Below are 64508 nucleotides of genomic sequence, written 5' to 3' on the forward strand. Positions count from 1 at the left end.
TGACCAGTCTTGGTCCACATGTTTGTCAACCATCTTGTTTGTTTTCCACTCCCTGCTTCATCTCACCCTTGACTTCTAAGGTCATAGGTCTTCTAAGAGTTATTCTTCCTTTAACATTTACAGTTGTTAGTCTACTTTCTGGCTTAAATAATTGTTGAAATTTTTCAACCACTGTATTCCCTCTGTCCTTCTCTTTCCTTTTCTTTATGGGTATTTACCATTTTTACTCCTTTTCTTAAGAGTAGTATTTCAGAAGGAATTGGAGATAAATGTGGTTAAGCTGCCTTATTTTAACAAAAGTCCTAGACTCAACTCTGTTTCTTTGAATGACAAGTTTAGCAACAGTGGGTAGAAGTTTAAGAATGTGACTGACGTGAACTTCATGTCAGGATTTTTTTTTTTTAATATTCATAGCTCTCTTAAGACTGAAAATAGGTTCTTTTGAGAAATGAGTTTTCTGTCCGTCTAATATTTAAGTAGACTTAGGAGAGCAGCTGACACAGGGATGTCGCTATAATGATTACAATACTTTGTTATGATTGGATCAAATGATTTAAGATTCTAAAGAGTAACAAGGTGGCTTGATGTAATGTATTTTAAACTTTCTTAGCTTTGAATTAACTTGCTTGGATCCTATTCACTAACCAAAAAATCTAGCACATGGTGTTCATGTTCTGTTCTGTTGGTATCTCTTCCATCTTGTGTAAGGTTCAGATCATTTGGATTTTATTTTGTGTTGAATTTGAGACATGATAGATATTCTAAAATGTGATGGATTTCTCAATAAATCAAATGGAACAAACATTTAATTGTCTTTGTAAGCCAGCAGTTTTTGGTTCTGCATGGTAATGTGTTGGGAGGGATGCCTGTGAGGTCACATTTGAGAGAAGCTGGGTTAAAGTTTTCTTTCCTGTAGATGCTGTTTGTGGTGGCCCAGGTAACAATCAGTGCAGAAGAGAATTAACTTTGCTTTTTCTCTCTTAGTTGCAGGAAGAGGCCGAGGCCGAGGAAGAGGAAGAGGACGTGGTCGGGGTAGAGGAAGAGGGGGTCCTAGGCGATAATGTCTCTCAAGATTACTATTTCAAAGTGATACATAATTGGGGATATTTTTTGTACAGGTTTTGTTTGTTTATGTCAGTTTTTAATAAACATAAATGTAGGACAGAGTTGTCTGTTGACTGTCAAATTAAATTTTAATAGTTCATTTGTATTCATGATATTTACGTAGTAAGAGCTAAGAATTACTACTAGGCAAATCCAGAATAATTTCATTCTTAGATAAGGCTTTTAATGTTTGAACTAAAATTTTTTTTATGAATGTATGTAGAATATATACCTATTTACTTCACATGCACTGAATATGCGTTTCGTTGCTTTACTTTGATTGCATTATGTGGAACCTACCTATGAGTGAAATAAGTTCTTTTTGGTACTTCAGAAACTAATGTCCTATGGGTTGGTGTCTAAAATTGATTCCCCTTCCCTGAGTTTTACTTTATGGAGACTTGGGTATTTAGTAAAAGCTGATAGTCTTCTTCCAATTCAGGAGTCTTAGACTTTGTTCTCATTAATGGATTTTTTTTTTCAAAGGTTCTCAATAGAACATAATTTTACATTCTCTTGTGTTGAAACTGCAGATAACAGTCACTAGATTATCTTTTGTGAGCTTTGTCAAAACCTGTTAATGTGAAATGTACCTGTCAGTGGCTCTTTTATCAAGTACTTCTACAAGAAGTCCTTTAAGAACAAAAAGAAAAAGACCTTCTTTGGTAGCAAAATTGGATTCTTTCCCAGTTGTTAGTAAGGATTTTTAAAAAATTATTGGAATTGGTTAAGCTTAGAGAAAAATACCTCTCACTATATGCAGTTCCTTGCAGAGCTTACACCATTTATTTTGATGCTAAGGAAAAAACCTGAGAATTGGGGGGAACTAAATAAATCTGTATTTACATTTAATTATGTACATAGGGTTTTTTGTTTTTTAAATATGAAGGTAATTTTCTGCAAAGATTATCTTAAAAAGTTTAGGCTCCAGTAAATGGTTACATAAATTTAGAGATAGCAAGTGCATTTGTGTGTGCTGTGTCTCAATCTTTTCCATCCTCAGATCAATGATGCCACAGGTTGGAGAGCAGACTTTTAAGGCAGACAGAACAGATTTTGCACATGTGAATAACCATGAGTTGACTTCTGCCCTCATGGAGCTTACAGGCTAAAAGGGAAGCACAGTTAAATGTGAATAGGTTATTGCAAATTGTGAATGCTCTAGTGATAAAGAGCTCTTCATGCTATCTTGTCTGCTTTAAAAACAGTTTGTATTGGCAGTTCATTTTGATTTGAAGTCAAATGCCTAAGTAACATAAAAGATTTTTAACTTTTATTGTGAAAATTTTAACATCCAGATGTTTTCAGTCTGATGAGTCTAAAAACACATTTTAAAGAGACTAAGCACAGTCAGTACTAAATTGTGTTTATTCCTGGGGTGCCTGTGTGGCTCAGTCAGTTAAGCATCTAAATCTTAATTTTGGTTCAGGTCATGATTTCAGGGCTGTGAGATGAAGCCCCATGTTGGGCTCTGTGCTGGCGTGGAGTCTGCTTAATATTCTCTCTCTCAGGGCACCTGGGTGGCTCAGATGGTTAAGTGTCTGCCTTTGGCTCAGGTCATGATCTCTGGGTCCTGAGATCTAGCCCTATATCGGGCTCCTGGCTCGAGTCTCTTCTCCTTCGGCTTCTCCCCACTGTTCACACTCTATCACTCACTCTCAAATGAATAAATAAAATCTTAAAAAAAAAAAATTCTCCCTCTTCTGTCCCTCACTCTTCCCCGACGCATGCACTTGCATGCATGCTTTCTTTCTCGGGGGGAGAAATGTGTTTATTCTAGAGGTCATTATTTCATTTTTATAGGAAAAGAAAGCTGTTTGAACTGATTGCCATCATTAACTATAAGGGAAGCACTGCAGTGTGAATAGAATACAGACCAAGCCGTGATGTGCTTCCCTGTCTTCTTCCCCCCAAAAGTATATAGGAACTTAATGTTACTGCATTTTGCACATACATGATAAACTTTCAAAGCTTAAAATTTTATATGTGAAATTTAATTTTCTTGATGAAATGTGAGTTTAGGTAGAAAACCAAAAGGGAAATAATAGAAAATGACATTTCATAGTTTGTTTTAATCTGTTGGAATTATGTTGGGTTATGCAAGATGGTTTAGTATTTTGAAATGTATTAATACAAGCAGCAGTCAAACAAAATTAACATGATCCGCTATAACAGATGTCAGAATACTTAGTTTTAACATACAGCATTTGTTCCTGAAAACCTAAACCAAAAGATACGTCCTTAACATGATGAAGAAACTATCTTAAATGAATAGGAGACATTTCAATTAAAACAACAGAAAAGAACGTCTAATATTGGTCTTCATTATTTAATGTGAAAATTCTCATGAACCCACGAATAAGGTACACTTTTGTAAAGGAAGATATCTTTTGGACTATTTACTATTTTCTGTGTAAGAACATGGAACTGTTTCATTTTTTCTGAAGTTTTTCAGTAAAGGTTTAAAGTTTTGCTTACGTATTTCTTATATTTTGGATAAAGTTAGTATATAATAATGACTAATTTTACAAAAATAACACCAAGGTCTCTAGATGTCAAGTGGAGTTGATTCTTATCACAGTAGTTCTGTTGTATAAAGTCCCCGAGAACCCTGTATTTGTGAATACTGGACCATTGCTCCTAGGGAAAATAAAGGGTTAGGTTTCTCTGGGCCTGTGGTTAGAACATTTTCATCAATGGATCAATACATAACCTTGTTTTATGTGTGTATTTAGACACTAATTAATATACATATTTTTTACATTGGATTCACAACCAACAGCACTATAACTTCTGTCTGAGCAAAACTTAACACATTTCCTGCAAAAGGCACATCACATTCTTCTCCCCCCCTCCCCCCCCCCCGTAAGCTCTATACCCAGTGTGGGGCTTGAACTCAGACCCTGAGATCTAGAGTTGCAAGCTCTACCAACCAAGCCAGCCAGGTGCCCTACATCACAGCCTTTTTGTGCTTAGGAATACAAGACAGCACTATACTTAGAGGCCATTTTATTTTATTTTATTTTTTTTAAGATTTTATTTATTTATTTGTCAGAGAGAGAGTACACACAAGCAGGCAGAGAGGCAGGCAGAGGCAGGGAGAGAAGCAGGCTCCCCGCTGAGCAAGGAGCCCGATGTGGGACTCGATCCTAGGACCCTGGGATCATGACCTGAGCTGAAGGCAGCGGCTCAACCAACTGAGCCACCCAGGCGTCCCTTAGAGGCCATTTTAAACAACAAAAGCACAAAATACAAAAAACTGGGACTAGACCATGAAAAGGATGTTTTGTTTACAGTAAGAATTGAAACAAGGCAGAGTGTTGCTTTGGTCAAAGGCACCTGGGAATATGAGTGTATAAGGTGACAATGTTTTGCTGCTCTATGCATGTTCATGCATGACTACGAAAGGACTATAAGTATTAGTTTTGGACTTAGAAGTAAATTTTAGCAAGTAAGTGACTTCCCAAATACAGAATCCATGAATAATGGGGATTGGCCATATTTAACATTCTGTTGAGATTAAATACCAAAGTATTTAATGTATTATTGAAGTATATTTTAATATTTCTGATCTTGAAGTGCTTTTTAAATGGTGTAGGTTTGGTATCAAATCAAGTTTCTTTGTTGGTGTGTAGAATAACAAGTGCATCTGTACTTTGGTGGTGTAGTCACTGAACTACAGAAATTACAGTGTGATTTGTAAGACTTAAGTAGAACTCATGAGTTACTACAACCACTTTGTCTTTCAAGATTTTCCATGTTTTCTAGAAATTTTTCTATTTAAATACTTGTGGAACAGTGGCAAAAATCAGTTCTGGCTTTTTAAAAAAATTCCTGAATCTCAAAACCAAGACTGGTACCACATATCAGGGTGGGGAAACCAGTATAAAGATGTGAATTCCCCTAGTTAATAAGTTTAATGCAATTATCCTGGTGATTTTTTTTAAGATTTTATTTTTAAGTAATCTCTATACCCAATGTAGGGTTTAAACTCACAACCCTGAGATCAAGAGTTACATGCTCTACTGACTGAGCCAGCCAGATTGACCCTGTTGTTAATTTTTTTTTTTTTTTTCTTAGCACACATGTACAAGTAGGGGGAGGAACAGACAGAGAGAGACTCTTAAGCAGGCTCCACACCCAGTGCAGAGCCTATTGGGGGCCTTGGACCCCACAACCTTGAGATCACCACTGGAACTGAAATTAAAAGTTGGACACTTAAACCAACTGACTGAGCCACCCAGGTGCCCCCCTGCTGAATTTTTATTTTTATTTATTTATTTAGCCTTTTTAAAAAGTTTTTATTTATTTGACAAAGAGAGAGCGAGAGAGAGAGAACACAAACGGGGAGTGGAAGAGGGAGAAGCAGTCTTTCCATTGAGCAGGGAGCCTGATGCAGCGCTCAATCTTAGGACCTGGGATCATGACCTGAGCTGAAGGCAGACACTTCACTGAGCCACCCAGGCACCCAGTGAATTTTTAAATAATTTCTCTGTTGATAGTTTGTTAAATGCTAATTCTGTACCAGGTTTTTCTGATTATTTTGTAGATGTAATGCAATTGCCACAAAGGGATTTTTTTAAGTGGACAGCACTACTCTTGTCATTTGCCAAATACTGGAGTGCTAAGCCCTTTACATGTTATTTCTTTTAACCCTCAGAACTGTGTGTAGCAGATAGTGTTTGCTGTTTTCAGAAGGTTAAGTCCCGCAGTTTGTAAGTGCAAATTTTAAAGTCCCATGGTTTTTAAGCAGCTGGAAGTTAGATGTAAGTCTGTCCAAGAACCCTTTGTTCCTGCCTGGTATATTGATTCTGATGTTCATTCTGAAGAAAAGGGGCACCTGGGTGTCTCAGCTGGTAAGTATCTGACTTCAGCTCAGGTCATGATCCCAGGATCCTGGGATTGAGCCCGGCATCAGGCTCCCTGCTCCGTGGGAAGCCTGCTTCTCTCTCTCCCATTCCCCTTGCTTGTGTTCCCTCTTTCACTGTCTCTCTCTCTGTGTCAAATAAATAAAATCTTTTAAAAAGGGAGGGGGGGAGAAAAAGGATTATGATTAATTTTTTAAAAAATGAAGAATGAGGAGGCCATAGGAGATACATCACTTTTTTTTTTTTTTAAGATTTTATTTATTTGACAGAGATCACAAGTAGCCAGAGAGGCATGCAGAGAGAGAGGAGGAAGCAGGCTCCCTGCTGAGCAGAGAGCCCGATGTGGGGCTTGATCCCAGGACCCTGGGATCATGACCCGAGCCCAAGGCAGAGGCTTTAACCCACTGAGCCACCCAGGTGCCCCAGATACATCACTTTTCTAGGGAAAAGAAAAGAGTGGGAGAACTTAGCCTTATGAGATACCAAACATTGTAAAATATTAAATAAGAGGAAGTTATCTTGATACTTAGGCAATTTTAGTCACATTTCACTTTGATCAAGTAATTTTGTAATATAGTGCTCATTGCTAGGAAAGTAGTCTGTGGAGTAGGCTAATGGGAAGGAAAGTGAAAACTTCTAAGTAGTTTGTCAAGCTATCTCAAAAGCCTTAGAAAGACTTTTTTCTGACTTTGATCCAGGATTCCATTTGAGAGTCCGAAGGAAAAAACGTTGACAGATATTTAGTCATAAAGATTTTCATCATGTTCATTTCTTAATTGAAAAGGAAGCCCTGTATGTCCATAACTAGAGGAATGGTTAAGTAAGTTACTTGAAGAATAGACCAAGAGTTACCAAACTTTATCTGTAAAAGGCCAGATAGTAAATATTTTTAGGCCTTGAGGGCCATATGGTCTATCTCAACTATACAACTCTGCTCAAGGCAGCTATATGCTATAGGTAAATGAATGGGCCGAGGGCTGGATTTGGCTTGCTGGCCATAGTTTGCCAACCACTGAAGTACACTATAATGCCATCGTGAAAGTGCTTCTGCAATCCACTGACTGGGAAAAGATACTTGTAAAGCACATGACCAATAAAGAGATTAAGATCTATAAAATATTCCCTTAAATTAGTAAGGAAGACAGTCCAATAGAAAAGTAACTTTAAAAATATAGCCAGTTCACGGGGCGCCTGGGTGACTCAGTGGGTTAAGCCTCTGCCTTTGGCTCAGATCATGATCCCAGGATCCTGGGATCGAGCCCTGCATAGGACTCTCTGCTCCGTGGGGAGCCTGCTTTCTTCTCTCTCTGCCTGCCTCTCTGCCTACTTGTGATCTCTGTCTGTCAAATAAATAAAATCTTAAAAAAAAAAAAATCCAATTCACATAAGAGGAAAGTCCAATAAAATGTGGGAAAAGATGCCTAATATCTCTAGAAATCAGGGAATGCAAAATTCTAAAATTTGCTGCCCATTTACCCATGGGGATATATTGAAGAAATGTGGTAGTGTTCTTTGTAATAGTAAATTGCTAACTAAATGTCCAATAGGAACAGTTGTTAAATTGCTATCTAGTAAGATACATCAATGAGAATGAGCTAGAGCTGCTTGTATCACCATGGATGAGTTGCATGGTATTAAGCAAATAATTCAAGTAGCAAAATACATACAGCTTGATGTCGCTATATAAACAAGAGGCATATAAACCTTTAAGGATGTTGACAAGTGGTTAAGTTTTAGAAATGTAAAAACAAAAGGAAGGGAGTGTGGTAGAAGGGGACACATGAGTTTTACCTGGGTAATGCTCAGGGTTCTTGTTTTTTATTTTGTTTGTTTGGTAATGCTCTGTTTCTTAAGCTGGGTGATGGGTGTTCTTAGGTTGAACCATTTGAAATTGCTGATACTTAGTTGTCTTGACCTATAAAAACATCACTTTCACATGGTTCAGCTTACTATTTCTGTTCATTTTTAAAAATTTATTTATTTATTTGAGAAAGAGTGGGGGCAGAGACAGAGAAGCAGATTTCCCCATGGAGCAAGGAGCCCAATGTGGGGCTCAATCCCGGGACCCTGGGATCTAGACCTGAGCTGAAGGCAGATAATTAACCGACTAAGCCACCCAGGTGCCCCTATTTCTATGCATTTTTATAAGGAAATATGATTTTCAAAGCTGTACTTGAAAAAAGGCTAAAGGAAAACAAGTATTAATATAAGTACTATCGCTTTGGCTACATTATCTCTGAAAATGACACGTGAGTGTAGGCACAAAAGGGATTTGTCATATGTGTTTGGCTAGCAAAACTTAAAGCTTGCTAGGAAAGGTTCAGAGACTCACACCCTGTGGGCCTGTGGTGTGCTGGTAAATGTTAAACAATTTGTAGCATTTGCTGATTCCTCTACCATGGCAATTTCAAACTACTAACATGCTGTCAACTAGTTCATAACATTTCTGAAATTTTGACATTCGGCTCTTTCACACTAGTATTGCACACCTGACCATCTCCCCGCCTCCCCCAGAAGAAAAGCTCTTTCCTCTCTTCCAGCTTGAAGATTAACATCCCCTTGTTCATATCTGGTTCAATGAAGTTGGCCTCTTGGTGTGGTCCTGACAGGATGAAGCTGCAGAATTGGAGGTAGGTTTGGTGTGGTTAGTTCATACAGGGCCGGGGAGCTCGAGGGGTGGGTATGGAAACAAGTAAAACGCTCTGCTCTGAAGTGTTCAAGGGGTCTTCATGTGTAGGCTTTCTGGCCGGCTCTCATTTCCTCACTTCCTGGACCAAATTCCTCAAGATCATTTGTTCAGAGGCAACCTTTGCTCTCATCCTCTTAATGCCTCTACCTGCCAAGTTTTACCCACTCTGCTACCCCTGGCTGCCTGCTTACAACAGAGAAGCAAAAGCCGGTACCTTTCACTTCAGTTAAGTTGAAGTGTACCAAGGTCCATACTGACTTGTCTCTTAAAATACAGAATGACAGCAAAATTTTTGCATTATTTGGAAGTTGTGTTTGAATAGGATTATTTTATGTCCAATGTTAGGAGGCATATTCCTGAGGGATGTGGGGAAATGCCATTTGAGAATTGGCCCTGGGGATCCATGGATGCATGACAGTAAATACCCATAGAATGTGGACCTCTAAGTAGTACTTCTTTCTGGGGTAACTTGTTGCAATTGATAACTAAATTAGTTGACTTGCTATAGAGAATTACATTTGTGCCAGTGGTGGAAAATACTTTGTAGTTCAAGTTAATACACTTAAGGAGCTGATTCTGAGTAATTTTACTATAATTTTTTCCTTTAGATTTTAAGCCTTATTTTTTCTGAAATTTCATTTTTAATTATTTGAATATGCCTGAATTTTTACTGACATTTGGGTTTTCTTTTCATAAACAGCTTTATTGAGATGTAATTCACATATAATACAATTTACCCATTTAAAGCTTGCGATTTGGTGGCATTCAGTCTATTTACAGGATTGTGCATCCATCACATTTCATTACTGCCCAAAACAAATTCCATCACTTTAGCTATCAACCTCCAATCTCCCCTTATCTGCCTCTAACCCTTGGCAACCACCAATCTACTTTTTGTCTGTCTAAATTTGCCTATCCTGGGCAGTTTGTATAAATGGAAACAATATGTGGTCCTTTAGGACTGACTTCTTTGACTTAGCATTATGTTTTCAAAGTTCATCCAAGTTGTAGCATGTTAGTACTTCATTTATTTTTTTTCCCACCCCAGTACTTCATTTACTGCTGAATAACATCCCATGGTATGACTATGCCACATTCTCTTTATTCATCAGTTGACAGACATTTTGGTTATTTCTGTTTGGGGCTATTGTGAGTAATACTGCTATGAACATTCATGTACAAGTTTCTGTGGGCAGGTTTTCAACTTTCTTGTGTATACACCTAGAAATGGAACTCTTGGATCATATGGTAACTATGTTTAACATTCTGAGAAACTGCTAGACTGTTTTCCAAAGTGGCTGTAACCTTTGACATTCCCATCAACAATGTATAAAATGTATAAAGGTTCCGATTTCTGGGGCACCTGGGTGGCTCAGTCAGTTGGGTGTCTGCCTTCAGCTCAGGTCATGATCCCAGAGTCCTGGGATCGAGTCCCACATCCGGCTCCCTGCTCCATGGGGAGCCTGCTTCTCCCTCTCTCTCTGCCTGCTGCTCTGCCTGCTTGTAGTCTCTCTCTCTCCGTCAAATAAATAAAATCTTAAAAAAAAAAAAAAGTTCCGATTTCAACAGCATCACCAACACTTAATTATTATCTTTGGATAATATTTTTATCTTGTATTGCTGTAACAACAGGTTTCATATTGTGCCAAATTAAAGAGACTAAACCATGTACCTGACAGCTTTGAATGACAATTTTTCTCTCCAAGGACAGTGCTACATTTTTAAAGATTTTATTTATTTATTTGACAGACAGAGATCACAAGTAGGCAGAGAGGCAGGCAGAGAGATAGGAGGAAGCACGCTCCCCGCTGAGCAGAGAGCCCGATGTGGGGCTCGATCCCAGGACCCTGAGATCATGACCTGAGCCGAAGGCAGAGGCTTTAACCCACTGAGCCACCCAGGCACCCCCAGTGCTACATTTTTAAAACATGACAATCATATTAAAATCACTGTAAGACAGCATTTCCCACCTGCATAAAATAAGGCTCAGGAAAATTAAACATCAATAAGCTTTTTACCTACATCTACCCTAGGTATAATCTAGTAAGGAACAACCATACTAGGTAGGCCTGTCCCTGGAAGAGCACGTGAGAAGACATCCAATAACTTGACTGAAATAGGATTTCAACAAGCTATATGCTTTAAAAACACAACTTCCTTATCAGCTCTTATTCCAAATCACTGCCATAATCTCCTAATAATTGTCTACTGGCTGTTTACTATACACACTGGCTCTTCATAGTGACAGAGCTGGCCATTTGAGGGAGAGAGCTGTCCCTGAGCCTTCTACTCTGGAGAACCTCTCGGGTTAATTTGATTCATTTGAAAAAAATGAGCCTTTCTCTCCACAATAAGGAAACATTTTCATTCTAGAAGCCAAAATAAACTACAGGAAGGCAACTGACAAGGGTTTCCAAGCCTAGAGCTTCAGTTTTCTTTTTGTCTGCATCCATGGACAGTTAATGGTCATTCAGCAGCGACACCCCCCCACCCCCCCACCCCCCACCGTAAGAGCCTTCCAAGTCGGGGAGGAGATTTCACAGTTTCAGTGAAGATATGGGTGTTTCCAATTAAACAAGAGTCACTTCCACATCTGCTTGTCAGACTGATCTACAGCTCTGCATAAGCTGAATCTGGGCTCTACTCTGTGGTTTTAAGATGTGAGCTAGGGCCTGGCATTTGTTTTTATTGGGTATTTCCCCTTAACTGTGCACAATTAAAGCATTTGATAATTGTTTTTGTTTCTTCTTGCTGGAGATAATGTACATCATCTGAGGGATTTTTGGCTAAAATGAATCTTAATGAGCTCATAGATTAAAGGAAACCAACAAGTTTTTTTGTTTTTTTTTTTTTGGAAACCTTATTAAGGTTCTTCAAAGAAACAACCAATAAGAGATACTTACATATAAAAAGACATTTATTATAATGAATTGGCTCACACAGTTATGGAACCTGAGAAGTTCTATGATCAGCCCCCTGTAAGCTGGAGACCTAATAAAGTCAGCGGTGTAGTTAGAATCTGAGTCCAAAGAGCTGAAAACCACTGGTGTGAGCCCAAGTCCAAAGTCTTGAGGACTGGGAGAGCGAAGGCAGAAGACCTGTGTCCAGCCCAGTCAATCAGAAAACAAATTCTAGCTTCCTCTACCTTCTATCAGGCCCGCGATGACTTGGATAATGTCCACCCAGATTGAGCAGAGCAATCTCCTCTACTCAGTTGCTACTCTCATCCAAAAACACCTTCACAGATTCACCCAGAAATAATGTTCAACCAAATATCTAGGCACCCTGTGACCCAGTCAAGTTGACACATAAAATTAACCATCACAGAGATCAATTCTTTACATCTTCTATCTTGATCATCTCCTCTCACTTGCATATCTACCTCTTAACACTTGTCACCTTCACCTCTGATCTAGTTTCTCCCACCCACTAAACTGCAATCTTCCCTTTCAGAGTGTATCTTCTATGTATATTTGCACTTCTGTGTGTAACACTGGCAGTCTCCATGTGTGTAGATGTTTTGCTGGCAACCAACTTAGAAAAAGCAAACATTCTGCTAAAAACATACTGTACTTCAATGAGAAGCATGTTCATTTAGGCCAAGGTCTTTCTGGATCATTTATTTTGGATTTATTGTGGATTATATTTCAGTAAGAAATAATGTGCTTGAGTTTCCTAATTATATTTTTATAATAGGTTCCTAATCTTTACTAAATATTCTCATAAAGTGACAACCCTCAGGGAACATCCATGAAAACTGTAACCTAAAAATTATCTTTCATATTGGGGCAATGTGTCTTTCTCTTTCCACATTCCTGCCTGAGACCATGAAATAGGATAGAGTCCACAGAATGTTGAGGGTCCAAGAGGTTTGGTCATTTTGTGTACCTTACTTTCCAAAGAATCCTGTGTCGTACTGACATTCCCCAGGGGCTTCTGCTAAAAGGCTGGCGTGGAGGTTCTCCACACTGTGTGGCTTTCTGTTTTGTATTTGATCCAAAGATTGGGTAAATGTGCTCTGTGCATTCAGTTATTCCCATAAATCTGTCCTAAAGTGTGCGTTGAGGGAAGAAAGGCATTCCAGTTTATCTTCCAATCCAAACTATGTTCTTTGATCCAGTTCACCACCAATAAAACATATAATCTAACTCTACCTGTTTTAGTCAATTTGACTCAAAACCCAGAGATGGTTAATTGGCACTCTTGAAACCCTAAAACTTTGAATTACAGATATAGATATGGTCCTAATAAATAAATTTGATCACAAATTCCTGATGCATATTTGTGACATACATGCATACATACATCTGTCTATGTGGGTTCCTGCTTTATTTAAAGCTGGATCGAGGTCAGTTATGAGCCAGAACATTGAGAATACAGAACTTTGGAGACATCAGGTTAAGTGGGTTCTGTAGCATACACTGTTAGTTACCCAAGCAATATCCATTCTCTGCTCTTACCAATGGAACCCAATTTTGTTGGAAATAGAAATATGTTTAGCATTAAAAGCTTTATTTACCTGCCCGTCTTGTTCTTGGCCTTCTTACTTGAGTCACAGATGAGAAGACTGGAAATGTAGCAGCTCTCTTTTATCAGTGAGGAAAAGTCCAAGAAACCTAAACCCTGACATTCTTGATGTGCGGAGTCAGTGTCAGCATCTTACAACCAGGAGATCAAGAGGCGTGTTCTGACTGAGCCAGCAAGCTACTCTATTGGGTTCTAAGAAGAAAGATCACTTAACCTCTGTGCTATAATATTATTCCTGCCCACCTTGAAACCTTGGAAAAGTTACATAAACTTTCTGTTTCCTCATCCATCAGATCTGAAAGGTGTGTTGGAAGGATTAAAATAACAAAATATGGGGCTTGGTCTGTTAAGTGTCTGCCTTCAGCTCTAGTTATGATCCCAGGTTCTGGGATCGAGCCCTGCATCAGGCTCCCTTCTCAAGAAGGAGTCTGCCTCTCCTTCTGCTCCACCCTGCTCCTGCTCTCTCTCAAATTAAGAAATAAAATCTTCAGGGTAAAATAACACAAGTAAAGAACTTTGAATACTATTTGGCATAAAGTGAGATGTTGGTAAAAGTTATTATAAATTCCTTTTTATAAATCGACACTCAGAAAGTAAGGATAATAAATATTCATTCTTGAAAAATAAATATTCATCGGAGGAGTCAAGATGGCGGAGAAGTAGCAGGCTGAGACAACATCGGGGAGCAGGAGATCAGCTAGATAGCTTATCAAACCATTGCAAACACCTACAAATCCAATGGGAAATCGAAGAGAAGAGCAACAATTCTAGAAACAGAAAATCGATCACTTTCTGAAAGGTAGGACCTGTGGAGAAGTGAATCCAAAGCCACGGCAAGACAGACCGCGGGGGGAGGGGCCGGCTCCCAGCAAGCGGCGGAGCAATGGAGCACAAAATCGGGACTTTTAAAAGTCTGCTCCATGGAGGGACATCGCTCCAGAGGCTAAACCAGGGGGAAGCCCAGGTGGGGCCAGCATAACCCCAGGTCCCGCGGGGTCACAGAAGGACCGGGGGCGTCTGAGTGCCGCAGAGCTCACAGGTATTAGAGCGGGGAAGCTGGCTACAGCGACAAAGCCGAGGAGTGAGCTCTCAGCCCGGGGTTACCTTGAGCCGGTCGCAAGCTGGGTGGGCTCAGAACACGGCCGGAGGCCACGGAGACGGAAGCGACTGGGCGCTTTTCTCCAAGTGCCAGCAATTGACTGCTTTCCTCCAGGCACGACCGGAGGCCAGGGAGGCAGGGGTGGTTGGGTGCTTTTCTCTGAGGGTGCACTGAGGAGCGGGACCCCAAGCTCTTGGCTCCTCTAGGCCAGAGACTGGGAGGCTGCCATCTTCATTCCCATCCTCCGGAACTCTACGGAAAGCGCTCAGGGAACAAAAGCTCTCGAAAGCAAACCCGAGTGGATTACTTAGCCCGGCCCCTGGCAAGGGTGGTGCAATTCCGCCTGCAGCAAAGACACTTGAGAATCACTACAACAGGCCCCTCCCCCAGAAGATCAACAAGAAAGCCAGCCAAGACCAACTTCATTCACCAAGAACAGCGGAATTCCGCAGGAGGAGAAAGCAAATCTTATCTGGACAAAATGACAAGGAGGAAAAACTCACCACAAAAAAAAGAACAAGAGGCCGTACCGAAGGCTGGAGACCTAATCAATATGGACATTGGTAATATGACAGATCTAGAGTTCAGAATGACGATTCTCAAGGTTCTAGCCGGGCTCAAAGAAGGCATAGAAGATATTAGAGAAACGCTCTCCGGAGAAATAAAAGCCCTTTCTGGAGAAATAAAAGAACTAAAATCTAACCAGGTTGAAATAAAAAAAGCTATTAATGAGGTGCAATCAAAAAAGGAAGCTCTTACTTCCAGGATAAATGAGGCAGAAGAAAGAATTAGTGACATAGAAGACCAAATGACAGAGAATAAAGAAGCTGAGCAAAAGAGAGACAAACAAATACTGGACCACGAGGAGAGAATTCGAGAGATAAGCGACACCATAAGACAACACAACATTAGAATAATTGGGATTCCAGAAGAAGAAGAAAGAGAGAGGGGAGCAGAAGGTATATTAGAGAGAATTATTGGAGAGAATTTCCCTAATATGGCAAAGGGAACAAACATCAAAATCCAGGAGATGCTAAGGACGCCCCTCAAAATCAATAAAAATAGGTCCACACCTTGTCACCTGATAGTAAAATTTACAAGTCTTGGCGACAAAGAGAAAATCCTGAAAGCAGCCCGGGAAAAGAAGTCTGTAACATACAAGGGTAAAAACATTAGATTGGCAGCGGACCTATCTACAGAGACCTGGCAGGCCAGAAAGAACTGGCATGATATATTCAGAGCACTAAACGAGAAAAACATGCAGCCAAGAATACTATATCCGGCTAGGCTATCATTGAAAATAGAAGGAGAGATAAAGAGCTTCCAGGATAAACAAAAGCTGAAAGAATTTGCAAACACCAAACCAGCTCTACAGGAAATATTGAAAGAATTGCTCTAAGCAAAGAGAGACCTTAAAAGTGGTAGATTAGAAAGAAACAGAGACAATATACAGTAACAGTCACCTTACAGGCAATACAATGGCACTAAATTCATATCTCTCAATAGTTACCCTGAATGTTAATGGGCTAAAAGCCCCAATCAAAAGAACAGGGTATCAGAATGGATAAAAAAACAAAATCCATCAATATGCTGCCTACAAGAAACTCATTTTAGACCCGAAGACACCTCCAGATTTAAAGTGAGGGGGTGGAAAACAATGTACCATGCTAATGGACATCAGAAGAAAGCTGGGGTGGCAATCCTTATATCAGATCAATTAGATTTTAAGCCAAAGACTATAATAAGAGATGAGGAAGGACACTATATCATACTCAAAGGGTCTGTCCAACAAGAAGACCTAACAATCTTAAATATCTATGCCCCTAACATGGGAGCAGCCAACTATATAAACCAATTAATAACAAAATCAAAGAAATACATCGACAGTCATACAATAATAGCAGGGAACTTTAACACTCCCCTCACTGAAATGCACAGATCATCTAAGCAAAAGATCAACAAGGAAATAAAGGCCTTAAATGACACACTGGACCAGATGGACATCACAGATATATTCAGAACATTCCATCCCAAAGCAACAGAATATACATTATTCTCTAGTGCACATGGAACATTCTCCAGAATAGACCACATCCTGGGTCATAAATCAGGTCTCAACTGGTATCAAAAGATTGGGATCATTCCCTGCATATTTACTGACCACAATGCTCTGAAGCTAGAACTCAATCACAAGAGGAAATTTGGAAAGAACGCAAATACATGGAGACTAAACAGCATCCTTCTAAAAAATGAATGGGTCAACCAGGAAATTAAAGAAGAATTGAAAAAATTCATGGAAACAAATGATAATGAAAACACAACGGTTCAAAATCTGTGGGACACAACAAGGGCAGTCCTGAGAGGAAAATATATAGCGGTACAAGCCTTTCTCAAGAAACAAAAAAGGTTTCAAATATACAACCTAACCCTACACCTAAAGGAGCTGAAGAAAGAACAACAAAGAAAGCCTAAACCCAGCAGGAGAAGAGAAATCATAAAGATCAGAGCAGAAATCAATGAAACAGAAACTAAAAAAACAATAGAACAAATCAACGAAACTAGGAGCTGGTTCTTTGAAAGAATTAATAAGATTGACAAACCCCTGGCCAGACTTATCAAAAAGAAAAGAGAAAGGATGCAAATAAATAAAATCATGAATGAAAGAGGAGAGATCACAACCAACACCAAAGAAATACAAACAATTATAAGAACATACTATGAGCAACTCTACGCCAACAAATTCGACAATCTGGAAGAAATGGATACATTTCTAGAGACATATAAACTACCACAACTGAACCAGGAAGAAATAGAAAACCTGAACAGACCCATAACCAGTAAGGAGATTGAAACAGTCATCAAAAATCTCCAGACAAACAAAAGTCCAGGACCAGACGGCTTCCCAGGGGAATTCTACCAAACATTTAAAGAAGAATTAATTCCTATTCTCCTGAAACTGTTCCAAAAAATAGAAATGGAAGGAAAACTTCCAAACTCATTTTATGAGACCAGCATCACCTTGATCCCAAAACCAGACAAGGATCCCATCAAAAAAGAGAATTACAGACCAATATCCTTGATGAACACAGATGCAAATATTCTCACCAAAATACTGGCCAATAGGATCCAACAGTACATTAAAAGGATTATTCACCACGACCAAGTGGGATTTATTCCAGGGCTGCAAGTTTGGTTCAACATCTGCAAATCCATCAATGTGATACAATACATTAATAAAAGAAAGAATAAGAACCATATGATACTCTCAATAGATGCTGAAAAAGCATTTGACAAAGTGCAGCATCCCTTCCTGATTAAAACTCTTCAAAGTGTAGGGAAAGAGGGGACATACCTCAATATTATCAAAGCCATGTATGAAAAACCCACTGCAAATATCATTCTCAATGGAGAAAAACTGAAAGCTTTTCCGCTAGGGTCAGGAACACGGCAAGGATGTCCGTTATCACCACTGCTGTTCAACATAGTACTAGAAGTCCTAGCCTCAGCAATCAGACAACAAAAAGAAATTACAAGCATCCAAATCGGCAAAGAAGAAGTCAAACTATCACTCTTTGCAGATGATATGATACTATATGTGGAAACCCAAAAGGCTCCACTCCAAAACTGCTAGAACTTGTACAGGAATTCAGTAAAGTGTCAGGATATAAAGTCAATGCACAGAAATCAGTTGCATTTCTTTACACTAACAACAAGACAGAAGAAAGAGAAATTGAGGAGTCAGTCCCATTTACAATCGCACCCAAAACCATAAGATACCTAGGAATAAATCTAACCAAAGAGGCAAAGAATCTATACTCAGAAAACTATAAAGTACTCATGAAAGAAATTGAGGAAGACACAAAGAAATGGAAAAATGTTCCATGCTCATGGATTGGAAGAACAAATATTGTGAAAATGTCTATTCTACCTAAAGCAATCTACGCATTTAATGCAATCCCTATCAAAATCCCATTCATTTTTTTCAAAGAAATAGAACAAATAATCCTAAAATTTATATGGAACCAGAAAAGACCTCGAATAGCCAAAGGAATATTGAAAAAGAAAGCCAAAGTCAGTGGCATCACAATTCCAGACTTCAAGCTCTATTATAAAGCTGTCATCATCAAGACAGTATGGTACTGGCACAAAAACAGACATATAGATCAATGGAACAGAATAGAGAGCCCAGAAATAGACCCTCAACTCTATGGTCAACTAATCTTCGACAAAGGAGGAAGGAATGTCCAATGGAAAAAAGACAGCCTCTTCAACAAGTGGTGCTGGGAAAATTGGACAGCCACATGCAGAAAAATGAAATTGGACTATTTCCTTACACCACACATGAAAGTAGACTCAAAATGGATGAAGGACCTCAATGTGAGAAAGGAATCCATCAAAATCCTTGAGGAGAACGCAGGCAGCAACCTCGTTGACCTCAACCGCAGCAACTTCTTCCTAGGAACATCGCCAAAGGCAACACAAGCAAGGGCAAAAGTGAACTATTGGGATTTCATCAAGATCAAAAGCTTTTGCACAGCAAAGGAAACAGTCAACAAAACCAAAAGACAACTGACAGAATGGGAGAAGATATTTGCAAACAACATATCAGATAAAGGGCTAGTATCCAAAATCTATAAAGAGCTTAGCAAACTCAACACCCAAAGAACTAATAATCCAATCAAGAAATGGGCAGAGGACATGAACAGACATTTCTGCAAAGAAGACATCCAGATGGCCAACAGACACATGAAAAAGTGCTCCACATCACTCGGCATCAGGAAAATACAAATCAAAACCACAATGAGATACCACCTCACACCAGTCAGAATGGCTAAAATTAACAAGTCAAGAAATGACAGATGCTGGCGAGGATGTGGAGAGAGGGGGAACCCTCCTACACTGCTGGTGGGAATGCAAGCTGGTGCAACCACTCTGGAAAACAGTGTGGAGGTTCCTCAAAAAACTGAAAATAAAGCTACCCTATGACCCAGCGATTGCACTACTGGGTATATATCCTAAAAATACAAACGTGGTGCTCCGAAGGGGCACGTGCATCTGAATGTTTATAGCAACAATGTCCACAATAGCCAAACTATGGAAAGAACCTAGATGTCCATCAACAGATGAACGGATAAAGAAGAGGTGGTATATATACACAATGGAATACTATGCAGCCATCAAAAGAAATGAAATCTTGCCATTTGTGACGATGTGGATGGAACTAGAGGGTATTATGTTTAGCGAAATAAGTCAATCAGAGAAAGACAACTATCATATGATCTCTTTGATATAAGGAAGTGGAGATGCAATGTGGGGGGGTTGGGGGGAGGTACGAAAAGAAAAAATGAAAGAAGATGGGATTGGGAGGGAGACAAACCATAGAAGACTCAATCTAAAAAAACAGACTGAGGGTTGCTGGGGGGAGGGGGGACGGGAGAGGGTGGTGGGGATATGGACATTGGGGAGGGTATGGGCTATGATGAGTGCTGTGAAATGTGTAAACCTGGCGATTCACAGACCTGTACCCCTGGGGATAAAAATACATTATATGTTTATTAAAATTAATTAATTAAAAAAAAGAAAAATGAATATTCATTTTTGGAGTATTAATACCTCAATCACAGTAATAATAACCGATAATATCTTACATTTTTAAAAGCACTTTGCTGGCTAATAAATAATTTTGTGTACTTGATATAATTTGATGTTCATAATCTTCAGTGGTAGCATGGTATATTGTGCCCATTTTTAGATGACTAAAGTAAACATCAGAGAGGTTAAATATCCTTCTGTAGGTTTCACAGCTCATAAGTAAAAAGGACAAATATCCCATCTGATTTCCAATTCCAAATTTAGGAATTTTTTTTAACACTATCATGCTGTTAGGAGAAAAACAATATGCTATTCTAATAGATTGATTCCAGTAATTAACTGATAGATCCTTTTTGCTGCATATTTGGCCATGAAGATGGGGAGTTTTTAGGAACTGTGAAATCATATGACCCTCTCCAAAATACCCAGCCTTCCCAACATGATTGGTGAATACTATAGTGGTTCAACCAGCTCTCCCCTTTGAATGAGCAATTTTGAATTCTGAACAGATGCTTCTAACCATTTTTTACTTGGAGTTAATTACAGGTCAGCTACTTTGAACTTTCTGGGGAGAACTTTGGGATGGAGGGAATGTAGTTCCTACATTCCAAATACAATAATTCACTTCCCACTGCTCTCTGCCCCACTCCAAAGAGTCAGGTAAGGTGGAAACATGGGAAATATTTCCAGTTACGGATGTATAAAAGACATAGGTATTGATTTTGTCTATGCCAGATTCTCTTACAAGAACTTGTCTTAATTAGAGTAAAGGAGAAATAGAAATAGGAGTTAAATAGGAGTAGAAAATCTATAGAGCTAAATATGAATAGAAATTATAAATTATTTAACATCAACTTCATAGCGATTCAGCTTTAGATTTGGGGATGGGGAATGATCTCTCTGAAAGCCAGGCTTTCCAACTCCACTTGCCAAATACCTTTTAAGTGGTGCAGAATTGCAAAATACTCTAACATTCCAGTCAAGACCTAATTCCCTTTACTTAGTAATTTGCCTTTGGTTCAGGCAAATCCATGGGCTCCAAATACTCTTCAAGTTGGGCAAAAGATATGATTTACAATGTAATAAACCTAAAAATCATATTAATGAGTTCATGAGTCATTTTGTCTTTTCCTCACTTTCTGGTGATTGGTTTTCTCTAGGAATAGTGTTGATGAAAACCATGATTACAGATAGGCAATGGAACAAGTGAACTATGGGTACATTAAACATACCTATAATATTAACTAATGCCATTTTGTCTTCTTTCTGCTGACATGGCTTGGAATTAGAAGAAGGAGAAGATACACATTAATTTTATTTTTTTTTAAGATTTTATTTATTTATTGGACAGAGAGAGAGTACAAGCAGGGGGAGCAGCAGGGAAAGGGAGAAGCAGTCTCCCACTGAGCAGAGAGCCGGACATGGGGCTCAATCCCAAGAACCTGGGATCACCACCTGAGCCAAAAGCAGACACTTAACCGACTGAGCCACCCAGGCACCTCCACATTAATTTTCAAATGCTGTTTAAATTTTGCCCTGGTTATGTTTTATGACTTGTATCAACCACATCCACCTTTCAATTTAGGTTGCTAATTTTTTCTTGATTTTATTTTTAGTAGTAGAATAAGAGGAAGGACAAATGGGAACTAATGAGAAACCACAACAAATGAATTTCTGCCTCCAGAGAGATTCACTAAATATTGTGCTCAGGGTTCTCCAAAGGTATGCATCCTTCCTGTTTCTCCAAGGAACTAAAATTTCATTTACATTGCCCTCCTTCTTTGTATCAAAGAAGCTGCAGAAATTCACCCAGAGTTCACTGAGACATGAAGCTGAGGTTGAAACATCCCCCCTCCAAAACTCAAGTTGGATGAAAGAATTAACTTATATGAGTTGGAAGAGTACAATCATTATAGAAGGAAAACGATTTAAATGGATTTGTCTTTCATTTGCTTTCTCCCTCTTTTCTGTAACTTAGTTTACAGATTCCTTCTGGAAGCCCGTTGCTTCCATCTGTACTCCTCAGAAAATATTATCTTTCCTTTAAGGTCTCACTTAAGTATTACCTTCTCTGTGAAGCCCCTTTTAATTCTTGCTCCCATCATAATAATATTTTCTCTCTTTTATATTCCCAGAACATTTTGTACATCTGCTATCATATTTATCAAAACCTGCCTTGAGGGGCACCTGGGTGGCTCAGTAGATTGGGCACTGGACTCTTGGTTTCCGCTCAGGTCATGATGTCAGGCTCATGGGATTCAGCCCCTTATGGGGCTCCATGCTCAGTGGGGATTCTGCTTCCCTCCCTCTCCCTTTTCCCCTCTTCCCATGCACACACACTCTCATTCTCTTTTATGAGCAGGAGGAGAGGGCAGAAAGAGAGGGAGAAGCAGACTTTCTGCTGATTGGAGCCAAAGGCAGATGCTTAACTGACTGAGCCACCCAGGTGCCCCCCAGCCCACTGTTCTTTTTTTTTCCCTTTCCCCTAACATTTTATCTATCTATCTATCTATATATATATCTATTTATTTATTTAAATTAATAGATAATGGATTATTTGTTTCAGGGGTACAGGTCTGTGATTCATCAGTCTTACACAATTCATAGCACTCACCATAGCACACACCCTCCCAGTCCCATGGGAGGACTATATCCCAGCCCCATACCCTCCCAATGTCCATCACCCAGGTACCCCTCAACCCACCATTCTTAAGTGTCAGGAATTATATATATAATTTTATATATAACATAAAAATATATATATATTCTGTAAACACGCATACACAAAAGTACCCAAACCACATAGGAGCCATATGTAATCACGAGATCATTAATAGCACCTTGGCAACCTCTACTTTCTTCCAGTCACTATTCTCTCCCAAAATCACTATCTTGATTTCCAATAGTATAGCTTATGTTTGCCCATTTTTGAGAATGACATGCCGCTTTTGTTTTTAACACTTTGCACATGTCCACTTTTATCTGATAATAAGGAAATGCATCGCTAGAGGGCTTCCCCCCAGGAGGTGTCATCTGTTGCTTATCTTCTGTAGGCAAAAAACCCAATGATTGGTATTATGAGAAATTAGGGAAAATAGAAGGGAGCTTGAATCTAGCCTTCCTGCTGTTGCTGAATATTTGAACTGTTAGTTCAATTTTCTTATCTTTTTATGCAGAGTGACTTTTCCTATCATTTCATTACAAAGTACCATTTATCTTTCCAGTAGCTTGAATATGAAAAATGAATAAAAAGAAAATAAGAGTATAAAAATAACTGCCTTAAATGAACTATTCCCGTGTCTTCCTCTGCCTTCCATTTGCTGACATTTCTTAATATTTTCACGTTTCTTTGATACATTTTGAGATACTTGCAAAATTCACACATTTACATAGTTTGAATATCTTAAGCCGACTTGTTTAACTTTAATACCTTTCTGTTTAACCCCTATTAGTATGTCTTTAAAAAAAAAATGGGAATACCAAATGCTGTGAGGATTCAAAGTAACAGGAACTCCCATAAATTCCTGGTAGGAATGCACATGTAAAGACACTTCGGAATCTACTTTGTCAGTTTCTTATACAGTTAAACATACACCCCCAATATCACCCAGCAATTCCACTCCTAGGTATTTTCCCAAAAGAAATGTAAACTTGTGTTTGCACAGAAACCTATGTTCAAAAATTTATGCATTATTTGAGGGGGGAGGGGGCAGAGGGAGAGAGAGAATCCTAAGCAGACTCCCTGCTGAGTGTGGAGCCCGTCATCTCAGGGCTTGATCTCACCACCCTAAGATCATGACCTGAGACGAAATCAAGAGTCAGACTCAACTGAATGAGCCACCCAGATGCCCCACAAATACTTGTATTCAAAATTTTTTTTTTTTAAGATTTTATTTATTTGACAGACCGAGATCACAAGTTGGCAGAGAGGCAGGCAGAGAGGCAGGCAGAGAGAGGAAGAGAGAGAGCGGGCTCCCTGCTGAGCAGAGAGCCCGATGTGGGGCTCGATCCCAGGACCCTGGGATCATGACCTGAGCCAAAGGCAGAGGCTTTAACCCACTGAGCCACCCAGGAGCCCCTATTCAAATGTTTATAATAGCATTATTCATCATCACCAAGGATTGAAAATAGCCCAGATATCCTTCAACTAATGAATGGATAAACAAAGACTGGTATATCTATATAATGGAATACTACTCAGATAAAAAAGAATGAATTCTTGAATTAGAAACTGTAGATAAATCATTTTTTTAAAAGATTTATTTATTTATTTATTTGAGAGGCACAGAGAGAGAGAGAGAAAGCAAGCACGAATGGGGTAAGGGGCAGAAGGAGAGGGAGAGAGAATTTCAAGCAGATTCCATACTGAGCAAGGAGCCCAGCACAGGGCTCAGTACCACAATCCTGAGATCATGAACTGAGCCTAAACCGAGAGTCAGACGCTTAACTGACTGAGCCATCCAGGTGCCACAGAACTATAGATGAAACTTCAATGCATTTTGTCAAGAGAAAGAAAGCTAAACCCAAAAGGTTTACATGTGCATGATCTCATTTATATAACACTCTGGAAAAGGGGATGAAAGAGAGAAAAACCGATCAGAGGTTGCCAGGGTCTGTGGGGGCGGAAGGTATGGTTTTCTACAAGTATTTATCAAGGCGGAATTAGGCGAGTGATGGAAAGATTGCCTGTAGAACTGTGGTGGTGGACACACAACTCTGTGTATTTGTTAAAGCCGATAGAACTGTTCATCACAGGGGGTGAACTTCATATAAATTTTAAAAATCTACCAGGATGTGGAGAGGAGGATGAAATGCACATGGTGACAAATTTAACTATATACAAATGAGTCACATAACCACACTGAAAGGAGTTAAGCAACTGAAAAACAATTTTGAATGGATATTGCACCACTTGTCTTTTTGTAAAGACAAAAAGGGCATTATATAAAAAAATGTACTCTAGTCAGTAAATTTGTCATGGGGTAGTCTGAAACTGCTTTATTTATAATCTATTTGTATGGTATATGTATATGTATATGTATATGTATATGTATATGTATATGTATATGTATTTTACTGGGAGAGGGTTACAGATAAGGAAAGAGGAGAGGCTAGAATTAATTCTGTGTTGCTAAGTTGGGGTCAGAGGTATCAGTATGGACTCTTGTTTATTTACAGATGATAGATACATTTATATGTACATGTGTATGCATTATACATTAATTTTTTCCTAACTCCATTGAGAGGGACTATAAGCAGTGGAGGCCTAGTGCAATGAGCATATCTAGCATCTAAGTCTTGGTTTGTTTTTGTTTTTTTTTTCAAAGATTTTATTTATTTGACAGAGAGATCACAAGTGGGCAGAGAGGCAGGCAGAGAGAGAGGAGGAAGCAGGCTCCCTGCTGAGCAGAAAGCCTGACGCGGGGCTCGATCCCAGGACGCTAGGATCATGACCTGAGCCGAAGGCAGAGGCTTAACCCACTGAGCCACCCAGGCGCCCCCAGGTTTTCATTTCTCTTGGGAAAATAGCCTAGCAGGGGTAAACAAATATCCATGATGCACTGGTATCAGTAAGTGAATACATCGAGAAATGGACTGGGGAGAGAGAAGTGACAACTCTGTCAGAAGAATTTCAGTTTTAAATATAAAGGAATATGGGGCATAAAAAGTCACTATCAGAACACCATGGCAAGATCCACCAAAGAGTGAGGAGAGGTTAAAACAGAAACAGGGTATTTGCATAGTTTCAAAGTATTTCCCCAGCACCAGCACCATCGTAGCCAAGGAATCCAAGTTAATGGGACCGTACAGATCAATATGGACTTTTTTCCTTACCCTGAACCCAATGTGTTGTTAGAGCTCAAACTCACCACCTGGCAATCAAGAGTCAAATGCTCTATGGACTGAACCAGCCAGGCACTCACCAATGTGTTTTTGGTAGAGAAAGCTACATTAATACTAACATGTCAGTAGTATATAATAGTAATAATCTTTTCATAGATACTTCTTACATTTCTATAACACTTCATAGCTCACAAAGCACTTTTACAGACATATTATCTCTTTAATCCTTGTACTAATCTGAACATTCTGCATTTTATTTTTTATTTTTATTTTTTAAAAGATTTTATTTATTTATTTGACCGAAAGAGAGATCACAAGCAGGCAGAGAGGCAGGGAGAGGGGGGGGGCGGAAACAGGCTCCCTGCTGAGCAGAGAGCCTGATGCGGGGCTCTATTCCAGGACCCTGGGATCATGACTTGAGCTGAAGGAAGAGGCTTAATCGACTGAGCCACCCAGGTGTCCTCCTCTCCCCAGTCTTGATTTGCATGTAAGATCTACTGTGCCATCAGAGTCAGGCCCTGGTTCAAATGATATTAAGTATTATTAATTAATAATAAACCTAATATGAGACAGACACTGTGCTGATCCCAGGGGATAAAATGGAGAGCAAAGAGGATATGTTCCCTGTCTTCACTGTATTTATAGACTGCTGGGGGAGAGCTGATAAGAAGCTATGACAGCTAAGTGTGACAACTGCTATAGACGACAGTGACTTCTTTAACTTTCAGTAACTCCTAGAATTCCAGTCTTTTAAACTGTAGGTTGCAACCCATTAGGAGGTCTAAAAAAATTTTTTAGAGTAATTTTTTAAAAGTCATAAAAAAATCAATGCACAAAAGCAGAGAGAATAATACACCCGTACACCCATACCCCAGATTTAAGAATTAGTAAGATTTTCATTTAAAAAATGAAAATAGGTAGGGTGCCTGGATGGCTCAGTCAGTAGGGCATGTGACTCTTGATCTCAGGGTCATGAGTTCAAGCCTCACTTTGGGGGTGGAGCCTACTTTAAAAAAAAAATTAAAAAGGAAACAATAAAGGAAAATGGGATAGTTAAAAGAATAAAATAGACCGGGCTAGAATAGGATGGGCTACAAATTATAAGGGTGTATTACCCTCTGAATATTGCACATGGTGAGAGAAACCATTGTTCCATAAAATTTGTGTGCATTTACTGAATTTAAGATATTAAAAAAATGTATAGGACTCTGTCAAAAAGGAAAAAAGGAAAGCTACAGTATCCGTTTGTATTCCTATTGTGAATACAATGCTCTGTAAGAAGGCTTTGTATAAATGGTGATGACAATTGCAAGAGAAACATGAAGAGCTAGCAAGTGGAAAAGTACATACACATAAAGTTAACTTAGTACAACAGGGAGCTGGCTTACAAGGTAGTATTTTCATGCTTATACTGCTATTACTCAACTAATGTTGCCTAAGAACCTACTCTGTTTCAGGCAATATGCTAAGTGCATGGGATGTAGTAATAATTAAAACACAGCCCTTCTTTCTCAGAGCTTGTTATTGTTTGGAGACACAGCTGGGGAGAAGAGTATATCCTCCATGTGAAAGAATCAACACTTGAAAATGCTCATCTCATTATAATTTGAACGCACACACAAGCACATGCCCGTATAGCCGTATTTAGGATTTTTTTTATACTAATGAGATCATACTGTATAAACCAGCAGATTGTTTTTCATTAAATAACGTATCAGAACTATCTTTAAAAATAAGTACACATAGGAATGCCTGGGTGACTCAGTCGGTTAAGCGTCTGCTTTTTGTTTGGGTCATGATCTCAGGGCCCATGGATTGAGTCCTGCATCAGGCTCCTTGCTCAGCAGGGGGCCTGCTTCTCCCTCTGCCTGCTGCTCCTCCCGCTTGTGCTTTCTCTCTGACAAATAAATAGATAAAATCTTTTAAAAAATAAGTAATATAGTGTTACCTCATTCCTTTTGATGGTTGTACAAGTATGAATGTCATAATTTACTCATCTCTCACTAAACAGATTGTTATCATAAATGTCTAAGCTGCAACCAGCTTGTGTCTTTACATACAATTGCTGGCTGTTCTATAGGATAGATTCTTCAAAATGGGATTTCTAGATGTTTGCTCTTGTCTTTTAATGTTATCAAAATTTTTTGCCTTCTGAAAAGTTGCTCCTTTACATAACTTAACAAACATTTGTATAACTATTTCCCCATACTGTCACCAACACTATATATTATTAATCCTGTATGTTATTAAACTTGTAATCTCATGGTCACAGATCGCTTTGTTTTTATTTTATTTTTATTTTTTATTTTTATTAATTTATTTTTTTAAAAGATTTTATTTATTTATTTGACAGAGAGAGAGATCACAAGTAGGCAGAGAGGCAGGCAGAGAGAAAGGGGGAAGCAGGTTCCCCACCGAGCAGAGAGCCTGATGCGGGGCTCGATCCCAAGACCCTGACATCATGACCTGGGCCAAAGACAGAGGCTTAACCCACTGAGCCACCCAGGTGCCTCCGCTTTGTTTTTAAATTTCACATTTCCTAAACTACTAGTGAGATTGTCCACCTTTTTATAAATTTATAAATTTTAAATTTAAAATAAATTTTTAAAATTTATAAATTTTTTGGCTATTTTTTTTGAAGCAAAGTGAAAGTATATTAAGTGAAGGTAAGAACAGAAAGAAAAGAAAAAAGAAAAAAGCTCTCTAGAGTGAGAGATGGCCTGCCCTTTGGCTATTATTCTGTGGGTGTCCTTTATATATCCTTGCCCATTTTTCTATCAGGTGTTTCATTACCAATTTTTAAGAGTTCTTTAGCTGTGGGAGATACTAACCTACTGTATATGGCAAATTTTTTAAAAAAGATATTATTTATTTATTTATTTATTTGCTTGAGAGAGAACAAGCAAGAGCACAGTTGGGGGGAGAGGCAGAAGTAGACCCCCCGCTGAGTGGGGATCCCAATGTGGGGCATGATTCCAGGACCCTGGGATCTTGACCTGAGCCCAAGGCAGATGCTTAACTGGATGAGCCACCCAAGCATCCCTGCAAATACTTTTCTCTTGTCATTTTTAGTCTAATTTTGTTCATGGTGATTTTGTAGAACTCAAGTTTTCATGTTTATGTAATCACATCTGTCACTTCTTTCTATGTGGGTTCTCATTTTTATATTTTGCTTCAGATGTACCTCTCCACTCTAAACCTATACAAATAATGTCCCGTGTTTTCATCTAGTGCTTTTATGTATTAAAGAAATGTTTCTCTCTTTAACCTGGCTGGAATGAATTTTTGTATGTAGAGGGAGGTGAGGGAGGTGCTACCTCCCCCATTCTAGCACTGACCACTGGGTCCAGTTTTCTTGATACAATTTGCTTAAAATTCAGACAATAACTCTGAAAGGCAGGATCAGCCCCACAAGAACCATACAGACTGAAAGTAATTATTACTATCAAATCAGAATACATGCTGTACAGACGAAGAAAGTTATCTGATGTTATTGGTGCTGTCCTCCTAGACACAGTTATAAGGGAGTCTACATTGTAAGGAACTCTCCAAAAAGTGGCATTTTTAGTAAACAATTTTGTGTTAATATGCTTTTTTGTACATGGTTCTCTTAACGCGATAACCGGGCAAAAATGTACATATTTTATAAACAGGTGGAAATAGTAAAAAAAAAAAAAAAGTGTGGGTGGGTAAGAGGTTGAATGGTATGGAAGCTACCACTCTGGGCTGGCTAGCTCATCAGGCATTGCCAATCCCCACTCCCTTGCTTGCCTACACAACAATTAGAAAAGTTGATATGCTTCATTTCTCAGCCTCCTTATCAACAATGGTGGCCGTGTGACACAGTTCCAGCCATGGGTATATAAGTGCAAGTCTTATATCAGCTCTGTCTGGCCACACTCCTTCCCCCTTTTCCTACTCTGAACCCAAAGGTGATGTCTGGGCTGCTACAGACATCCTGTGTCTAGGAGATAACTAGCTACCCTGCTAAGTGGAGTGGAAACAGAAAAAGCCTGAGTCTTTGATGACAATGGAAACCCCTACACCCATCTTGACCTGCCTAGAGGCGTTTTATTATGCAAAATAATTAAATACCGTAATTCCCAAGTCACTCTTAGACAGGTTTCCTGAAGCAGAAAGTATGTTTAATTGGTACAAATGATGTGAACCCTATTTTCTGGGAACAGTGAAATAGAACATTTTAGGGGCTCCTGGGTGGCTCAGTGGGTTAAAGCCTCTGCCTTCGGCTGGGGTCATGATACCAGGGTCCTGGAATGGAGCCCCGCATGGGGCTATCTGCTCAGCAGGGAGCCTGCTTCCCCCGTGGAGCACCACCCCCCCAACTTGTGATCTCTCTCTGTCAAATAAATAAATAAAATCTTAAAAAAAAAAGAAATAAAACACTTTAATATTTCTTAATAATGTATTCATGAAATTAGCATAAATTAATTTCTAGGGATTACTTTTTTATAGATAAAGACTCACAGACAATTTAAAATGATAGAATTTATTTTAATATATTGACATATATGTATGCACATATACTATTTTAAAAATAAGCATGAAAACTATAATCGTTATAAAACATAAATCAGCCTTAATTTATTATTATCAGAGTAAAAGAGCATGTATAGACGTCAGTCTAACATTGTTGCATTTGCCTTTTAAAGTTAGAATACGTAAAAGATTTAGCGCGTTGTATTTGATCTCATTCAGTTTTCACATTATCATCATTAGGTATAAATACCCTTAGGAATGTGCCAACTTATAACTTACATTCTAATAATCAAAATCTCTTAACAGTTATTAAAGTACCATTAAGTCACCTAAAATGAGTAATCTAAAAAAATACCAGCCTAAATTAAAACCCTGAGGAATTAAAATCTTTTTTACACAATAGTTTTGGTTAAGTGCAATTCCATGTTTGACTACTTTATTTAAGGTCATACTTGGTAAGGCGTAGTAAAAATAAAATCTACATAAGTTACAATCTAAATCTCTATTTCATTTCTTGCTACAAAGTTGTTTTGTTTTCCAAAAAAAGTGGTTTTTGCATGTCATTCTGGACCTCTTCACCACCTGCTGGCTTATCTGCTTTATATACAGTAGTTAAGATTTGTGCACTAAGCTGAGTTGCCTTTATATGGTGGTTCAGACCAAATGCACCTAAGGAGCTACATGCTGGAGAGTTCATGTCCATGCTCAACCATGGCCTGCACAAACTGCTTGAAGACTCGATCCATGTAAGTGGACTGCCTTGGCCAGATTCCTTCCAGAAAACCAATATGGCCTCCATAAGAAGTAAGGACCAAAGCAACATTAGGGTTTTGCTTGGCAGTTTCAACTGGAATAGCTTGGGGAAAAAAAAAGATGAGGGAAGAGAGGAGGTAAGAGAAGGAAAGGAGAAAGAAAAATACATAATTATTACCCAGTTTTGTTAGGAAAAGTGCATGCTCTTACCATTTCTAATCATTATAAGCTGAAACACCATTACATAAATATTTGTAATGAGTACTGCTAACAGAATAAATCTCACTAATTTATATCAGCCATTTATATTCTTACAACAGATCATGTTTACAGTTATGTACTAAACCACCATTTTTGGAAGAACCAATCCAAGTGTTTACTCATAACCTAGAATATAAAAAGGCCCAGTCTTGTTTTGAGAAAATAAAGTAAGGTGATTCAAGGAATGGTGAATACGTACATTATGTTCTAAGATCCCCACTTAGGTATTACACCAGGAAAACAAGAACTAATCTTATCACCCTTGTGAGAATGATAAATTCATTGTGTATTCATTTTACATGACGTTAGATTCCTGAGGGGTCAATTGTTGGCCAATTAAGGACTCAAAATTATATAATTAATTTATATAGTAAAATCATATATAGATAGCAAAAAAGAGTGGAAAGAAATACTCCCAAGTGGCAATAGTGTTTATCTTTGGGCTTAAACACTGGGGATTTTTTCTTTTTCTTCTTTGTCTTCCTTCTTTCCTTCCTTTCATTTTTCTTTCTTTCTTTGAGTTTGTGATCTGAATTTTTTTTAAAGATTTTTATTTATTTATTTGACAGAGAGAGAGTGAGAGAGCACAAGCAGGGGCAGTGTCAGAAGGAAAGGGAAGAAGCAGGCTCCCCACTGAGCAGGGAGCCCAACATGGGGCTCCATCCCAGGACTCCGGGATCATGACCTGAGCCAAAGGCAGGCGCTTAATCAACTGACCCCCTCATGGTCTGGCTTTCTATGTGTAGTCAGGAGGAAGAAAAATTTTATTTTGAAAATATAGCTGCTATATTTAAATAACTCTGTAGTAATGACAATCTTTTTCTATACTCAACAAAACCTATCCTGAGTAAAAACTTCACTCTAAGGCATGTGAATTGAAGTTGTTTTGTTTTTATTTTTTCTCCCATACTTAGAGTTTACAATGAAAATGTTTTTTTTTAATATTTTAAAGATTTTATTTATTTATTTGTCAGAGAGATAGAGAGAGTACAGGCAGGCAGAGAGGCAGGCAGAGAGAGGGGTGGGGGAAGCAGGCTCCCTGCGGAGCAAGGAGCCCAATGTGGGACCCGATCCCGGTGGGATCATGACCTGAGCTGAAGGCAGCCACTTAACCTACTGAGCCACCCAGGCATCCCAATGAAAATGTTTTGATTTAAGATCTATAACAAATCAAAATCTGGCATGAGAAGTGTTTTAATTTCAGATACTGCTAAATCTTATCTCCTTCATTAAGATAATGTGGTTATGGCAGTATTTAGACCTTCATATCTTGGACAGAGTCTTAAGGGTAAATGAGCTAATTAAAGGTAAGATCTCCCTATTCTACACCCTTCTAATGAAGGAAAGGAAACTGACACACTCTAGAACTGAGACCCTTACAAGATGGGGCTGCTGCTGTGTCCAAATTGCTTGTTCAGACGATGCGCTCAGTTTGACCCCTTTACACAATGCTCTCCAAAGGATAAATTTCAAGATCCTACATCAAGGCCCAGCAAGCCAAGTCCTTGCCCAAAGGGGTCCTAAACTCATATCCTTGGCCAGCCCCATCTAAAGAAGAGTATCTCCTATCTTGCGATAAGATGTGTGAGCTCAAGAACAGGATAAGGTGAAACGACATCTTATTTTTGCTTTTCCTTTTTCACGTTACATTAAAGGCTTTGATTTAGAATGCTTCGCTTGCCTCTGATGGAATTATTATGTTATGAGTCCCAATTTCACACTCTGGATACACTCAGGAATTTCTGACACTGATAGTTACAGTCCTATCACAAGAACAAAGGCTGTGCCCCATTGAGTCATGTGAAAGATGCTGGCTGCCTGCGTTCTCAGGATACAGACAGTTGCCTACTATTTCAAAGTGGCAAGACTATCTTAAGGGCTTGGGAGAGAATAGGGAATAATGAATTTAAATTTCAACAAAGTGGGGCAGGTTAACATGATGAGAAATTGTGGTTGATAAAAGAAATTATTATGAAGTATTATTAAATATTGGTGAAATATTAAGAAATATTAAATATTTCTAATATTTAATATTATGCTAATATAAATATTAAATATTAAGAAATATTAAGAAAGGAAAAGTACTATACTTTCTTAATCCAGTGAAAGGAGGCTAAATAGCAACCATGTAATTCAACTAAAACTAAAGTTCACAGTTTCATTTCTTGATTTGTGGTGAAAGGCCAAAAAGTCCCCACCATCTAAAGTTATTTCTGTTTAATCATAAGTCACACAATCAAATGATAGGTGATTTTTATTTTTATATACTTTGGAGATTTTCTGAAAGTTGACAATACATACATGTTGTGTTTATAGCCAGATTAATTTTTTTTTTAATTTTTTTTTAATGAAGTACTCAGGGGAAAATGTTTTTGAAGTATTTGGGGGGAAGTGAGAAAAAAATTTATAAAAAGCTTTTTTGGGGAGAGGCGCCTGGGTGGCTCAGTGGATTGAGCCTCTGCCTTCAGCTCGGGTCATGATCCCAGGACCCTGGGATCAGCCCCGCATTGGGCTCTCTGCTCAGCGGGGGGCCTGTGTCCCCCCATCCCCTCCCCCGGCCCCACCTGCTGCTCTTCCTACTTATGATTTCTCTCTCTCTCTCTCTCTGTCAAGTAAATAAACAAAACCTGTAAAAAAAATTTTTTTTAAGACTTTTTTAGGGAGACTGGGTAGCTCAGTTGGGTGAGGCTGAGTGTCTGCCTTCAGCTAGGTCATGCTCTCAGGGTCCTGGGATCAAGCCCATGTTGGGTTGGGTCGGGGTCTGGCTCCGTGCTCAGCGGGGAGCCTGCTTCTCCCTCTCCCTCTGCTGCTCCCCCTGCTTGTGCTTTCTCTCTCTCAAATAAATAAGTAAAATGTTAAAAAAAAAAAGGCTTTGTGAAATTTCATTAGAAAAAGAATTAGAATATGTGCTATGGGGAGTGCTATGAATTATGAAAGACTGATGAATCATAGACCTGTACCCTGAAACAAATAACACATTGTATGTTAACTTTAAAAAAAAAGGAAAGAAGTATGGGTCAAGTCTGCTGGTACTTATGATGACTTCTAATCATCTTACATTGCTTCAATATATGAACACATGCATATATATCTTTGCTATGAAATTCCATATTTCTTAAATTAAGAGAGCAAGGAAGTTAATCTGGGCATAATTTTCTTTTATACAGTATCCAGGGAAAAGCAAAGACTGTTTCCCTTCAAATGTGATGAAATGTGCTACACTCATGGAGATAGTCAAGAACATCATGTCTATAAAGTCTCAAGTTTTCTTCCCAGTTTAAAGGGGAGAAAAACTCCAAAGCCTTCTGCCTAAGAATCTGAGGAAGAAAAGGCAAGTGATGACAATGAACTTGTGAGGCAAAGACATTGTAACATAATCTGTCCAAAGGACAGTGTATTTGATAACACGGAAAGGTTATAAAAAGTTAGAACAAGCAAAATATTCAGAGACATAATTCACTCGGAGACTCTCATAACGAACTAGATAAGGGTCCATGAAAGCATTTAAAGCGACTTCACCCATTTAGATACTAAATTATGAGTATCTAGCTATTTTTTTCTATTGCACTGGAAAACAATTTATATGACATTTAATTTCTCATTACTATATTTTCTTTAAAAAAAAACAGGATTTTAAAACAGCCAATTCCTGTCAAAATGTACAGAAATAATGTGAATTTTACCATGACTTGGTGAGAAAACATCATCCACAGAATTCAGACACAACACTGGAATTCCCACTGATTTCAGTCTACGATTCGGGCTAGCATCTGTATAATAATCATCAATTGTTTGGTATCCAAACATGACTGAAGTGAATCGCTTATCAAACTCTCTGATGGATTTAGCCTGAAACATAAAAACAGATGATCTCTCTTCTTGGAATCCGAAGAGGAAATCAAAATATTACATAACGTTTCTCTCTTACCTTCATGACGTGATCCATGTCGATTTGTTTCACAAACATATGCCGGTGCCTGCAGCAAAATAATTTCAAAGGTAAAAAAATTTCAGGTTATAGCTATCTCTATCACACCTAAAGCACTTAATAATAATTAACCAAATAGGCTACCACAGGGCACAAAGTGAGTGCTCAATAAGTATTTACTTAATCAGACTCAGCAGAAGTACATTGATATGTATCCTGAAGACATTTTTTTTTAAAGTACTTTTATTTTTTTAGAGAAAGAGAGAGGTGGAGGGGCAGAGAGAGAGGGAGAGAGAATCTTAAGCAGGCTCCACACCCAGCGTGGAGCCTGACCAGGGGCTTGATCTCACAACCCTGAGATCCTGACATGAGCCAAAATCAAGGGTCTTAATGCTTAACCCATTGAGCCACCCAGTGTACTTTTTTCTTAATTGAGGGACACTGAACTAATTTTGTAATAATAAACACAAGTGTTGTTTCATAACAAGATGTACCTACACTCTGCTACTATTAAACCAATTTGGCTGAAAAGGCCTTACTTAAACCAGAAGCTTTCAATTGGACAAACCACTTGAAGACATTATTTTAAAATTGCTTTGTTGAAAATTAAAATTTATATTTTATATGCTTGTATTTTATTTTATTTTTTTTTTATTTTTTTTTTTCTAAAGATTTTATTTATTTATTTGACAGACAGATCACAAGTAGGCAGAGAGGCAGGCAGAGAGAGAAGGGAGGAAGCAGGCTCCCTGCTGAGCAGAGAGCCCGATGTGGGGCTCGATCCCAGGACGCTGGGATCATGACCTGAGCCGAAGGCAGCGGCTTTAACCACTGAGCCACCCAGGCGCCCCTATATGCTTGTATTTTAAATGGTGGTCACTTTTCTTTCTTTCTTTCTAAGTATTTTATTTATTTTTAAGTAAGCTCTACACCCACTGTGGGGCTTGAACTCATGACCCTGCGATCAAGAATCACATGCTCTACTGACTGAGCCAGCCAGGCGTCCCTAAATGGGGGTCATTTTTCTTATATAACCAGTACTTTAATTGCCAAATCATTCTCTTCACTTTTCTTGCTATTGTCCTCCATTTCAGTGACAATAAGCAATTAGTGATATTTTTAATATTTTAAGCAATATTTTATAAATAATATCTGTAATTTAATAAATGGGCTAAATTTAATCCAATGTTTAATGTCACCTTTTGGGGTATCTGTGGTTTTCGCTAAGTCCTGTACAAATTAACTGGACTTTTTATTTAGAATTTGTATTACATTGATCAATTAACCCAAAAACGGATGGTAATCACCATCAAAATAGAAACAGAAACACCTCTGTTCTTTAGTATCATACCAATTTAAATGGTAGAAGATATATAAACAATTCTGGAAAAATTAATGCAAACATAGTATTCTGGTAACATTAAGTGGGGGCTGAGAATATCCAAGTGAAGTGCGTTCTCCCAGCTTCTAAAATGTACTATGCATGTAAACATATGCTTAAGAAACTATATTATTCTACACTAAAAACACTTAATACATTGCTTACTACCTAGGAAACAATTAGGCACTAACAGATTACCAACAGGTAAAAAATCTGGAGAAATAGCCCTCGTGTTATTCAACACAGTCAATACTCACATTTTTAGTCTTTTGGAATAATTTAGAATAGTGACAGAACAGTGATCTTCAAAGTTGGGGCACATCCCCCTAGGGGTTGTACCACTGAGATCCAGAAAGAAAACATTACAACTTTTATCTACATTTTTAGCTTATGCTTAAAATATTTTTATTTTTGTATATCTTTATAAGAAAAACTATTTGGCACAGTAAAAAATGCATATAATGTAAACATAAATATACAACTATTAGCAGTCTTATACTTTACAACTTTCTTTCTGTTGGGGAATATAACCCAAGAAATTTGGAGACATCGGTTTTAAAGATGACTCACTTATTAACTGAAGACTGGAGGCAAGTCGTCAAGTAGTAATTGAAAAGCAACCAGTTGAGTGGTTTCTCCAATGACTCAGAGCAAGCAAAAGTATTCCAACCAACTGAAAAAGTTGCAGCTGCCTTCAAAGGAGTTTTTGGCCCAATTTTGCCCAGGTAATTCAAAAGCAGCATTCTAAAATGGGGAGAAACAGGAAAGTTAATGATGAGTTTGTTATCTCCAAACATCCCATTTCTTTCTTTCTTTCTTTCTTTCTTTTTAATTTTATTTACTTATTTGAGATAGAGCAGGAGCAGAGGGGCAGAGGGAGAGGGAGAAGCAAGATCCCCACTGAGCCATGAGCCTGATGAGGGGTTCCATCCCAGGACCTAGACAAAGGCAGGCACTTAACTGACTGAGCCACCCAGGGGCTCCAAGACATTTCATTTCTAACTATGGACTTTACCTTAACTATGGAGAAGAAAAACATAAACCCAAGTTTAAGGCCTTTATCTTGGAAAAGCATGCAAGTATCTTCATTCTTTCCTTGCTACATTCATATACTTATTTATCTTGCAGTAGACTGTATTGTGAATGGACAAGGCATACAGTGATTACTTACATGTATATCCTTCTATGAAGTAAAATGTAAGAGAAATCCCCTATAAGATGGGTTCTTTTTTCCTCCACCCCTCCTTCCTTGCCTTCCTCTCTTCTCCTTTTTCTTTTTCTTTCTCTTTCCCTCTCTCTCTCTTCCTTCCTTCTTTCCTTTTCCTTCCTTCCTCTCTTTCTCTTCTTTCTTTCATTTTTAAAAATGATATTGGGAGTTTATTAAGAATATGCAAATCCTTGGGGTGTCTGGGTGGCTCAGTGGGTTAAAGCCTCTGCCTTTGGCTTGGATCATGGTCCCAGGGTCCTGGGATTGAGCCCTGCATGGGGCTCTCTGCTCAGTGGGAAGTCTGCTTCCCCACCCCCGCCCCTGCCTATCTGCCTACTTGTGATCTCTGTCTGTCAAATGAATAAATAAAATCTTAAAAAAAAAAAAAAAAAGAATATGCAAAACCTTGGGCCCCAGCTTCTAGGTGAATGTTTTAGTGTGTGAGGAGTGTTTCAGACAAAGTTTCCTATGATAGGCCACAGAGTAAATATATAATATCTGTCACAACTACCCAACTATGTAGTGCAAAAGCAGCCCTAGATAATACATAAATGAACGGACATGGCTGTCTTCCAACCAATCATTTATATATGGATGAAATTCAAATTTCATGTAATTTTCACATGACATAAACTATTCTTTTGTTCTTTTCCAGTCATATAATTTTAATTTTAAAGATTTTATGTATTTATTTGAGAGAGAAAGAGGGAGAGAGAGAGACTGTGCACAAGCTGGGTGAAAGGTAGAGAGAAAGGGAGAAGCAGACTCCCCACTGTATAGGGACTCCTTTGCAGGGCTCAATCCTAGGACCCCGGGACCATGACCTGAGCCTAAGGCAGATGCCTAACTGACAGAGCCACCCAGATGCCCCATTTAATTTTTTTTTTTTTACAAACTTTATTTATATAAGGAGAGAGAGAGAGCATGTGTGAATGAGGGGGAGGGGCAGAGGGAGAGGTAGAGAGAATCTTAAGCATTCCCAGTGCAGAGTTGACATGAGGCTTAATCTCATAACCGTGAGATCATGACCTCAGTCAAAATCAGGAGTTGGATGCTTAAATGACTGAGCCACCCACGCACCCCTTTTTCAACCATTTAAAAATATAAGAACAATTCTTGTCTCTTGGACAAAAACAGACAGATTGCCAGATTTGGCCTGTGGGCTGTGTCATGCTAACCCTTGGCATAGATGACAGAACATGAAAGAGTGGTTTTCAGATGTGGTTGCACAATGGAATCACTTGGGGAGCTTTCAAAATTACTACAGACACCTGGGTTTAAGCCCGGAGACTGAGTAATCAGACTGAGTGGGCATTCTGGTTGCCTCTGAGCCCTTGCTCCCTAAAATAAGTCTCTATAGGGCTCCCTAGCATGGAGTTAGACTTTCTGAGTTGTGGCAGAGCTCCTTGCCCTCAAAGTCACTGGTTTTCTCTTCCCATTCTTTCCTGTTTTTTTGTTCTTAATTATCACTCATTTCCCCCCTTTCTTTGGTTCTATCAATTTTCCTGATTTTAATCTAGTTCTATTTTGGTAAGAGGAACAAGAATGGGGTTTAATCTAATACTAATGTCAAAATCTAAGTTTAACATTATCAACTAAGAGAAAGGGTGATAGTCTAAATTCTGTTTCTCATTATATTTGCCATTCTTTATTTCTCCAATTGCCAATGATCTGAAATAGGAGAAATGGGTAAAAATTCTGTCTCCTCCTCTTTCCCAGCCCAAGTGGCTTGCAGAGTGAATGTGATGAGGTTTAAGATGAAAAGTGGAAATTTTGTTCCTGCAAATGATTCTTAATAATGACTGTACTCCTGGGATAAAGTACTGTGGTTCCCTAAGTCATTTAAAGAACGATGTTTACTCTTCTGGAAAACCTTCATTCTAGAGTCCTAGTTTTGGTGATCCTCTTCTTTGGCTGGAAGTCAGAGTGCTGGGAGATTGTTATAATGGGCAGATCGAAAGGGTTGGAAGGGAAGCCCTCAGGAGTAGGAAGGACCAGTAGTATCCATGACCAAGTGTGGGGGGGGGAAGGGTGGTACTTCGTGACTATTATTCAGGGGAAAAAATAATATCAAGATGTTACTCCAAAAGAGGATGTTTTATTTTGACAGAAAAAGGACTCCATGTTTTCACCAAAAGAAAAGAGACAGTCAGAAGAAGAATCCATGAGTTAAGAGACTTAAGAGGCATGTCAATCCAATGGACCTTATCTGGTTCCTGACTCAAACACTGTGAAACCAATCAACCAACCAGCCATCAACTGGGGAAATGAGATACAGACAAAATATCTGATGGTTTTTAGGGATTACCGTCAGTTTTGTTCAGGTGTGATAATGGTACTCTGTGTGTATTTTAAAGAGCAACTACCTTTTAGAGATACCTACTAAGATATTTATAAATGATATCTGAGATTTATTTAAGATAATCAGAGTTGGGGAGGAGTGGAGGGGTGATATTGATAAACGAGATTATCTGGGAGTTGATAATTACTGAAGCTGTGTGAAGAGGGTTGATTATTATTGAAGTCAGGTGCTTAGTACATATCAGGGCTCATTACACTCTTCTCTTTTACATATATACAAAGAATTTCCTATACATTCTTTAGAGCTTGTTTACCAATTCATTGGGAGACTGAAACCTGACTAGGTATAGCATGGTGTAGATTCCTTGGCTAGACTCAGTATCAGCTTAAATCCCCTACGTGGTCCCCGGCATCACAGGCTTGGGGATTACCCCAGTCTCCAGAGGCACTGGACATTAGGATCTTCGACAGACTACGTTTTTGTCTGTTGCGTTTCCAAAAGAAAAAAAAAGTGTGTCAAACTATAAAACACATCCCCAAGTGGTAAGTCCACTTGGGAACGTGTCACAGTGCTAGGCAACTACAAAGGGTGCTTCCTTCAAACAATTTACAAGACATTAATATTCAACCAGCTGCTAAGGCTAATGGTCAAGTTCTGCCTTCAGGCAGAGGCTTCAAAGGGACATGAATAGGCATTTCCCAGGGGCTTCTGAATAGAGAATCTGGTCCTGTTTATGTAAGGTCTGGCCTTTAAAAAGTCAAGAATTTATATGATTAAGAGAAAAATTTCAGCCCACACGCTGTTCTCTACAGTTCACATTATGGGGCAAAGGAAAGAGAAATACCTTGAGCACAATTCAGAGGTTCCGCCTGGGTTTTCTGCACTGATTCAGATTTCTTCCTTTAGTAGGTCAAGTCAGACCTTCCATGCTAATGTAAGAAATGTATTCTTTTCTTTCTAGTTTTATGTTCATCAGAATCTAAAAAGCTGTGGTTAAAGACGATTCTTCAGAATCTATCATTTGGAAAGCCTGTTCATTTTCAAGTAATGAAACATCCTAAGATGTTCTGAAAATTGAAGTGGCGAATAAATCAATTACAAAATTAAGAAAAAATACCATTTTCTACTTCATGTGTTTGTTGATTTTAAAAAGTAGTTTTTGGACTAGCATTTAAGGAATCTAAGCATGGTGAAATTCTGGATAATTAAAATTTTGGATTTTATTAAGTTCATAATCACTGGATTAAAAAATATAAATAATTATTAGTAGAAATGAATAAGTATGGCTTTAATGTTCCAATTAAACTCCAATGTAACTGCAAGAAGCACAAATTTTAATAATATTCATATGCTTAAAATAGCAGCTCGTGTAGGGGTTAACAATAAAACGTCAGAGTTTCTAGGAGAGCATTCCAGGGTAGGTCCATTTGCCCAGCAACAAAACAAAACAAACAAAAACACCACCACCTGGAGAAAAAAAGTGTTGAAGGCCTCTGCAGCTGGAGAGAGCAAGAAGTGATTATTTCTATGACTGGAGTGATGAAAATCAGCCTCCAAAGTCAGCTTCCTGTGTGGTGTTGGAGGACACACATATAGGACAGCTGGGAGCACATCAGCGACTCTGAAGGTCACCATGGCAGCTGCCAAGTGAAGGCAATCAAGGTCATAGGGTTCTAACAAACCCTTAGGTTCAGAAAACTCTGAGTATCCCAAGGAGATACTTGCATCCTTTTCACCGCAAAGCCATAGTTGCCAAGGAAAATACTAACATTCGCCTGGGTGAATTCCTTCCTTCACTCAACCATACGTGGTAAAATCAGATAAAAATAATCAAACATTTATTGTCAAATGTCTTTGTAGCTTGTCATCTCCTGACAGAAGCAGTCATGAAGGCCACTTCTCTCTCAAGACATTTTAGAAAGGAAAAAATCTTACCCTCCCATCGAAACCCCTGCTGCCAGGAAGGGAGCAGAAGGATACAGACTGTGCACGTGGTGAATAACAGTCTCCAGGTCTTCAGTGTTAGCACAGCAGTAAGTCCTTGGTGTCTGTAAGCAGAAACAGGTAAAGCACAACATTTAAAAATCATGAGGGGGGCACCCGGGTGGCTCAGTGGTTTAGGGCCTCTGCCTTCGGCTCGGGTCATGATCGCAGGGTCCTGGGATCGAGCCCCGCATCGGGCTCTCTGCTCAGCGGGAAGCCTGCTTCCCCCTCTGTCTCTCTGCCTGCCTCTCTGCCTACTTGTGATCTCTGTCAGATAAACAAATAAAATCTTTAAAAAAAAAAAAATCATGAGGTTCATGACTTGTAAAAGGCAGAAATGAGAGAGCCAAAGTTATTCTTTATTTAAAAAAAAAAAAAGAGAGAGAGAGACATTGCAATTATGTCCCCCAAATTTTAAATTGTGGCTGGTTTCTAATGGGGGAACCGTTTTCTTCATCCCGAATGCTGTCCACCAATGGGGTACTGTGGTTTTCTGGCACTGCCTTCCCTCTAGATAAGGCAATTTCCAGTTGCATTTATGAATTACATATGTTCTTCTACAATAAATCCATATAGCCCCAGTTGCACTACACTGCAACAGACACTTAATATGTTAAAATATGTAAAGCTGATTATGCCTCGATACATCATGCATCCAAACAAATGATTTTCAAGTGAACCTCATCAATAAGGGCTCTGTTTCTATCAGGAAAGCTTCACAAACGCTTTGTTTGAGCTGTGGGAGGAGGGGGCAGTTCTTTCTGCAGAATAAACGTCAGAGTGTGTCCATGAATATATGTGTGTGTGCCTAGGTGAGATAAAACCCCCAGAAACTGAATAACACGGAAAGAAGTCTGGTTAACACTGCTCTAACCAAAGCAGTGCCCTGGACCCTCTTGACTTTACTATTCGAATAAACCATGATCGCCACATAAAGTTATGTTCACCTACCGTTCAATCGCTAATGAGAAGCCCAAGACAAGCACAGTTTTTAATGATCCTTCCAATTAAACTCAAGCCTAAAACACTACGTATTGCCTACCACCATCTTTTTGAGGTCTGCAAATATTGAACTCTCCAAAAGACAAAGGTTAACCTGGAGAGATTTACAGGGGCTAAATTACTAAATAATTAAGCTTGTGTCTACAAAACCCTGAGGAAGATCCCATCATTTTATCTATTTTACAGAGGAAACCGAATTTAGAGACACTAAAAGACTCCTGGCACACCTTACCAGCTAATATGAGACTAAGCAGAGATAGTTAAAAAAAAGAAATCCTTTGTGATTAAATGCATTTGAGGGGCACAAATTCACTGTAAAATCTAAATGGAATAGTATCTACTACCAGGTTCATTCATAGTGACTGTACCTGTTGTAACAAGAATTCAGGTGAAGAAATCCTTACATGATATTTTTATTACATGTGAGTCTATTCATGTGGCATAGCTTTATAACATTTCTGAATTATCTGTGACAGTCACCAGCATGTACTCTTGTCATGCAGGCTTGAAGTGAACGCAGCCACACACATGGTCACACATGAATGTGCACACAGAGGTCAGGGTATGAGAAAAATGGCCTGTGGAAAATGATCAAGATCAGAGAATCTTAGTGTCAGGAAGGACTCGGTTCCTTATTTACACATGAAGAAATCGTGGCTTAGCAAGGTTGAGTAATTTGGCAAAGGTCACAAAGTAGCAGAGCCTGGATCACATGTTTGTAATCAGTAAACAATTTCCTGTAAAGCACTGGGATACTGAAAGGGATTTCGTTAATAAATTCAGCATCTGGTATCCTCAGATACAAAAACTGATTTTTCTGTAAATGTTTTTCTCCAGATGGATGACATTAAGATTAAAACTGATAATACTGGCATGGATCAAGGTTGCCAGAACTCTGAAACTCAGTAAATCTAGAGCCTTTCCGGCATGGTCCCACAGCTTCCGCTGCTCCCCCTGCTTCTGCGATGCACTATCCCATTCTCCTCCTGCTGCTGGCTTTCCACTTCCTGCCTGGTTCCTTCATTCTTCCCACAACCTCAATGGGAATACTCATTCCCAAAAGTCTTGTCTTAGGCCTGTGTCTGCTTCTCTGGTCAATACTTGATTCCCGAGGGTCTTACCTATCTTCCTGACTTCATCAAACCACCACTAGGCAATGACCAAACCAACTCTCCACCCTCCACCCTCTCACCTGATCTTGAGCTCCAGATCCAAATTTCCAAGTTCTAACAGGCAGCTTCACTAACAAACTTAAAATGCCTCAAAGTAAACTCTTCTCTTTATGAACACTATACTGCTTCTCCTAACTTCCTATTTAAAAAAAAAAATACATGACACCCATATTTTCCTAATTAAAACTGTAGGTAACATTGCCTTCTCCCTCTCCCTTAATCTCATAGCCAATAAACTGCCAAGTCCTGTAGCCTCTTCCTCCTCAGTGTCTTTTGCAGGAAACACCGGCAACCCCTTCTTTCTACTCTAGTAAAGGCTTGGTATATTAGATTCTCTTAGAAGAGCCCCAGAGACAGGCAGGATGTGAGTGTTAGGGGTTCATTTAGAAGGTGAGACCAGGAAGCACCAGTTCGGGAATGGTGAACTGAGTCAGGGAGGGTAGAAAGTCAATAAAGAACATGGGACCAAGCAGTTCATGGCTATGGGCAACGGGGGACTCCATCCTCTTGGGGCACTTTGGGACACTATGTGAATATGGCTCAAAATTACCCCAAATGAGGGGCGCAAGGGTGGCTCAGTGGGTTAAGGCCTCTGCCTTTGGCTCCGGTCATGATCCCAGGGTCCTAGGATCGAGTCCCACATCGGGCTCTCTGCTCAGCAGGGAGCCTGCTTCCCTTCTTCTCTCTCTGCCTGCCTCTCTGCCTACTTGTGATCTCTGTCAAATAAATAAAATCTTAAAAAAAAAAAATTATCCCAAACGAGTGGCGAGGGAGCTGGGTTCTACCAGTTCCCTTCAGCCATTGGTAGAAGGCTGCTCCTGGAGAAGGTTCACTCGCTGGCTCTCCTGGTTGGCCCTGAGCACAGGGCCAGCAGGCTCCTGCGGCTAGAGAGGCGCCTGGTCCAAGAGATGTGAGCGTTTGCAGGTGAAAGCCATGAGGTAGATGTGCATGGGAATGGTAAGTGTCACAAGGGTAAGGATGTGACAAGGGTATGGCATTAACTGTCTCTGCTACCAGGCCTTTTTACCTCTCACTTGGATTGCTGCAATAGCCACTTAACTAGTTAACTCTCAGTCTTTGTTCATAACCACCTCTAATCCTATCTCCCGTTCACTGACAGATTAATCTTCCTAAAGAACATTTCTAGCTCTAATCATGACGGTATTTTTGCTTAAAATTCTTCATTAGCTTTTCACTGCTGAATTAAGGACACATTCTTCTGCCAAGTGTTCAAGGCCCTCCACAATACGTCAAGAAACCTTTCCAGCTCTGGAGTTTACCATTTCTCCATAGGTACAGAGTCACATCAATGAGACACCAGTATTGTCTCGTGTGCTGGCCTTGTACTATCCTTGCTACCTGTAGAGACACCTCATCTGCCAAGTGCCCTTCACAATCAACTCTGCCTATTGAAATCATGCCTTGCATAAATATCAGGTAAAAGGCCAAGACTTGGGCCCTGGTCTCCCAGACACCACAACCTTTCCCAATTCTACCCCTAATTGTCCCAGCCTGTCTGCTCCTGGCCCACATTATCAATTACCTGTCTGTCTACTACTATCTTAACCTCTTTCTCTGACGGTCAATACATACTTGTTGAATGGAACTGAAATAAACAGGATTGAAAAATGAGATGCATATCTCTTGATATGCAAAACTGTGTAGTTCTATCACATGACCTTTTGACACTTGATGATTTTAACAGGAAATATCATATGCCTTCTTTCTTCACAGGACTTGAGACTCCCTAAAGAAGGGGTTCATCCAGGATACACAGCAAAGACACTAATGGGGGTCATACATTGAATTTGTAGGCCTGGCAGAAATGTTCTTCAGGTCTATAAATATAACTAGCAGCTTTTAAGACAAAACATTAGTTAATTCTCAGTTGCTAGGGCTACTAATGCAACCAGCAACTAATCCTATTGCAGTAATTCCTGGCTTTTTCCATGCTTCCAGAACAGAGGTAGAGTAAGCCTATCTAATGAGAAAAGGGATTAAGAAAGACCTTGCAGCATTCAGCTGGGAGGTAAAAACCCCTTTTACAGAGAGATGAGGATGGGAAAGGTATTCTGGAAAAAAATCTAAAGGATAAAGAAAATCTAAAGGATAGATAATCTTCCAGCAGATGTTTGGGCATAAATATTTAACAAGTTAGAATAATTTGAAAATAATTACAAACCAAGATTGTTGAAATTGTCCAACTGCAGCTAGGATTTGCAAGAAACGATAGTAATTTGTTTCATGGCTTTTAGAGGTTCGTTTAAAAAAAAAATCACTGAAGAGAATAATGAAGTAAAATTAATTCTTAATTATTCACACATAATAGATGGGAAAAGAGTAATGCATATATTTTATATTCATCTGTGGACTACATATAATGTGTTCTTCTTAATCTACTTCCAAAAAGTAGACAAACTGAGTTCTCCCTAACCTGGAAGAGAATTTTCCTGTCCTGGTTTAGAGGTCATTTGTTTTAAAATGCAAATTTCATTTAAAGAGTGGGTGTTTTTGTTTTTGTTTTGTTTTGGTCTAGAAACAAATTAAAATTCACCCTGTTAATCAGGTAGCCTGACTCTCCCTAGCTATTCTGGAAGGGGATGAATTTGCTAATCTGCAGTAGAAGCCATCACCCAGAACCCTTCTTTCAGTGCTGGGGTGGCCTCATAGCTGGTACTAAACTGGGCCAGCTAGGATTTTAGTTTTCCATCCGGCAAAATGAAAATTGAAAAAGACACTTACCCGTCTTTTTATTTATTTAATTATTTTTAAAAGATTTTATTTATTTATTTGACAGACAGAGATCACAAGTAGGCAGAGAGGCAGGCAGAGAGAGAGAGAGGAGGAAGCAGGCTCCCTGCTGAGCAGAGAGCCCAATGCGATGCGAGGCTCTCGATCCCAGGACGCTGGGATCATGACCTGAGCCGAAGGCAGAGGCTTTAACCCACTGAGCCACCCAGGCGCCCCTTACCCGTCTTTTTAAAAAATCATTTCAGTTGCAGCTGGCCGATGCACTTACAAGTGTAGGTGGTGTGCTATACAAGGGGCAAGTCTTTGGCTAACACCACAAAGGTCTCTGGCTCAGTGAGTGGAGTTTGATAGTAATTTTTGCTACACGTAAAATAGTGATAATAATAATTTCAATTTCATTTTTATTTTATTGTAATGTCTGATAGTCATCAGGAGCTTAGAAGATTTCATTTTACAGCCTTCCTTTCTCAAGTACTTAAGGGTCTGTACTGAAATATTGGATAAGATGCTGCCCAAAGGAACTCTGTGATTCTTGTGTGCACCTAAGACCCCAGAAAGTAATCCTTGCATGAGTACTAATCATACTTCTTCACTGATCTCTGCAGCATGTTTTTGTTGTTGCTGCTGTTTCGTTTTCATACCATCCTCCCCTTGTCTACCACCTAGTGATTTGCCCCAATTGTTAGGAAAATTAATCTTATTTTTAGATGAGTTTGTTAAATAGGAAGTCAGAGAAAACAACAGGAGGCATCCACATATCAAGTCAACAAACACTTTAATGACTAATCGTTTTACCTAGTCCTTGATAGTCGTGTAAAATGGCTAAGTGTTTACAAGTGCCTGGGACTTTGCTCATTTCCGTTAAAATAACTAGCCACAAAACAAAGGGCCCCAAGAAATATCTTGGCTACCTCTGAGGCCAAGATGGCCTAGGTGCTCCATTCCGACTCATTTCTACATGGCTACATGCATAGGCACTCGTGCTACACAGTGACCCCAATAAGTGACCACAGTGTTGTGCACAGCTTAGAGCAGATCACCCAGGGAGACAGGAGTTACCCTTGGTCCAGGCACCTAAGAAGCAAGTCTCCTGCCCTGCCCTGGCTGGGTTTGGGGCCAGAGGTGGCTCACCAGGGCCAGGGTTCAAAGGGAGGCTGCCACCTCATAGCAGTCTTCAGCCCAGCCTGCACTTTAGACTTAGTAGGGAGTATTAAGACAAATCACAGACACTTGGACTCCACCCCAGACCAAATGAATCAGGAACTCGGGGAGGAGGGGCGGGGCGGGGGGGGGGGGGGGATGTGGTTCAGGGATCAGTGTTTTTTAAAGCTTCCCAGAGGATTCTAATGTGCAGCCAGGGCTGAGAACCAAGTGCTTGGAGAGTAGAAGAATAGAGAACCAGGGTGAGAGCAGAAGAATAAAGAAATAGGATGAGAGCTGAGCCAAGAGAGGAGGAGGCTGCAGTGACAAGAATGATAAAACGATCTGGAGTGACTTGGGAAGAGGGAAATCTAGTGGCATGGGAATTCCTTGCTGTGCACAGGGAAAGGCTGCCAAACATCAGCAACCTTATAGGATCACCTGGCCCATGTTGCTCATTCAGTAAATGGTAGCTAGCTATTAAATCATTGGCATTATTATTCTTAGAAATTCTTGAATTATTTAAACACTCCTTTTCTTTATTTGAAAACTGTTCATTGAGAATTGTACAATCTTTTGTGTATCTACCACTTACAAGAGTCAGTATTACTGCGCTGGACCTATCAATGTTAGGAAAAAATCCTAAAGAATTCAATACATTCATACCCGTATCTGGCTGAGATCAGCCTTCCTGGGTTGTTCTGAGTGGGATGGAGGAAGGGGGTGGGTGGGTAATTTTTGGAGCATTTAGGAAAGAGCAGACTTGGATGGGGCACCATGATTTTTAGTAGGAAGGTATTGGTTATGGGAAAGACAGTGCCTGAAGTTGTGAGTCTGACTATTGAACTGTCCTGACTGGCCCTGCCTTATATCTTCCTCCTCCCTCAGCAAAAATCCCTTCTGAATGCCTGCTTCAGAAAATGGAACTCAGGAGGGAAGAGCATTACTTCCCTCCCATCCTATTAGCTTTCAAAGCTAAGGTGGAAAAGCCCAGTAGGAAACAAGAATCCATGTCTCTAGATCTGAGTCCTTAGTGAACCACCCATTATCTGATGTTGAGGTAGGAACCCTCTTGTTGAAAACCCCTTTGATCTCTAACCCCGGATTTTCAGCCTGACTTGAATTAAAGCCAGCGCTGAAAGGTAAAGACATTCCAACCAACAGCCTGAGTTGCTGCCCTGAGACCACTAATCAGTTTTATGAGCTCAGGCTTGTCACCCGTCTTTTCCAGAGGCGTCCTCAATCTAAAAAATGAGCTTCTCAGGATTAGAGGATCTCTGGAGCCAGGGGCCAGGACAGGATGAGATAAGCGCTGGTGTCAGAAGGTAAAACCAGCACACTGCTTCTCTCACCAAGAGAATATTACTATCCCCACCGCCCCCCCCCCCCCCGCCCCGGTCCATTCAGCTCACTTCCACAGAGAGCTTAGAGTTGAAGGTGTTTGGTGTTTACATTTTACATTCTGCCGCCATCCCTCATGTGTCAGGGGCTGGTATCAGATAATTTGAGGAGTGGCACTGATCCGTAAAACTACACTTTGAGCAGCACCTACTGTAAAGCATCCGCCAGCTTCTGCTCCCTCTTTCGGCACTCCGCTGAACCAGTTCTAACTTGACTGGAAAGTGCCTGAAGGAGGGTTCTCTTTTTCATAGCTCTACGAAATGTGATTCACATGCCATACAATTCACCTATTTAAAATGTACAATTCATCATAGGGGAAGAGAGGAAAAAATAAAACAAGATGAAATCAGAGAGGGAGAAAAACCATAGGAGACCCTCCATCATGGGAAACAGACTGAGGGTTGCTGGAGGGGCGGGGGTACCTGTGTGAGGGGCATGAAGGAGGGCTTGTGATACAATGATCGCTGGGTATTATAGGCAACTGATGAATCACTGACCTCTACCTCTGAAACTAATAATACACTATATGTTAATTAATTGAATTTAAATAAAAATGTTTTAAAAATAAATAAAATGTGTAATTCATGGGTTTTAGTGTAATCAGAGTTGTTCAACCACCACAATATCAGAACATGTTTATCTCCCCAAAAAGAAACCCTCTGCCATTAGCTGTCACCCTCCCTCCCCCAGCCCTAGGCAACCACTAATAATATACTATCTTTCTGTCTCTATAGATTTGCCTATTCTTAATGTTTTATATAAATAGGATCATACAACATGTGATCTTGTGTGACTGGCTTCTTTCTCTTAGTGTAATATTCTCAAGGTTTGGGGTCCCTGGGTGGCTCAGTGGGTTAAAGCCTCTGCCTTCAGCTCAGGTCGTGATCTTGGGGTCCCCTGGGATCGAGCCCCACATCAGGCTCTCTGCTCAGCGGGGAGCCTGCTTCCTTCTCTCTCTCTCTGCCTGCCTCTCTGCCTACTTGTGATCTCTGTCTGTCAAATGAATAAATAAAAAAAAATCTTAAAAAAATATTCTCAAGGTTCATCCATGTTATATAACAAGTATCTGTAGTTCATTCTTTTTTAATGCTGAATAATATCCAGTGGTATGGATATACCACATTTTCCTCACCCATTTGTCCATTGACGGACCTCTGGGTTGTTCCTACCTTTTGGTTAATATGAATAACGCTGCTATAAATACCCATGTATAAGTTACTATATGAACACATATTTTCATTTCTCTTGGTGATACACATAGGAGTAGAATTGCTGGGTCATATAGTAATTCTATGTTTAACTTTTTTGAGAATGTGCCAGACTATTTTCCAAAGTGCCTAGGAGGTAGTCATATGTTTAACTTTTTGAAAAAGTACCAGACTATTTTCAAAGGTGGCTATTTTCCCATTGTGCCTAGAGATACAGAAGTCTGTATGACCCTATAACTAAAAAGAAAGGGGGTCCTCTATATAGCTTTCAACAAACTCAGTTTTGCCTTGGTAAATTATCATTCCTAACTAAGCTAGAAGCATAATACTTCATAAAGTAATTAATAATACTAGGGAGTCTGTGGATAACTTGGATTCCTAGATTTGTGTCCTTGAAAATGCATCTGCAGAGAGCAAGAAAAGGTACCATCTATGGGCTCCAGGAACCCTGCAGGAATATCTGAATGTCAGTCTACTGAGACTAGGACTCTCCATCTCCCATAGCTAACAGCCCCAGGGAGGGCAACGTGCAGGCTTCTCCTTTCCTACTGAGCGAGGCTTTTGGCTTTTCCACAATCCTGCATGAGTATAATTGGAAACGAGGACAATACGGTAGTGGAAAATTTCTTTCTTTCTTATTCTCCTCTGTAGGAGTCATAGTAATCCCTATGAATTCTAAGTATATCAGCAACATATTTCAGCAAAACTTTTCTTTTTTGCATTTCTTCCACTCTTAGGAGAACTGCTTACTCTAAATTCCATTTCACCTTTGCTAGCTCTTCTGGGTTAATTTCGGTTAGAGAATGCACCTTCCTGTTTGATCTTTGCTGATTCATCTTTTGTTCTTTTTTATGCCCTCAGGAAGGTCTTACTTACTCTGGGTCTGAGCTACATTAAATCCTTTCTGGAACAAGGTGAGGTATAAATAAACATAAGTTCCTCTAGTCTGAAACAGTAATTGTTCATGGCTCTAAGGGCAGAAGGAAGAAGGATTATCAAGGGAGCTAAATATCAAAGATAGCTCTAATAATCAATATTGGCATCTCATTTTTGTGATCTATTAGAGCACAAGAAGTATATATTAAATTATAATTAATTTACTCCCTTAAATTTCTTTTTTAAAGCAGTTGTTTTAAAGCATATCATTGTAATTACATTTTGGCAATTTTACATCTTTATTCTTTTTTAAATTAGATTACATTAACCTTTGTGATAACAGATAATTGCTGGAGGTATTAGTTCATTGGAGTCAACCCAGTGCTCTGTGTATGACTCCAGAGACCAAGCTGCTCTTACCCTCTCCTTAGAACTCTATATTATTTAACATAAAAGAGAAGTTTTATAAAATAAAAAGTTAAGGGGTGCCTGGGTGGCTCAGTGGGTTAAAGCCTCTGCCTTCAGCTCAGGTCATGCTCCCAGGGTCCTGGGACTGAGCCCCGCATCAGGCTCTCTGCTTGGCAGGGAGTCTGCTTCCTCCTCTCTCTCTGCCTGCCTCTCTGCCTACTTGTGATCTCTGTCTGTCAAATAAATAAATAAATATCTTTAAAAAAAAAAAAAAGTCAAAAATGTTTACCTATATACTATCCCTTTGTAAGAACTTGAGGTATTCTTGGAGATTTTTCAAAAAACCAATTAATGTGATGGGTAAAAGTTAATGGGTTTGTTGCATTCTTTCAAAGTAAATTTCCAATTACCTTTAAATGCAAAGGGTAGAAGGTTTTCAAGCTTCTTGCTCTTCTTTTTCTCTCCTCCTTCCTATTTGCTGTGTTCTAAGATTCTATCCATAGACCTCCCCCTTTTGCTGTTCAAACCATCCCTAAGCAATCTTGACTACTGAGCTCCAGGTTTTACTTGTGCACCAACAATGTTTCTTTCTGTAGTTTGTACATCTCTCCTGGGTCCCCGTCTACTATATTCAGCTGTATTAGAAATTTCCACCTGGATGATCTCAAAGCACCTAAAAATCTGAAACTAGATTTTTTTTTAAGTTTTCATTTTTTTTAAAGATTTTATTTATTTATTTGAGAGAGAGAGATCAAAAGTAGGCAGAGAGGCAGGCAGAGAAAGGGGGGGAAGCAGGCTCCCTGCTGAGCAGAGAGCCTGATGTGGGGCTCGATCCCAGGACCCTGAGACCATGACCTGAGCCGAATGCAGAGGCTTAACCCACTGAGCTACCCAGGCGCCCCGTGAAACTAGATTTTTTTTACACCAAAAATCTTGTCAGTGCTCTTAAATTTCCCATTTCAGCAAAGATCAGAGCCTATTACCAATCAGCCAAGCTAGAAATGTCAACCTAGAATTTCCTCTCTTTGTTTCCTGCAATACAGTTAGTATTCTTTCTGCCCTGTCAACACCCTTCATTTCTGTTCTCTCCTCTTTCTCCCTCCTACCTCTGTTTTTAAACTCTGGGTACATCTATAGTAACTGCTTTCCAACTGGCCTCCCAGCCTCCAGACTCCTTCCCTTCCATCTCTTTTCTACATACTGCTGCCACGGTTCTCTCTCCAAAACAGGGACATGATCAGATTATTTTATATGTCAATTATACCTCCCTAAAGCTGGAAAAAAAAGTTAAAAGGTCAATGCTTTGATAGTAAGTTCCTTGGATTCTACACATGACTCTTCAAAATTTGGCCCAACCCCTCTAGAAGGGGTTCCTGGATGAGAGGGAGTATGATATAATGGTCAAGACCATAAGCACACAGTCAGACTACATGGGTCTGAATCCTGGTTCTGCATTTCCTGGCTAGGACATGTTCTTGATCTTCTTGTGCCTCACTTTTTTCAGCTGGTAAATGGGGATGTTGATGGCTATGCTTAACTAAATCATTGTGTTGTTACCATGGTTGAACATTAAGTACAAAAAGACATAACTGATATATTCTAAGGACTCAGTAAACCTAAGATAAAATCATCATCATAATCCCTCTACCAGTAAGTATATGCTTTTAACTATCTCACTCTTTATGCTGAGAAAGCCTTTCTATTCCCTCTCTTGGTTCAATACCATAGCCTTCAAGATCCAACTGAAACTTACCTCCACTACGATGTTCTCTTACCTCCCCAAAACAGTTCGTTATGCCCTCTCTTTATGCTCAACCATCTTTATACATCTTTATACATGCTAAATTACATTTAGCACTGTACTGCATATATTTTCAAGCATCTGAACTCTGTCCTGCAACTTAAATGAAAGCTCCTAAGGGTTAATGTTGCATCTAATATTGTGTATACTCCCCACCATAGTGCCTTGTCTAGTGCCTAATTTAACAGGCAACACAGCTTTGCTGAATGAACAGATCTTTGTCCCTCATTTTATGAGACCTATTGGACTTTACTTTGCAGTACATTATTTTCTTGAGAGTCTCAGACCATGTCCTCCCTATTTTTGTACCCTGGAAGCACCTAGAAGGAGACACAGCAGACAAGAGCTGCTCAAAAATTACTTCATGGGTCCAGGGTCACTGACAAATTCAAATCTTTCCCTTTAAGAGCACCTGCCATTTGTTCACAAACTTCTAAAGGGCTGGACTAAACAAGGAAGTGTGAACCTTCACATCAAACTGTTTATTATGAGGATCTTGAGAAAGAACATAAACATTTTATAACTTTAGTTTTTGAAATCATATTGATCCTGATTCTCTCCAGGACCCAAGTCCCTGTAAAGCAAAGTACAAGAGCTCTTTTCCTCCCAAGCTCTCATAAAGTACTGACATTAGCAAAAGATTATACTTTTTTATTTGCAGCATGGCTTAATTATTTATAGTTTTAATATCATTCTCTATTAATGCCTCAAAAAAAAAAAAAGGTTTCTTTCAATTCTAGTGGAATTGTCTTTGACTTATTGGAGTAGTAAGGGATTAACAGTTGAAAATCTTCCAAAAAATTTCAGTGAATTTTTAGAGCAAAAAAAAAAGCTAAGCAAATGAAAAGATTTAAATAATATTTCCCCTATGTAAACTCTGGCTGGCAAATAGGCATATAACATACAGTCAATCTGTTTCACGACAAAAGTAAATTTCTTAAGTGAAAACAAAGTATCACCATACTGGCTAATTTGTTTTGTACCAGTTAATTTATAAAGTAAGTATGTTTTGCTTTAAAAATAACATAGATAAGTATCTATTGATGTTAAAATATAGTATGAAAGTCATAAGATAGAACTTTAGCTTCTATAAAAATAGAAATACATTACATATATTTTACTTATGATGTACAATCTGGATAAACATAGACTAAGGGGAGTCCCCTGACTATATAATTGCAAGTCTTATAATTTTCCTCTTCGTGTTGTTGCTTCTCTGTATTTTACCACAGTGAACTTGTATTGTATACACAGTTATTTTAAATAAAGAATGTGCTTTTCATTATAAAACTAGAAATCATTCTTCTAAAAAGTAAGCTGTTGTCATTAATTTAAATTTACTTACCAAGAGATTCTCCCCTGCCACTCCTCTGTTGTTAAAAACCACACATCTAAAAACCAGGAAAGTAGTGTTTGTTATTTTTACACACGATTCTTGCTCACAATAATACATATTAAAATCATCTTAGTGGCATTGTTTTAGATTATTAAAAGATTTTTAAAGATCTGTTCCATAGACATGAGAATGTTTTACAATTTCATGTAAATGCACTAAAATATATGTCCATTTTTCTAACTCCAGTATGTGAGTTCAAATCAGAAAATTGTATATTGATGTGACGTTGAATTTTCCTATGAAAAGCAGAATTTTTACAACTTATTCCTATGCATATGTCTAGGCCTCCAATAAATGTTATTAGAACAATTCTAAATATAAGTCAAGTTTATTTATTTATTTTTTATTTATTTATTTAACTAATCTCTCCATCCATCATGGGGTTCGAACTCAGGACCCCAAGCTCAAGAGTCACATGTTCCCCCCCACTGAGCCAGCAAGTACCCCAGTACAAGTCACATTTAAATGTTTTTGCCTCATACTAGAAAAAAAAGTTCTCTACCTATTCTATTTGTAACATTAATAAGTATCTATTCCTATTCTAAGAAATAGCTATTATTCCCTCAAGACTTGACAAACAGAGTAGAACTTCACCTGTGGTGAAAACATTACCACAGGTAGAGCTGCAAGGAACCTGGCATCTGAGGTGGTAGGAAGAGCCCTCACTATGCTACTGTTTGGTGTTCACTTGACCTCGGGGAGGAAAGACAAACTGTACTTCCTATAATCTTGTTTGCCTCTCCTGGATCAATGGTCATATGCAAAGGGCTTAGAGCAGTGTTGGCTCATGGTAAGTATACAGGAAAGTTAGCTATTAGCAGCAATGGTAATCATAGTGACATTGTAGCTTTAATAAGTCATTCTGCATTTAAATTATTTAATTCTCATTTAACTTTCAGTCAACCAGAACCTCAGATATGAATTTTTCGCCATCCTCAAACCAAATCCTGACTCCTGTCTATAGGATTCTCTTTGATTGAGTGACTCCATATTCATGTTGATTAAAATTCATTTTGTTTTTGTCTGTATACTTATCTAATCAATCAAGGCCACCTAGGGTTCTAATTCCCTTCTTTCAGGGTGTTGCTGATCACTGAATGGGTTCCGACTGCCCTACACAACATTCACAGTTAACTCTTATGGTGGGGGAGGGATAAGGTTTCAATGTGATGCTCAGGCTATGTTTCTGTGAAGGAATCCTCTCTTTCATCTGAAGAATTTTATTAGGCCCAACTGGAAAAAAAAAAAAAAAAAGGAAATGTTTGAAATATCTGAAATCAGGGGCACCTGGGTGGCTCAGTGGGTTAAAGCCTCTGCCTTCGGCTCGGGTTGTGATCCCAGGGTTCTGGGATCAAGCCCCGCAAGGGGCTCTCTGCTCAGCAGGGAGTCTGCTTCCCTTCCTCTCTCTCTGCCTGCCTCTCTGCCTACTTGTGATCTCTGTCTATCAAATAAATAAATAAAATCTTAAAAAAAAATCTGAAATCAGAGGCATTGGAGTGGCTCAGTTGATTGAGCATCTGCCTTCAGCTCAGGTCATGATACCAGGGTCCTAGAATCCAGGCTCCCTGCTCAGGAAGGAGTCTGCTTCTCCTTCTCCCTCTGCCTCTCCTCCCACTGATGCATTCTCTCTCTCTCTCTTTCTCTCTCGCTCACTTTCCCTCTCTCCTTCAAATAAAGAAAATATTTAAAATTTAAAAAAAATTCAGAAATATTACATTTTATTGACTAGTTAGAGAAATATCTTAAATATACTCTGAAAACAAGCAGAAAAGTTGGGAGTAGGATCAGTCCTTAATCTTTACTTGCTAAAAAGAATGGCACGACAGGGGCATCTGCCTGGCTCAGTTGGTAGAGTGTGCAACTCTTGATCTTGGGGTTGTGAGAACTAGCCTCACATTGGGTGTAGAGATTACTTAAAACTAAAATCCTTAAAAAATAAAAAAACAGCAAGAGAGACTAAACATAAATAAGATTTAAGTAAGCCACATGTACTTACTTGCATAAGCACCTAGGTTATACAAGAATTGGGGCTAACGTTACTTGTGCCCTTGAACCTTGAAGCTCCCAGTCATCCAGAAAAGAACCACCTTTAGAGAGCAAACACTAAGTAAGGATAAAAATGGTTTCTGAGGCAAGATGTCATCATGTGACTGCCACTGAGAGAAGGGAACAGAACGAGTAAGGGCAAAGAAAATGATGATCTGCAAACTCATGAAAAAGCAGGCTGTACCTCTGGGATTTTCTCCCCAACTCAGACCGGGATATTTGTACTTCCCTTTAGGCAACTTTGAAAAGTAGATCACAGCTCTGCTATCTCTTGCTAGAGGAGGAAATGTACTGACCTCTCCATAGACCTTTGCTCCTAATGATGTTCAATCACTAGCTGTCATCACTCCCAGACTTCTAGCTTTGGAAATTGGGCAGAGAGATGAGGAAGAATGGAGAAAAGCAGCTACAGAGGAAGGTAGAATGATGGCTGCCATTCTGTCTCTCTCTCCCATTCCAGTTGGTGACAAGTAATCATCTTCTTCTTTCGTCTAAGCCCTTTTCTGCCCTGATAATCATCAGGGAATACTACATATAAAGCTTAAAGACGTGGTTGTACAACTACTACCACCAAGACATTTGATAAGTCTCTGTTAACTTTATAATATCTCTCTCCAAATAATTTTTATAATTTCTCCCATTTTTTTAAAAGATTTTATTTATTTATTTGTCAGAGAGAGAGAGAGAGAGTAAGCACTGACAGATGGAGGCAGAGGGAGAAGCAGGCTCCCCGCCGAGCAAGGAGCCCGATGTGGGACTCGATCCCAGGACACTGGGATCATGACCTGAGCCGAAGGCAGCTGCTTAACCAACTGAGCCACCCAGGCGTCTCTCTCCCATTTTTTTGATCTGTGATTTTGTCTTTAATTATCTTAAGCCTTATCATGTAATTTAAAATGTGTGCTGCTGATATATCTCCTCTACTTTAACCCTTCTAATGAGTTGGTAAAAGCACCATTACCAATCATACAAATATGGTAATTCCACAGTTATGTTTTTGAATAGCTGTTTAGAAGACAATCTTGAATTATAACTTAGTCTGACTTAGTAAAGAATTCACAAGCCAAGTCTGCTCCTATATCGTCATACCGAATCTTAAAAGCATCTGACCTTACAGATCATATACAAAATGTGAGAAGTGTTAAAGATTCTTTATTTAATATTTTACATAAACCACACTAAAATGCCTTTCATTAAGCAAAAGGCAACATTTAAATGCAGGGAATTTTAATTAAATTGCCATAATATTTTTTTAAGATTTTTTTTTTATTCATTTCACAGAGAAAGAGATTAGCGAGAACAGGAACACAGCAGGGGGAATGGGAGAGGGAGAAGCCGACTTCCCAGGGAGCCTGATGCGAGGCTCGATCCCAGGGTCCTGGGATCATGACCTGAGCTGAAGGCAGACGCTTAACTGACTGAGACACCCAGGTGCCCCGTAAATTGGCATAGTTAAGACCAAAAAGATAAAGTGGACATTGCCAGCTTATCTTCAGTCCTTGATTTCAACAGGCTAATGGACATGACATGAAACATAGCTGAGTCTTGCTGTTCTATGAGACAGTGAAGGGATTTCCTTAGTATTTGAATACATTAATACAACCAGTTATATAAACCTAATATAAAACAAATTTCCTATAAGTTTAGAGATGGCATTTACCATATCTGCGAAAAGCTGCACATTATTAACAAACTCCAATCATATTTTTAGAAGGGCAAAACAGTGACAGCACTTGCTGAACCAGAATTACTATCAAAGTTCAAAAAGCTGATCATATTCATTTAGCCACAAGCCAATCTTATTTCAATCAGAACTGTCCAAAAGAAATAGTCTGTCAGCTATTCATGATCTGGATTCTGGTATATGAGATCAATTTAAATATGTACACATATAAAAGTCATGAGACATTTTTGTTTTGTAATAAATAAGGCAATGGCCAACCATTACTCCTTAGTAGCTTTTTTGAGATAAGCTATCAAGTCTGCTCTTTTCCTTGTCTCTTCTTAATGCCAGTGAAGGTCATTTTTGCTCCAGGGATGTACTTCTCGGGATTCTCCAAATACTCCATCAGTGTCTCCTCTCCCCAGGTGATGCTTTTGTTATTGGCATTTGTGTAAGAAAATCTAGGGGCCTGACCTGCCTTTTGCCCAAATAAACCATGGAGATTTGGCCCAGTTTTGTGCTTGCCTCTTTTTTCCATGGTATGACACTGGGCACATTTCTGAACCAAAGTCTTGCCCTTCTCGGTATCATCCATTTTTATTTTTTTTTTTTTTAAAGATTTATTTATTTATTTGGGAAAGAGAGAGAGAGAGAGAATGAATGAGCAGTGTTGGGGCAGAGAGAGAGGGAGAAGGAGAGGGAAAGAATCCCAAGCAGACTCCCTGCTGAGTACTGAGCTCAATGTGGGACTTGATCTCATGACCCTGAGATCATGGCCTGAGCCGAAATCATGAGTTGAACACTTAAGCAACTGAGCCACCAGGTGCCCCTATGTCATCCATTTTTAAATCACTCTTTGGGCATGTGCAAAACAAAGATATCCACTCACAAGCTGTACATACCACTCCCTAAGCTCTCCCAAACGATTTTTAAAGTTATAAAATATAACAAAAATTGTTCTGCAAAACATTTTCCCTATATATTTTAGCTACTTAAATGTTCTTCTCAAAACAGGAAAATATAAATAAAGAAATACCAAATAAAAAATAAATCTGGTATTAAGAACTCTGTCACAACAGAACATGTTAACCAGGAAAGCAGGTAAGCCTTCCTTAAGGAAGGTTAAATAAAAGGCATAGAGCTACTGTAGCACAAGATTTCTCAACCTTTAGTGCATGGGACATTTAGGAGCTGTTGTCTATAGCCTCCTTGATTGAAAACCTCTATTACAGTGAGATGGGCCAGATAGCCTTGAATCTACTTAAGTCCAGTGATCTTCCAGTATGAAGACATTTTATCAGATGACCTTAAGTAATTTCTAGCTCTAAGATTCCACAAGTCTTTGACTCTAAGAACAGAAATAATAGAGGGTGGAGTAAGAGGAACATTGATACATTATTATGCTGATTTCAGATAATAATAATGATAACAATAGATAACCTTGATTATTGTTTGCTATGTGCCAGATCATGTTCTAGGCACTTTACATAAATATTAATATTGAAATAACCTATTCATTCAAAAATTTATTAAACAGACTATTTACTGAAGATTGAGTTAGAGCTTGTAGGAGAAAAATGAAATATAAATATAAGGCTCTTGGCCTCAAAGAGAGTATAATCTTGCTAGGTTGAAAAGGAATGCATCATGTTTTCAGTTAAGTGACTACAATAAATGTAATGTTATAAGGTAGTGTACAATTCAATGTCCAGTTAATGGTGTAGATAATAAAGCCTTGTGAGGTCAGATTGAGCAAAATTGATTAGGAAAGAATTCATGGAAAAAAACAGATAGGTATTATGCTGAGACTTGGAAAATGGTAAAGATTTAAGAAGGAAAGTGTGGGATATAATATGGGTTAGAGGGAGCAATGTAAGCAAAGATGTAAAGCAGGGATGTATAAAATTTTCTAAGGGATGAGATACTAGATCATCTTAGCAGAAACATGGCTACACAGAGTATAATGATAGGAAATAAGGATGGAAAAAATAGGTTAGAACCAAAACAGGCACAGGGTTCTGAATGCCAGGTTAAGAAAAGATGACAAGCAGGTTATACTTCCAGAAATGTCTAAGTAGATCCTATTAGGCCAATCCTTCCAAAGAATAGCATCTAAAAGGTCTTGACAAATTTTAAAGGCAACGGAGAATGACCAAAGCAGGTAGAAACTAAATGAGAGTTGACACTTGAAAGAAAAAAATGGCATTGGGTGAGGTTCTCCTCTTTTTATAGCCTTTTGCTTGAGGGGAGGCACCAGTATTATTCAGTGATGGATAAATGTCAAATAGAAATGTTATTTCATGGGCTTGAGAAACCAGAAAACAGAGTTTGGTACACCTATAGCAGTTAGGAAATAAAGGAAATTTTCAGAAAAGAGAGAGACACAGAGGGAGAGTCCTAAATTCTGGGTGAAAACTGAGGCCACAGCTCTGGCTAAGCTTTTATCTATACAGATGTGAGGCTCCAAGCAGTCAAATTAAGGATAAAAAACTGAAGAGATTTCAGCTGCTGTCTACCACTGAGGAGACAGAGTTTGAAATTTGAGTTTAGTCATATTTTCTGTCTGATAAGACAAACAAAAATCAGTTCTCTTTGGAAAAATATAACAGAATCTTGACTCTCTACAATGGATTATTTAAATGTCTACAACACACCCCCAAATTACTAGATCATGAAGAAACAGGAATACATGCCCATGCTCAAAAGGTAAGATAGTCAATGTAAGTGACCCTGAGATGTCCACATGTTAGAATTAGTAGATGAGGATTTAAAGCAACTATTATAATTATGCTAAAGGACAGAAAGGAAAATACGCATGTAGTGTATTTTTTTTTAAAGATTTTATTTATTTATTTGACAGACAGAGATCACAAGTAGGCAGAGAGACAGCCAGAGAGAGAGCGGGGGAAGCAGGCTCCCTGCTGAGTGGAGAGCCCAGTGCGGGCCTTGATCCCAGGACCCTGGGATCATGACCTGAGCTGAAGGCAGAGGCTTAACCCACTGAGCCACCCAGGTGCCCAAGCATGTAATGAATTAAAAAAAAAAAGAGGGGGGGGAATCTCAGAGGAGGAATAAAACCTATTAAAAAATGGAAGTTCTGGGGTGCCTGGGTGGCTCAGTGAGTTAAAGCCTCTGCCTTCGGCTCAGGTCATGATCCCAGGGTCCTGGGATGGAGCCCCACATTGGGCTCTCTGCTCAGCAGGGAGCCTGCTTCCTCCTTTCTCTCTCTCTGCCTGCCTCTCTGCCTACTTGTGATCTCTATCTGTCAAATATATAAATAAAATCTTAAAAAAAAAAAAAAAGAAAGGAAGCTCTAGGGGTGCCTGGATGGCTCAGACATTAAGCGTCTGCCTTGGGTCGTGATCCCAGGGTCCTGGGATTGAGCCCCGCATCGGGTTCCCTGCTCTGTGGGAAGCCTGCTTCTCCCTCTCCCACTCCCCCAGCTTGTGTTCCCTCTCTCGCTGTCTCTCTCTGTGTCAAATAAATAAATAGATCTTTAAAAAAAATGGAAGTTCTAAGTCAGAAAAATACAATATATGAAGAAAAAATTCACTTGACTTGCAAATTACAGTTCCAATGTAAAGATGAATGAGAACGAAGGATTGAAAAAAATGAAAAGAACCTCAGTGTTTTGTGGTACATTATCAAAAGTTCTAACACATATGTATGTAATTGCAGTCCCAGAGGAGAAGAAAGAATGGAGCAGAAAAATATTTGAATGAAAAATAGCAAAATTTTCTCCAAGGTTGATAAAAAGACGAAAAGCTCAGAGTCTCAAAAAGAGAAAGAGAAGTGGTAGGGGAATAAAGGAACAACAACAACAGCAACAACAGAAATCAAACACGAAAATGGTAAGTCTATATCCACCATATCAACAGTTAATATTAAATGTAAATGGACTAAAAAATCCAATTAAAATAAAGAAATTGTCAGACTCGGTAAAAAAGCAAGACCCAACTATATGCTATCTATAAGCAATATACTTTAAATATAAAGACTCATACTTTGAAGGTTAAAGTATGAAAAAAAAATCATGTAAACAGTAAGTATAAGAAGGCTAGCGTGGCTACAGTAATAGCAGATAGACATCACAACCAGAGATAAAGAAAGACATTTCATAATGGTAAAAGAGTTAAATTATAAGAAGACCAAAAATCACAAATATACATAAGACTAATAATAGAGCTTCCAAATACATGAAGCACAAATTGACAGAATTAGTGGAGAAACAGAAAATCCATAATCATAGCTGGTTTCAACATCCTTCTGTCAATAAGACCAAAAAAAAAGTAAAGGTATGAAGTCTGATTAACACTATCAAATATCCTACCCTAATTTATATTTACACAACACTACATCCAATAGCATAATATATATTCTTTTTTAAAAAATGATAATACTTGAACATTTCCAACCTCACTAATGTCATAAATATATTAAAACAGATTAATATAACTCCTGTTCCTTCTTCTAGAATGTAAAGCATCAAAAATCAAACACAATAATTAACAAGAACATATGATTGACTGTATTACACACCCAACTCCTGATCATCACATAGTAATGGAGGACAGTGAAACATAATTCATAGTTCAAGAGCCTCACTTTCTTGTTTCAACTCTTTCCCTATAAAATCTATTCCCTGAGTAGAAAACATGACTTATTTGCCTGTCATGTCTTGAATTTCTCTGATGAAAGAGTCCTGTGATGCTACAGGTCTACATTATTCCAACAGACAGTAATCATGGGATTTGAGGAGCTAGTTCTCCCAAGCCAAGAATCTGAGATACCAAGTAAAGGAGAGTTTTGAAGAATGATCAACATTTCAAAGAACTGAAAAAAAAAATCATACATTTATCTGTAACAAGGCTGTACAGTTCAATCTTAACCTTGTCATTATTTAACTGTCTAACTTTGGTAAAATTATGAACACTGTAGTTTTGCTTTTGTGGTAAAAAGAGCATAATAATATATCTCTTGGAATTAGGTCCGTATTAAATAAGACAACCTACGTATAGCACCTGATAATGGGGCCTTTTTGTGGAGGAGTACTATATAAAGATAAATTTAATTAGAGTAAACCAAAATGGCAATTCTGGTTATCTCTTGCTGATCATAAGTTCTGAATGGCCCTGTGAATTAAAAAATTAAAGATCAATAAGTTAATAATGAATACAATTCATTTTATGTGGGCATAGTATTTTAAAACCAGTAGCCACAAGGAGAAAAAGGGGTTAAAGTTATCCTCATGTGAAGAAGCTGAACACCATATACAACTAATACTAAGTTCTCTTTCAGGAATCTCTTATAACATTTTATTAGAATTTTTTTCCCCCATTAGCTCTCCCATTTTCCCTAATATATGAGTATATGTTGGTTTCTGATGTCCTCTGATTTTATCTTACTCATTTGAATTCTAGCTGGGTCTCTTTGGTATTTCTGTAGATTCTGTCAACTAAAGAACTAGTTAAACTAGCTTACAGAAAACCCACTTAGTAACAAAAGTGTTCTAGGGGTGCCTGGGTGGCTCAGTGGGTTAAGCCTCTGCCTTCGGTTCAGGTCATGATCTCAGGGTCCTGGGATCAAGTCCCACATCGGGCTCTCTGCTC

The 64508-nt window shown here is 38.9% G+C and overlaps 3 protein-coding genes across 3 annotated transcripts in view; 1 reads left to right on the top strand and 2 right to left on the bottom strand.

Moving 5' to 3' along the window:
- The window catches only part of SNRPD1 (small nuclear ribonucleoprotein D1 polypeptide), a 14988-nt gene extending 11411 nt beyond the window's left edge, over nt 1-3577 (top strand). Inside the window, exon 4 of the mRNA XM_080831525.1 lies at nt 985-3577. Coding sequence (XP_080687651.1) covers nt 985-1061 — 77 coding nt within the window. The 3' untranslated portion in view covers nt 1062-3577. The remainder of the gene's footprint in view (nt 1-984) is intronic.
- A 26639-nt stretch (nt 3578-30216) lies between these two features.
- On the bottom strand, nt 30217-55181 carry LOC308337973 (phospholipase ABHD3). The gene is made up of 6 exons (XM_080831527.1): nt 55140-55181; nt 41988-42100; nt 37114-37287; nt 35163-35211; nt 34918-35083; nt 30217-31076 (listed from the first exon to the last, which is right to left on the bottom strand). The coding sequence occupies exons 2-6, from the start codon at nt 41993-41995 to the stop codon at nt 30898-30900; spliced, it is 576 nt and encodes a 191-aa protein (XP_080687653.1). The 5' UTR covers nt 41996-42100; nt 55140-55181; the 3' UTR covers nt 30217-30897.
- Nucleotides 55182-59212: 4031 nt separating this feature from the next.
- LOC308337972 (cytochrome c-like) lies at nt 59213-59494 on the bottom strand (the record flags this gene model as incomplete). Its single annotated transcript, XM_080831526.1, has 1 exon — nt 59213-59494. The coding sequence occupies one exon, from the start codon at nt 59492-59494 to the stop codon at nt 59213-59215; it is 282 nt and encodes a 93-aa protein (XP_080687652.1).
- Nucleotides 59495-64508: the final 5014 nt, after the last annotated feature.

The sequence above is a fragment of the Martes martes genome, assembly GCF_963455335.1.
Source record: "Martes martes genome assembly, contig: scaffold_258, whole genome shotgun sequence".
NCBI classification, from domain to species: domain Eukaryota; kingdom Metazoa; phylum Chordata; class Mammalia; order Carnivora; family Mustelidae; genus Martes; species Martes martes.

What these genes read in the sequence shown, in the direction of transcription:
- LOC308337973 (XM_080831527.1), bottom strand. An exon ending in CTCCAGTCTTCAGTTAATAA is followed by an intron (nt 35,212 to 37,113) that starts GTGAGTCATCTT and finishes ATTTTGCTGCAG; the next exon opens with GCACCGGCATATGTTTGTGA. An exon ending in ACATGGATCACGTCATGAAG is followed by an intron (nt 35,084 to 35,162) that starts GTAAGAGAGAAA and finishes TTTATGTTTCAG; the next exon opens with GCTAAATCCATCAGAGAGTT.